Here is a 70,601-nt window from a genome sequence, read left to right as displayed (position 1 = left end):
GGCTCAGTCCTGGTGCCTTGGTGAGCCAATGGGCACAGGGTGTGTCATAAAGATCAAGGGAAGGGTAACCACCTTTGTGTATACAGTGCTATAAAATCCCTCCTGGCCAGAGGCAAAACCCTTTCACCTCTAAAGGGTTAAGAAGCTAAGATAACCTCGCTGGCACCTAACCCAAAATGACCAATGAGGGAACAAAATACTTTCAAATCTGGAGGGGGGCGGAGGGCTAAATAAATAAAGGGGTCTGTCTGTCTGTGTAATGCTTTTGCTGGGGACAAATCAGAAATGCAAGCCTTCCAACTCCTGCTAAGTTAGTAAGTAATCTAACTAGCAAATGTGTTAGATTTTCTTTTGTTTAATGGCTGGTAAAATAAGCTGTGTTGGAGGGAATGTATATTCCTGTTTTTGTGTCTTTTTGTAACTTAAGGTTTTGCCTAGAAGGATTCTCTATGTTTTAAATCTGATTACCCTGTAAGGTATTTACCATCCTGATTTTACAGAGGTAATTCTTTTACCTTTACTTTAATTAAAATTCTTTTAAAAACCTAATTAATTTTTCTGTAGGAGTGTTCTGTAGGCTGAGAACAGCTATCAAAGAAGAAAGGTATCAGGTTACAGCACAGCAAAATTTTACAAGTCAGGGTTTTTGGGTTTTTTTGCTTTATTTCTAACTCCTGGGTGTAAAGTGAGTTAAAAACAGAGAGGTTAGGAGGACAGAATGCCATGTTCAACAGAAGCTGCAATTAGCCAGATTTGAGGCTGAGGAAAAACAAAAGGAACATAAAAGATGGGTCGAACTCAGACAGAGAAAATGAAGGCAAAGGAAAAAGAAATGGAGGCAAAGGAAAAAGAAAGGAAGCATGCAGAGGAGGAGAAGGAAAAAGAGAGGAAGCATACACTGGAGATGGAGAAGGCAAAGGCTCGGCAGAATATACCAAATAACCCTAACAATCCTTCCCCAACAATCCATTACACTATGTCCACAGTATAATGAATCCAGTGATATTGCTGATTATTTTCTCACCTTTGAGAGACTGTGCACACTCCATCAAATCCCTGAAGCTCACAAGATGACCAGGTCGGCCGCAAAATTGCCTGGAAGAGCTCTGGACATATTCAATAAGATGGTGATTGAGGAGGCTTCGAACTATAATAAATCCAAGGGTTTGGATTTAAAACAATTTCAAGTTACACCTGCAACTTACAGAGTAAAAGTGAAAGCCCTTAAGAGAGGACCTGGACTAAGTAATGTGGCTTATGTAAACCAGAGAACAGATCTGTTTGAGAAATGGCTCAATGGACAGGATGTAACTAGCTTTGGAGGAATACGGGATTTGATAATACAGGAGCAATTCCTGAATATGTCCAAGGATGATAGAAAGCAGTGTTTATGGGATAAAAAAATGGACTCAGCAGGAAGTCTTGCTTTTTATGCTGATCAATACAAGCAGTCCAAGACTGCCAGAGAGGCGGGGCAAACCGGAACAAAACGGGTGGAGGGAGGAGAGAGGAACAACCCTGATCACAGTTGGAGCGGATACCAGAAGGGACACCCTCAGACCACACCCTACTACCCGGGGCAGCCCAAGGCCCCAACTATTCTCCAAGGAACACTCCAGACACCTTGTTGTCCCACTACACCGTTCTCCAGCAACCCACCTCGCCCCGGTAACCAGTTAGCTGGGCAAAGTTTTAAATGTAACAAGCCGGGACATGTAAAGGCCAACTGCCCCAAGAACCCCTGGAAATTACAGTTCATTGCACCGAAATCACACCAGAGGTCCTCAGGCCCAGATGCCTCCCAGACACCCTCAGAGCAGAGGGAAACTGTGAGTGTGGGCAGGAAGAAGGTCACAAAATGGAGGGACACCGGAGTGTTGGCTATCCAGGCTTCCTTAGTGGACCCCAATTTAATCGACCCAGAGGTCCAAGCAATGATTCAAGCCTTCAAGTCCAACTCTTTTGACTTGCCTACAGACAAGTTGTCTGTTCGCTACAAGGGCTTGTCAGGAACGTGGACTTTTGCAGTCTATGATAATTATCCCATCCCCATGCTGTTGAGGGAAGACTTGGCCAATCATGTGAAGCTAGCCAAGAAGGTGGGAATGGTCACCCACAGACAGGCTAAGCAAGCTATCACACCTAGCTCTGTTCTGGAGACTTCTACCAGGACGCAGTCAAAGATGTTGGAACCAGACCCCATACCAACGTCTGCAACAGCAGTAGTGAATCCAGTCACAGAGACCCAGACAGAGCCAGTCCCAGAACTGGAACCGGCAAAAAAACCAGCATCAGAACCATTGCCAGCACTGAATCCAGTACTTGCAACCCCAGCACCAGAGGGCCCCACCCAACCTGCACTGGCAGCAGCAGATAACCCTACACAAGAGGCTCAGCCAGAGCCTAAACCCCAACATAGTGCACCAGCCAAGAGCGGTTCACAGTCAACTAAAACAGCCCCATCACCTGCATCGCTTCCAGAGGGACCAAGCCCAGGTCCACAATCCAATCAGGAACTGATGTCTCCAGCATCAAGGGAACAGTTCCAGACCGAACAGAAAGCAGATCAAAGCCTCCAGAGAGCTTGGACGGCGGCACGGAACAACCCACCGCCTCTCAGCCTTCGAATCAATCCAGGTTTGTTGTAAAAAAGGGACTTTTATACAAGCAAACTCTTTCTGGTGGATACGAAGAAAACTGGCATCCTCAGAGACAGTTGGTAGTTCCAACTGAGTACCGGGTAATGCTATTAAGCTTAGGCCATGATCATCCTAGTGGCCATGCTGGGGTGAACAGAACCAAAAACCATTTGGGAAAGTCGTTCCACTGGGAGGGAATGGGCAAGAATGTTTCTACCTATGTCCGGTCTTGTGAGGTGTGCCACAGAGTGGGAAAACCCCAAGACCAGGTCAAAGCCCCTCTCCAGCCACTCCCCATCATTGAGGTTCCATTTCAGCAAGTAGCTGTAAATATTCTGGCTCCTTTTCCAAAAATGACAGCCAGAGGAAAGCAGTACATACTGACTTTCATGGATTTTGCCACCCGATGGCCAGAAACAGTAGCTCTAAGCAACACCAGGGCTAAAAGTGTGTGCCAGGCACCAGCAGACATTTTTGCCAGGGTAAGTTGGCCCTCCAACATCTTTACAGATGCAGGAACTAATTTCCTGGCAGGAGCTATGGAATGCCTTTGGGAAGCTCATGGGGTGAAACACTTGGTTGCCACTCCTTACCACCATCAAACAAATGCCATGGTGGAGAAGTTTAATGAAACTTTGGAAGCCATAATACGTACATTTGTAAATAAGCACTCCAATAATTGGGACCTAGTGTTGCAGCAGTTGCTTTTTGACTACAAAGCTGTACCACATCCCAGTTTAGGGTTTTCACCATTTGAACTTGTATATGGCCACGAGGTTAAGGGGCCATTACAGTTGGTAAAGCAGCAATGGGAGGGGTTTACACCTTCTCCAGGAACTAACATTCTGAACTTTGTAACCAACCTACAAAACACCTGCGGAACCTCTTTAGCCCTTGCTAAAGAAAACCTACAGGATGCTCAAAAAGAGCAAAAAGTCTGGTATGATAAACATGCCAGAAAGCGTTCCTTCAATGTAGGGGACCAGGTCATGGTCTTGAAGGCACTCTAGGCCCACAGAATAAAAGCGTTGTGGGAAGGGCCATTAATGGTCCAGGAGCTCCTGGGAGCTGTTAATTATCTCATAGCATTCCCCACCTCCAACCGAAAGCCTAAGGTGTACCATATTAATTCTCTAAAGCCCTTTTATTCCAAAGAATTAAAGATTTGTCAGTTTACAGCCCAGGGGGGAGATAACGCTGAGTTGCTTAAAGGTGTCTACTACAAAGGAAAAAGTGATGGTGGTGTGGAAAAGGTAAACCTCTCCATGACCCTTGGGCATATGCAGCGACAGCAAATCAAGCAGCTGAGCACTAGCTACACGCCGACGTTCTCAGCCACCCAGGACTGACTGAACGGGCATACCACTCCATTGACACAGGTAATGCTCACCCAATTAGAGCCCGACCTTACCGGGTGTCTCCTCAAGCTAAAACTGCTATAGAATGGAAGATCCAGGATATGCTACAAATGGGTGTAATCTGCCCCTCTGGCAGTGCATGGGCATCTCCAGTGGTTCTAGTTCCCAACCCAAATGGGGAAATACGTTTTTGCATGGACTACCATAAGCTGAATGCTGTAACGCTCCCAAACAACTATCCAATGCCACGAACAAATAAACTAGTGAAGAAACTGGGACGGGCCCAGTTCATCCCTATCTTGGACTTAACCCAGGGGTACTGGCAGGTACCGCTAAATAAATCCGCCAAGAAAAGGTCAGCCTTCATCACACATGTCGGGCTGTATGAATTTAATGTGCTCTCTTTCAGGCTGCAGAATGCACCCGCCACCTTCCAAAAACTTGTAGATGGTCTCCTAGCGGAATTGGAAAAATGTGCAGTCACAGACCTTGATGATGTGGCCATATTTTTGGAATCCTGGGCAAAACACCTGGAACATCTACAAAAAGTCTTCAAGCGCATAAGGGAGGCAAAACTAACTGTTAAGACTAAAAAGTGTCAAATAGGCCTAAACAGAGTAGCTTACCTTGAACATCAGGAGGGTCAAGAAACTATCAACCCCCTACAGGCCAAAGTGAATGCTATCCAAAAGTGGCCTGTCCCAAAGTAAAAAAAAAAAAAAAAAAACTGGTCCAATCCTTCTTAGGCTTGGCCAGATATTACAGGCCATTTTTGCGCAATACAGCCAAATCGCCAATTTCAAGTTACACCTAAAACTTACAAAGTAAAATTTCAAACCCTTAAAAAAGGCCTGAACTAATGTGGCTTATGTAAACCAAATAACAAATCTGTTTCATAAATGGCTCAACAAACGGGCTGTTACTAACTTTGAAGGAAATGTATATTCCTGTTTTTGTGTCTTTTTGTAACTTAAGGTTTTGCCTCAAGAAATTCTCTGTTTTAAATCTAATTACCCTGTAAGGTATTTACCATCCTAACTTTATATAGGTAATTCTTTTCTCTTTTCTTTAATTAAAATTCGTCTTTTAAACACCTAATTAATTTTTCATTGTTCTTAAAATCCAAGACTTTGGGTCTGTGTTCACCTTTACCAATTGGTAAAAATTATTATGAAGCCTTCCCCAGGAAAGGGGGTGTAGGGCTGGGGGAAATATTTTGGGGGAAAACGTCTCCAAGTGGTCTCTTTCCCTGTTCTTTGTTTAAAATGCTTCATGGTGGCAGCAGACTGTTCAAGGACAAGGCAAAGTTTATACCTTGGGAAAGTTTTTTTAACCTAAGCTGGTAAAAATAAGCTTAGGGGTCTTTCATGCAGGTCCCTACCTCTGTACCGTAAAGTTCAGAGTAGGGAAGAAACCTTGACAGGGTGTTACTAGTACCCCGCTGCCCCTGTCCTCCCCCCTATCCCGTGGGTGTCCCCTCACCTGCACAGAGGGAGCCTTCAGCCTCAGGGCTCTCAGACCCCACGGAGGGGCTGTTGGCCCCTCGGGAGAAGGAGGAGCTGCTGGTCCCCGTGCCAGAGTCGCCCAGCTCCTGCTCTGGGCTGGCTGGGGGCTCCTCGGTGGCCAGGCTGGTGGATGGCTCCGGTTGGGCACTGGGGTGCGGCTCCTGGCTCCTCCGCTTCCTGTGAAGGAAGCTGCAGAGCCACCTTCCCAGGCTCCCACCCTCTCTTGGGTCCCTCCTACATAGCATCACCCTGGGCCACCTCCATTTGGGACCAGAAGGGGCCTCAGGGCATGCTAAGGGAGCTGGTGTCTTCCTCCTCCTCCAGAAAGCCAGGGAGCTCCTCCTCCTCTCCTGGCCACTGGCCTCTTCCCCGCCCGCGGGGACAGAGGGGCCGCTCTCCTCCTGGGAAAGCCGGCCGCTGCTCCCTACCGGCTCCGGAGCCACCAGCCCAGCCTTCCTCCTCAGCATCCGCCTCAGCCGCTGCATCCTGGGAATGAGTGGGGAGCAGCCATGAGTCTGGGTTCAAGGCAGCCTCTCATTAATGTGCCTGCCTGTTCCTCCATCCACCTCCCCTCCGCTGAGGCAATTTCTCCTCACCACAAACCCCACCCCAGAGCATGGGGGCTGCCGTCCACACCCACTGGCAGCAGCTCACAGCACAGGCTGCTCCCAACGTTCCCCCTCACCCCTGGGGCCCTGTGACACCAGGGGAGTCTCGTCCTTTCAGAGCAGTGGGGCTCTCTGTTAGTTTGGACAAGCAGCTCCCTCCACCCCAGAAGGTCCCGCTCCCTCCCAGGCCAGGGAAAGAGCAGCACCCGGACAGTCCCCAGCGAAAGTTCACAAGGTGCCAATGCTGGGAGGGAGGAGTCGCCCTCAGTTCCCACTGATTTCACTGATTGCGGTTGTGGGTGTTCAGCACCTGGCAGGTTCTGCCCTCCCCAAAGACTCTCGACGTGGGGAACAATCTCCTGCAAGGGAAGGGCTGGGAGCCCTCTTGCTGGCCCATTCCCACCACACTGGGGATGGCTCTGGAGAACTCCACTCACTTGCTCTAGATGGGAAAGCACTGGATGGCAGATACTCACCGAGGCCTAGTCTCTTGCCCTCCTCCTTGATCTCCTGCACCCAGGTGGGCTGGAAAGGGTGCTGCCCAATGCCCTGCCAGCAGAGCAGGGAGTAGAAGCCTGCAGGTCGAAAGTGGCTGTGAAAACAAGATGACGTTTTATTGTCAGGGGATGGATAAACTCAGCCTAGCAACCAGGGGTTTACAACACTGACCTATGGCCAGCAGCACACCTCCCATCTCCAGGTCTCCTCGTATCTCAAGCACATTCCTGAAGCGTGATGACCCAAGGGCTGTAGGGGAGTGTCCCCAGCCCCAGTGAGGGAAACAGAGGCCTGGGCAGGAGAAGCCACTGCCTCAGGGTCGTTGAGGGAGTCAGGAATAGAGCCGGGGATAGAGCCTTTGTCCAGGCTCCCGCACTAAACACTAGAGGAACAGTCCCTTCCAGAGCGGGGAAGTGCCAGCGGGACTCGATTCCCAGTCTCCCTGGCTCTGAGTGTGACTTGTTGTTGTGACTGAGGCAGGGGGGTGGGAATCTGGACTCCTGGCTTTCACTGGTGATTTTCTTCTATTCCCAGCCTCCCTGGCCCTGAGTGTGACCTATGGAGGTGGTGGAATCTTCATCCTTAGAGATTTGTAAGGCCCAGCTTGACAAAAAAATCATCTATTTTAAATTAAGGGCAAAATTTATGAAAATCTCTTCAATAATTTAAATAGAAGAGGAAAAAATAACATGAAATCGAACATGTTCACTGCCAAGTTTTTGAGAGAGTCACACCACTGACGTGATAGCTAAAGCCCTAGAAGCAAAGTTAGCTGAAATGCTAAGCCAGCTTTGGACAGCAATAGCTTCCTTGGAAGGTGCAGAAACTATTGTCTTCTTTTAAGTTTATTCAAAGAGTTCAGTTCAATGACTCGTTCATTGAAATTCAAGAAAGCCATTGAGAGTTCACAAAACAGGCAAACTTCTCCTCCTCCCTCAATCTATGGATAAAAACTAGGTGTGAGGGGATGGATATACTAGTTCATAAATCTAGAAACACGTGAAAACCAGAACGTATCATTTTAGTTCACTAACCACACTTCAAATTTCCTTTGTTGAAGAAATCAGTTTTAAATGCAAAACATTTTCATACAACGTTTTTCTTATGCTTCTTTTTCTAGCTCCAGCATGACCGTGGTTTGTGACCAAAGAGAGGTCACTTCTTTTCTCTTTCCCTCTCTATCATGGAGATGGAGAAAATTCTCTAAGTCCTAGCAGGCAAGAGATTTGAGCACGTCAGGCGTGTGAGAGCCCTTGTGCTCTAAAGGACAATGGGTGATTGTTGTTTGGGGCAAGAACCCCAACGGATTTCATACTTGTCCCCCATCCAAAGCCAATAACACATCTCTGTATTTTCAATCATGAGTTAGACATTCTCAGCACTCCTTTATCTCCCGCAGCCCTCAGGTGTTCCTTGGATTATGGAGGCTTGGTTGCAAAGAGGACTAGAATTTTTTTACTGGCTTCCTGGGTGTCCCTAGCCAATGAGGGTCTCAGTCTGGCCTCCGAGGCCCACACCCCCCAGACACTGAAGATCAGGATGGATTGATTTCACTTCACGTGTTTTGTCTTTGTATTTTTGAATTATTTTCCTAATGAAAGATTGATTCTCATGACATTCATAGAGCTGGCAGACGACAGAACAAGGAGCAATGATCTCAAGTTGCAGTGTGGAAGGCTTGGATATTAGGAAAAACTTTTTCACTGGGAGGGTGGGGATGCCTTTGAATCTGCTAGGATAGGGTCCCCCATCTTCTACTTAGAGCCTATATTTTTTCTTACCTTCTACACAGATGACGATTTCTTTCCACACAATCAATACAGTCATAAAAATAATCCCGAGAATCTCCTCCACACCAACCGTCTCTTGGTCCCCACTGAGAGACCGCGAGATGGAGGCTTGCTGCAGCAAGGCTACAGGGGTCTCCGAGGTTCCCCCTGCCCCGCACCCCTGTCCTGCCGGGCTGTTGTCAAGGGAGCTCTGTGGGGTCACACCCGCCTCATCATCTTTGCCCAATAGGCTGAGTTCCTGCCAAAGGCCTTTGTGAAGTCACTGCCACACTCACCTTTCCCTTGCAGGCCTGATGTCTGCCCCTGGCCAGCCCAGCTGGATGTTTGAGCTGCACCCTGGATCTCCCCACTTGCTCATTATTGATTCTGGGGAGCGAGCAGGCCACCCAGTAAAACAGCAGAGTCTATTCCTCACCCCACACTGGGTTTTCCACACAGACATAGATTGTGAAACTATTTGATCTCCTAATCCGGCCTCTATTTCACTGGCTGTGACATTTCACACGCTTACCACCATATTAAGCCCAATTGCTTGTAATTCACAAAAAGGTGCCATGGCACCTTCCAGAATGATAACCAGTTGTGATGGGAGGATACCAGGAAACAGAGAATCCACCTCTTCCCCAGGCCCTACGCTACCAGCACTCCCAGCTATCTTCGAGACACCACCGACATCCTGGGGAAACTACAATCCATCGGTGATCTTCCAGAAAAGGCCATCCTGGCCACTATGGATGTAGAAGCCCTCTACACCAACATTCCACACAAAGATGGACTACAAGCCATCAGGAACAGTATCACCGATAATGTCATGGCAAACCTGGTGGCTGAACTTTGTGACTTTGTCCTCACCTATAACTGTTTCACATTTGGGACAATGTATACCTTCAAATCAGCGGCACTGCCATGGGTATCCGCATGGCCCGACAGTATGCCAACATTTTTATGGCTGACTTAGAACAATGCTTCCTCAGCTCTCGTCCCCTAATGCCCCTACTCTACTTGCGCTACACTAATGACATCTTCATCATCTGGACCCATGGAAAAGAAGCCCTTTAGGAATTCCACCATGATTTCAACAATTTCCATCCCACCATCAACCTCAGCCTGGACCAGTCTGCACAATAGATCTACTTCCTGGACACTACGGTGCTAAGAAGGGATGGTCACATAAACACCACCCTATACCGGAAACCTACTGACTGCCATGCTTACCTACATGCCTCCAGCTTTCATCCAGACCACACCACACAATCCATTGTCTACAGCCAAGCTCTACGATACAACTGCATTTGCTCCAACCCCTCACACAGAGGCAAACACCTACAAGATCTCTATCAAGCATTCTTACAACTACAGTACCCACCTGCTGAAGTGAAGAAACAGATTGACAGAGCCAGAAGAGTACCCAGAAGTTACCTACTACAGGACAGGCCCAACAAAGAAAATAACAGAACGCCACTAGCCATCACCTTCAGCCCCCAACTAAAACCTCTCCAACGCATCATCAAGGATCTACAACCTATCTTTAAGAATGACCCATCACTCTCACAGATCTTGGGAGACAGGCCAGTCCTTGCTTACAGACAGGCCCCCAACCTGAAGCAAATATTCACCAGCAACTACACACCACACCACAGAACCACTAACCCAGGAACCTATCCTTGCAACAAAGCCCGTTGCCAACTGTGTCCACATATCTATCTAGGGGACACGATCATAGGGCCTAATCACATCAGCCACACTATCAGAGGCTCGTTCACCTGCACATCTACCAACGTGATATATGCCATCATGTGCCAGCAATGCCCCTCTGACATGTACATTGGCCAAACTGGACAGTCTCTATGTAAAAGAATAAATGGACACAAATCAGATGTCAAGAATTATAACATTCAAAAACTGGTTGAAGAACACTTCAGTCTCTTTGGTCACTCGATTACAGACCTAAAAGTGGCAAGTCTTCAACAAAAAAACTTCAAAAACAGACTCCAGTGAGAGACTGCTGAATTGGAATTAATTTGCAAACTGGATACAATTAATTTAGGCTTGAATATAGCCTGGGAGTGGATGGGTCATTACACAAAGTAAAACTATTTCCCCATGTTTATCCCCCCGCCACCACCCGCTGTTCCTCAGATGGTCTTGTCAACCGCTGGAAATGGCCCACCTTGATTATCACTTCAAAAGGTTTTTTATTTTTTGTTTTTTTCCCTCTCTCCTGCTGGTAATAGCTCACCTTACCTGATCACTCTCATTACAGTGTGTATGCTAACACCCATTGTTTCATGTTCTCTGTGTATATGAAATCTCCCCACTGTATTTTCCACTGCATGCATCTGATGAAGTGAGCTGTAGTTCACGAATGCTTATGCTCAAATAAATGTGTTAGTCTCTAAGGTGCCACAAGTCCTCCTTTTCTGTTTGTTCCAGTGGTTAGTCTTCCTCACTGTCAAAAATGTGTGCCTTACTTCTCATCTGAATTTCTCTGGCTTCAACTGACAGCTGTTGGTTCTTGTTTTGCCTTTCTTGGCAAGATCAAATTAGCCCTGCCCCATGAAATCCGATCTCCCTGTCCTGCTGGGATCCCTCCAGCCAGGAGAACCCAGTAGGGGCCTCCTAGCTGTTTTTTGCTGGGCTGGGGATGTCAGGTGCACCAGAGGCATGCAGAAGTGAGTGCACTGCATCAGCCCGGCGTTGGGCTCAGGGGTTTGGCCTTGGCAACTTCTGCTCCAGCCACGTCTCTGGGTGTCTGGGCTAGGGGCTTCTGACCCCCGTGGCTGCAGCCAAGGCTGGGGTGCTGAGCTCAGGACTTTCATGCCCCTCCCCACTGCTCTCAGCACTCTGGGTGTCTGCCCGGCATCTGCAGCTGGGGCTCAGGGCATCCCTTGCAGTTCCTTCTGGGGCTCAGGGGTCTATTTTTAAGGATGCCCCCAAATTGGTCCTTGCATTAATTTGCCAGGGAACTAGTAGGTAGGAGCCCCCAGCTGAGGTGCTCTCAGCACCAGGGACCCATCCGCACATCTTAGAACCTCCTCTCACTTCAGAAAGATTCTTGGCTGCTGCCCTCAGAGCCCAGGTCTGAAGGCAGCACAGAAGTGAGCGTGGCAATGCTGTAACCCCCCTACAACAACCTCTGAACTCCCCCACGATCCCATTTTCATTAGGACTCCCAGCAAACGAAATATCATTGAGATGGACATGTTCCAACGAGACAATTCAGTTAAGAGTAGGATACCAGAGGAGGAAAATTCACTTTTGTCGTGGCAATGGGGGTGGCCCATTTCAAACAGTTGACCAGAAGGTGTCAGTAAGAGTAGGGGGAAATTAGTATGGGGGAAGTTAGGACTTTTGGCTGCAGAATTTTAGTTCATTTTTTTATGAGATTGTGTCTTTTAGGTTTTCTGGCACACAAGCAGAGAAGTTAGAGAAAAACATAAATGATTCTTGCTGGAAGTTTGCAATGTCTCGCTAATTTGTTTCTTAAGACCAGAACAAAAACACATAAGAACCCCAAAATCAGAAGGAGAGAATGTAAGCTTCTGCCTATAACAGAGAGGCACAATTTACTGGGTACCTGCTGACTGACTGCTGCTACACCCCCACTGAGCTGCTTAGCATGCAAGTAGGTCCAGGAACCGTGCCCAAAATTTAAAGTCGCAGTATTCAATTTTAACACAACCACAAATACACCAGAGCCTCCAAATTTTCTGTTTTACAAGGTCTCTCCTTGTTTTGGAACACTGGTTTCTAAACACGCCATGGGGAATTTGAATCAAATTTCAGCTACTAATTAGCATGTGTGTGGAACAATCACTAATGTGCATTCGGTGTTATGTTGTAGGTTTCTTTAGGAAATCTGGGGAAACGGGAGCACTGGGAAAGCCTATTTCCCCCCCCCCACACACACACACACTGCACATTTGCGGCCCACTGGTGCTGCCTGAGCAGTAGCATTGTGACATCAGAGATAATCCACCACTCAGCGCTCCCTGCCTCCAGCTCCTTGTCACACCTGGGGAGAATGACTAGCCCCTGGCTACCATGGCAACAGCTACCTTTGACAACTGATTGCCCCCTTATGACCAGAACATCATCACAGAAAGGAAGTTTGTAATGAAACAGGACCAGATTTGGATAAGCAGGGCAGTCTCCTGCTGGGCTCATTTGGGTTTGTACTGTGGTACAGTACAGTGTTTCTTCTCAAAGAGCAATTGTTTGCTACTTTCCTTAGTAAAGGCTCAGTGAAAATAAGAGGCAAAATTCCTGCTCTTTTACTTGGATATTGTTTATCTGCTTCTTATAAATTGAGGATTAGAGCTTAGAACTTTCACTGAAACTGAAGTTGCATAAAATGAGTTTTATTTTAATACAGTTTAATTTAATTACTTTCTATACTCTGATCAACACAGCACTGAGTAGTGAAAAGGGACCTTCACAAAGATAAGAATGGCAATAAAATATATACTGAAAACAACAGATGAGTAAGAGCTTCATTGTTTAAACAGCACATATATAATAGATGTTCTTTCTATTCAAAAACGAAGGAAATTAAGAAACCAAAACCCCTTCATTTAACGCTTCTTAGGTTAGCTTTCATCAATAAATTAAACCATCAAATAATTAGGAAATACAAAGTCAAGGTTTTAAAAAGGATTAAAAGGTTAAGAAGTTTAGCATTCTCAGGTTAGCAAATGTCCAAATAAGTGTTGCCGTGGCACCCTTAATTCAGTCCTCTTGTGCCTTTGCCCGATGATGCAGACATTAATTACATGATCCCATGTTATTTTTTTCCCTCGCGACCCCTGCCTTATTCAGTGCACAGAATTCTTTGCTCTGGGGCTGTGTATTGAAGGAGTCTGTTGTCTGCAGGTTCCCTGCCTCATTTATTGCAGAGTTAATGTTTCATGGGCAATACTCATTCTGGTATTTCCTAACTTGAGAGTACTTGACTTCGTAGCCTTGGTCCTAATTTTTATGGCTTACTTTACTGAGGAGACCAACCTTTATGACAAAGGTGGGTTTTGTTTTGTTTTTTGTTTGTTTGTTTTTTCGTGATGTATCCATTATTTATCTGTTCAGTACCAATCGTGTGTGCTTTACAAAACAGAAAGAGTAAGGACACTCCTTAAAACTGTTACGAATTATACCTGATAGGACACGCACACAACTGCTGCGAATTACACCTGGTAGGACACGCACACAAATGCTGTTATGAATTATACCTGATAGGTCACGCACAGTTCGAATCTAGGCTGAGGCACATAAACAAAGTCCACAACTGCAGAGTTCCCACAAAACACCAAGTTTATTACGCTCGAGCGTGGTGACCCCCTGCTAGCCAGGAGGGGACCCCGAATACAGATTATACAAAGGTTATATACTTTTTAGCAAAGCATATTGCCCTCGTGCATCAGAAACCTTAGCCAATAAACAAACCCTTTTCTTATCTACCACCTATCCCTGCTTGGTGCATTCCTCGTGCTAAACCAGTATGTTAATTACACAGCATGGTCCGAAAGCCATGCATCAGGAACTTTTTTTATCAGGATGGGAGGCCTCACATCACAGGCCAGGAGATAGGGAGTTAGAGACTGACAAAAAACAGATACTGGGAGTCAAGGCAGGCTGGAGACAAGGAGGAGGATTTTCACAGGGATGCAGTGTCTAAGGAACACTCCTCCTGGTGCATGATGGGCTTGCTTTTAGACAATGGTGGGCCCCAAACCAAAATGGAGTCACATGTGCTAACTTTTCCTTAACAATACAAAGACCTTATGATCTAAGGAAGACGGACACATACAAAGAAAGCAGGATATGTAAGGACTACTAATTTCTTTCTTTCTTTCAATGAATAGTTGTCATAAATATAAAGGGAAGGGTAAACCCCTTTAAAATCCCTCCTGGCCAGAGGAATAATCCTCTCACCTGTAAAGGGTTAAGAAGCTAACGGTAACCTCGCTGGCACCTGACCAAAATAACCAATGAGGAGACAAGATACTTTCAAAAGCTGGAAGGAGGGAGAAAAACAAAGGGTCTGTGTCTGTCTGTGTGCTGCTTTTGCCGGGGACAGAACAGGAATGGAGTCTTAGAACTTTTAGTAAGTAATCTAGCTAGGTATGCGTTAGATTATGATTTCTTGAAATGGCTGAGAAAAGAGCTGTGCTGAATAGAATGACTATTCCTGTCTGTGTGTCTTTTTTGTAACTCAAGGTTTTGCCTAAAGGGATTCTCTATGTTTTGAATCTAATTACCCTTCAAGGTTTCTACCATCCTGATTTTACAGAGGTGATTCCTTTACTTCTATTAAAAGTCGTCTTGTAAGAAAACTGAATGCTTTTTCATTGTTCTAAGATCCAAGGGTTTGGGTCTGTGGTCACCTATGCAAATTGGTGAGGGTTTTTACCAAACCTTCCCCAGGAGGTGGGGTACAAGGGTTGGGAGGATTTTGGGGGGAAAGACGTGTCCAAACTACATTTTCTCAGTAAACCCAGATGAAGTTTGGAAGTGGCAGTGGAAATCCAAGGGTAAAATAATTTTGTACCTTGGGGAAGTTTCAACCTAAGCTGGTAAAAGTAAGCTTAGGAAGTTTTCATGCAGGTCCCCACATCTTTACCCTAGAGTTCAGAGTGGGGAAGGAACCTTGACAAGTGGAAATCCAAGGGTAAAATAATTTTGTACCTTGGGGAAGTTTTAACCTAAGCTGGTAAAAGTAAGCTTAGGAGGTTTTTGTGCAGGTCCCCACATCTGTACCCTAGAGTTCAGAGTGGGGAAGGAACCTTGACATGGTGGCAGAGCGGTGGGATTAATTTGAAATCATTTTGAGATCAATTTGAGATTTTTTTGAACCAGAAACACAGATTTTAAAAGGGATTTTTTTTCCTTTGGGCTGCTGAAAAGCAGCGTTTTGGCTGAAAGCAGTTAGGTTTTTTTTCTGCTTTGGGGCCAGAGCAGAGACAAAAGGGAATTGTCTTTGGTGAGCTGGAGTTTTCTCTACCTAAAGGCAGGGTAGTTAACCTCCTGCAGGGAAATTCACCAGTCTTCACAGACCTGAAGAAGATTTTTTTTTTTAACCGAAGAGCAACTAGAGGGGTTTTCTGTCTATTTGCCTGGAGACAAATGTGTTAGGGTTTTGGGTTTTTTTGGATTTTGTTGTTGTTGTTGGTTTTCTTTTTTGGATTTTTCTGTAGGCTGACTATCACTATCAGAGAATATAGGCATCATATTACAGCACAGCAAAATTTTACAAGCCAAGTTTTTGTTTGTTTGTTTTATTTCTAATTCTAGGGTGTAAAGTTAGTTAAAAAGAGAGGAAAAGATGACAGAAACCAAGACACAACACAAATTGGAGTTAGCCAGACTAGAGGCAGTGAAAGAGGCAGAAAAAGCCCTAGTAGCTGCCCACAGGAGAGAAATAGAGGCAAAGGACAAAGAAAGGGAGGCAGCGAAAGAGGCAGAACAATACCAAGAAGCTGCTCACAGGAGAGCTATGGAGGTAGAAAAAAACCAAGAGGCTGCCAACAGGAGAGCAATGGAGGCAAAGGAAAAAGAAATGGAGGAGAAGGAAAAAGAGGAAGCACGCACTGGAGATGGAGAAGGGAAAGGGTCAGCAGATTATACCAACAAACCCTAGCAATCCTTCTCCAGGTACCACTTTCTATCCCAGAAAGTTCCCCATCTACAAGGCAGGCGATAATATCGAGGCCTTCTTAGAAAACTTCGAAAGGGCCTGCCTTGGGTACAGCATCTCTACAGACCAATACATGGTAGAGCTGAGGCCGCAGCTCAGTGGACCCTTAGCTGAGGTGGTGGCTGAAATGCCGAAGGAACACATGAACCAGTATGAACTGTTTAAAACCAAGGCGAGAGTCAGAATGGGGCTAACACCCGAGCATTCCCATTGGCAATTTCAGAGCCCTAAGGTGGAAACCAGACGTGTCATTTACCCGACATGCCTACCATATTGTGAAACTTTGGGATGCCTGGATATCAGGAGCAAGTGTTAAATCTCCAGCAGATTTGCCCTTCTTAATGCAAATGGAACAGTTCTTAGAGGGTGTTCCTGCAGAAATAGAAAGATACATCCTAGATGGGAAGGCCAAAACTGTAATCGAGGCGGGGGGAGATTGGAGCCAAATGGGTGGAGGTGGCGGAGAAGAAAAAAACTGGTTGCAGTTGGAGCAGATACCAGAAGGGGCAACCTCAGACCACACACTACTACCGGGGGCAGCCCAAGGCCCCACCTACCCCCCAGGGAACCCTCCAGACACCTTATCATCCAGCCACACCCTTCTCTAGCAACCCACCTCGCCCCAGTGACCCGACAGCTAGACGATGTTTTAAATGTAATGAGCTGGGGCATGTAAAGGCCAACTGCCCCAAGAACCCCAACAGATTACAGTTCATTGCATCAGAATCACCCCAGAGGTCCTCAGGCCCAGATACCTCCCAGATACCCTCGGAGCAGAGGGAAACTGTTAGTGTGGGCAGGAAGAAGGTCACCGTGTGGAGAGACACTGGAGCACAAGTGTCAGCTATCTATGCTTCATAGATTCATAGATATTTAGGTAAGAAGGGACCATTATGATCATCTAGTCTGACCTCCTGCACAACACAGGCCACAGAATTTTACCCACCACTCCTGCAAAAAACCTCTCACCTATGTCTGTGCTATTGAAGTCCTCAAATTGTGGTTTAAAGACTTCAAGGAGCAGAGAATCCTCCAGCAAGTGACCCGTGCCCCATGCTACAGAGGAAGGCGAAAAACCTCCAGGGCCTCTTCCAATCTGCCCTGGAGGAAAATTCCTTCCCGACCCCAAATATGGTGATCAGCTAAACCCTGAGCATATGGGCAAGATTCATCAGCCAGATACTACAGAAAATTCTTTCCTGGGTAACTCAGATCCCACCCCATCTAATATCCCATCACAGGCCATTGGGCCTATTTACCATGAATATTTAATTACCAAAACCATGTTATCCCATCATACCATCTCCTCCATAAACTTATTGAGTTTAATCTTAAAGCCAGATAGATCTTTTGCCCCCACTGCTTCCCTTGGAAGGCTGTTCCAAAACTTGACTCCTCTGATGGTTAGAAATCTTTGTCTAATTTCTAGTCTAAATTTCCTGGTGGCCAGTTTATAACCATTTGTTCTTGTGTCCACTTTGGTACTGAGCTTAAATAATTCCTCTCCCTCTCCGGTATTTATCCCTCTGATATATTTATAGAGAGCAATCATATCTCCCCTCAACCTTCTTTTACTTAGGCTAAACAAGCCAAACTCCTTGAGTCTCCTTTCATAAGACAGGTTTTCTATTCCTCGGATCATCCTAGTAGCCCCTCTCTGTACTTGTTCCAGTTTGAATTCATCCTTCTTAAACATGGGAGACCAGAACTGCACACAGTATTCCAGGTGAGGTCTCACCAGTGCCTTGTATAATGGTACTAAAACCTCTTTATCCCTACTGGAAATACCTCTCCTGATGCATCCCAAGACCGCATTAACTTTTTTCACGGCCACATCACATTGGCGGCTCATAGTCATTCTATGATCAACCAATACTCCAAGATCCTTCTCCTCCTCCGTTACTTCTAATTGATGTGTCCCCAGCTTATAACTAAAATTCTTGTTATTAATCCCTAAATGCATGACCTTACACTTCTCACTATTAAATTTCATCCTATTATTATTACTCCAGTTTACAAGGTCATCCAGATCCTTCTGTAGGATATCCCTGTCCTTCTCTAAATTGGCAATACCTCCCAGCTTTGTATCATTCGCAAACTTTATTAGCACATTCCCATTTTTTGTGCTGAGTTCAGTAATAAAAAGACTAAATAAGATGGGTCCCAAAACCGATCCTTGAGGAAGTCCACTGGTAACCTCCCTCCAGCCTGACAGTTCTCCTTTCAGTAGGACCCGCTGTAGTCTCCCCTTTAACCAATTCCTTATCCACCTTTCAATTTTCCTATTGATCCCCATCTTATCCAATTTAACTAATAATTCCCCATGTGGCATGGTATCAAACGCCTTACTGAAATCTAGGTAAATTAGATCCACTGTGTTTCCTTTGTCTAAAAAATCTGTTATTTTCTCAAAGAAGGAGACCAGGTTGGTTTGGCACGATCTACCTTGCGAAGCTTCCTTAGTGGACCCCAATTTAATCAACCCAGAGATCCAAGTGATGATTCAACCCTTCAGGTCAAACTCTTTCAATTTGCCTACAACCAAGTTGCCTGTCCAGTACAAGGGCTGGTAAGGAATGTGGACTTTTGCAGTCTATGATGATTATGCCATCCCCATGCTGTTGGGGGAAGACTTGGCCAATCATGTGAAGTGAGCCAAGAGGGTGGGAATGGTCATCCGCAGCCAGGCTAAACAAGCTGTAGCTCTAAGCAACACCAGGGCTAAAAGTGTGTGCCAGGCACTAGCAGACATTTTTTCCAGGGTAGGTTGGCCCTCCGACATCCTCACAGATACAGGGACTAATTTCCTGGCAGGAACTATGGAAAGCCTTTGGAAAGCTTATGGGGTAAATCACTTGGTTGCCACTCCTTACCACCATCAAACAAATGGCCTGGTGGAGAAGTTTAATGGAACTTTGGGGGCCATGATACGTAAATTCATAAATGAGCACTCCAATGATTGGGACCTAGTGTTGCAGCAGTTGCTCTTTGCCTACAGAGCTGTACCACATCCCCGTTTAGGGTTTTCACCATTTGAACTTGTATATGGCCACGAGGTTATGGGGCCGTTACAGTTGGTGAAGCAGCAATGGGAGGGATTTACACCTTTTCCAGGAACTAACATTCTGGACTTTGTAACCAACCTACAAAACACCCTCCGAACCTCTGTAGCCATTGCTAAGGAAAACCTACAGGATGCTCAAAAAGAGCAAAAAGCCTGGTATGATAAACATGCCAGAAAGCGTTCCTTCAAAGTAGGGGACCACATCATGGTCTTAAAGGCGCTCCAGGCCCATAAAATGAAAGCATCGTGGGAAGGGCCATTCACGGTCCAGGAGTGCCTGGGAGCTGTTAATTATCTCATTGCATTCCCCACCTCCAACCGAAAGCCTAAGGTGTACCATATTAATTCTCTAAAGCCCTTTTATTCCAGAGAATTAAAGGTTTGTCAGTTTACAGCCCAGGGAGGAGATGACGCTGAGTGGCCTGAAGGTGTCTACTGCGAAGGGAAAAATGCTGGTGGTGTGGAAGAGGTGAACCTCTCCATGACCGTTGGGCGTATGCAGCGACAGCAGATCAAGGAGCTGTGCACTAGCTACGTGCCGACGTTCTCAGCCACCCCAGGACTGACTGAACGGGCATATCACTCCATTGACACAGGTAATGCTCACCCAATTAAAGTCCAACCTTACCGGGTGTCTCCTCAAGCTAAAACTGCTATAGAATGGAAGATCCAGGATATGCTACAAATGGGAGTAATCCACCCCTCTGGCAGTGCATGGGCATCTCCAGTGGTTCTAGTTCCCAACCCAAATGGGGAAATACATTTTTGCGTGGACTACCATAAGCTAAATGCTGTAATGCTCCCAAACAACTATCCAATGCCACAAACAAATAAACTAGTGAAGAAACTGGGACGGGCCCAGTTCATCCCTATCTTGGACTTAACCCAGGGGTACTGGCAGGTACCGCTAAATAAATCCGCCAAGAAAAGGTCAGCCTTCATCACACATGTCGGGCTGTATGAATTTAATGTGCTCTCTTTCAGGCTGCAGAATGCACCCTCCACCTTCCAAAGACTTCTCGATGGTCTCCTAGCGGGATTAGGAGAATATGCAGTCGCCTTCCTTGACAATGTGGCCATATTTTCGGATTCCTGGGCAGAACATCTGGAACATCTACAAAAAGTCTTTGAGTGCATAAGGGAGGCAGGACTAACTGTTAAGGCTAAGAAGTGTCAAATAGGCCTAAACAGAGTGACTTCCCTTGGACACCAGGTGGGTCAAGGAACTATCAACTCCCTACAGGCCAAAGTGGATGCTATCCAAAAGTGGCCTGTCCCAAAGTCAAAGAAACAGGTTCAATCCTTCTTAGGCTTGGCCAGTTATTACAGACGATCTGTACCGCGATACAGCCAAATCACCACCCCACTGACAGACCTAACCAAAAAGAAGCAGCCTAACCAAAAAGAAGCAGCCAAATGCCATTCAGTGGACCGAAGAGTGTCAGAAGGCCTTTAACCAGCTTAAAGTGACACTCATGTCTGACCCTGTACTAAAGGCCCCAGACTTTGACGAACCGTTCCTAGTAACCACAAATGCGTCCTAGCGTGGTGTGGGAGCAGTTTTAATGGAGGAAGGACCGGATCAAGAATTCCACCCTGTAGTGTTTCTCAGCAAAAAACAGTCTGAGAGGGAAAGCAACTGGTCGGTCAGTGAAAAAGAATGTTACGCCATTGTCTACGCTCTAGAAAAGCAACGCCCATATGTGTGGGGACGGCGTTTCCACCTGCAAACCGACCATGCTATGCTACGGTGGCTTCATACCACCACGGGAAATAGCAAAAAACTTATTAGGTGGAGTTTAGCTCTCCAAGATTTTGATTTCGACATCCAACACATCTCAGGAGCTTCTAACAAAATGGCTGATGCACTCTCCCATGAAAGTTTCCCAGAATCAACTGGTTAAAATCGTCCTTGAGATGTGGAAAATATTGTTAGTCTTTATGTACTTGGTAGTATATTTAGAGGTGCATGTGTCTTATTAACTCTGTTTTTTCCTAGAGCTCCAGGAAGAAATCCCAGCCAGCGTTTCACCCTAACTGTGATTTGGGGGGTGTGTCATAAATGTAAAGGGAAGGGTAAACACCTTTAAAATCCCTCCTGGCCAGAGGAAAAACCCTTTCACCTGTAAAGGGTTAAGAAGCTAGGATAAACTCCCTGGCACCTGACCAAAATGACCAATGAGGAGACAAGATACTTTCAAAGCTAGAGGGAGGGAGAAACCAAGGGTCTGTGTCTGTCTATGTGATGCTTTTCCAGGGGCAGAACAGGAATGGAGTCTTAGATCTCCTATGCAAATTGGTGAGGATTTTTATCAAACCTTCCCCAGGAAGGGGGGTGCAAGGTTTTGGGTGAGGATTTTGGCAGGAAAGACATTTCTAAATGGCTCTTTCCCAATAATGAACCCAGTTAGACGTTTGGTGGTGGCAGCGAAAGTCCAAGGGCAAAGGGTAAAATAGTTTGTACCTTGGGGAAGTTTTAACCTAAGCTGGTAAAAGTCAGCCTAGGAGGTTTTCATGCAGGTCCCCACATCTGTACCCTAGAGTTCAGAGTGGGGAAGGAACCTTGACACATACACACAGTGATTGCCCCCAGGGAGCTGCTTGCCAGCAGAGATGACACCTGCGCGGGAATAGAGAGAGAATAAAGAGGCAAGGGGCAACTAAACTGGGGCTTTGCAATGTGTTTTTCCACCAGTTGAAACCGATCTGGGTGCTGCAGTGGCATTTGTTCTTAAGGCTGTGTAATTGTAGTAATATGCTTGAGTTCTATGAAAATCTGGCCCTAGCAGTCTGACTAAATGTGGAATTGAAAAATAAATGAAAGCAAAAGGGTAAGGAGATGTGTCTGTGTAGGGACATACGTATATGCAACAGGGTCTGTGAAAAAGCTACAAAAAGGAAAACTCCAGCATCGGAACAACTTTCAAGCCAATGAATTTTTCTCCCTGGGGAAAGGCAGGAACAGGCTGAGGCTATGTCTACACTACAGAGTTTTGTTGACAGAAGTTACGCCGCTTTAATTAAACCACCTTTGCATGTCCACACTGTGCTCCTTGTGTCAGCAGAGCGCATCCACACTAGCAGCCCTTCATTGACAAAGTCAAGGACCGTCAACACCCGCATCACTTGCCTGGAGAAGATCGAAGAGTGATCCTGAGTGACAACATCTGCTCTGGTTCCGTGTTCCTTCTGCTCAAGCTACTTTGGGACAGTAGAAGTGGGGCCCATAGATTGCCTGGTGACTGGTTCCAGTTGTCATCAGCTGCTGTCTGTCTTCTGCTTGCCTCTGCCATCAGGACCTGCAAGTATAAAACCCATAGTGTTGCCAAGGATAGTTGGGAGCCAGGCTTCATGCCTGTATGGTTAAACCACTGAGGTGTTTGTTGTCTGTTTATCTTTTCCCCTGGGTTTCCTTACTTTCTGTACACTTCCCTTCATAAATCATGGTTTGTTTTGCACCTTAATCTGGGTTAAGTCTTTACTTACCCAAGGCAGTGGGGGAGTGTCTAACGTTCCAGGTGATTAGATACTGGAAGCTGGGCCCAAAGTGACAATCTTCTAGTCACCTGTTACTATAATATTCTCAGTGCAATAGCCTGAGACTTGGGTGTCTTTCCATCCTCTGCTGTCCCAGCTGCCCATCAGTCTTTAGAAACCGGTGCCCTAAGCCCCTACAAATAAAAGTAAGACAATCAGTTTTGAATGTGACTGTTGTCCCTGCCAAGTCTTTCCCACTCAGGGACAAATCCGACACTCCGTATTTAGGCAAAAACCCTATTGGTTTCCGAGGAGCTTTGCCATGATCTTGCTAAAGTGGCCTAGAGAATAAAAGGTCATTGAAAAAAACCTAATTGCAACAGGGCTACAGGCAACTGTGATTGACTAGAGCCAGATGCTTTTTTCTTGATGCAGCTCTGGTTGGCTCCCCCGTGGAGAAGGAGATCTAATCTACGAATAAAAAAAGAGAAAAATGGAAGGAAGTGTTAAGTTTCATTTTACTTCCTGGTTGGGGCAGGGTTTCCAGGAATTAAGAGCTGTTCATCAGAACAGTGCCACCAAAAACAAACACAGATTTTTGGACTTGCTTGTAAAGAGTTAGGACAAAATCTGGAATCCCCCTGGATGTATTAGACACAGCCCCAAGGGCAGAGGTCCACAAATGCAATTATCCAGCCCAAGGTTATGCTTCCTGGGATGCTTAGGGTGTTTTCTGTGGGCTCTGAGTCATCAGGGCTATGCAGGGTTCATTTGTACAAATTAACCACACAGTAACAAACCTTTCCTTCAGAATACCCACGGGCTTGTATTGAGATTTAAAATCCAAGTGTCCCCTATAGTACACATACCTCACACTTGCCTTTGTACCTTTTCAATATCAAACACCCCTCCACTGATCACACCAAATAAACTGCATTTCTCTCAATCAAAACTGAGATATTTGCCCAAGTGTGGTTTCCCTGCTGTAATCAACCACCTCCCATTAGCCCTCCTGTATCCATGCTCCTTCACTCCTTCATATGCTTATCTCAGCACAATCCCGCACAGTCCATGGCTAGATGGCCTTGTTGAGATGTGATCAGGAAACGCTGCCCCGAGCCGAGAGCAAGGAATTGGTGTCGAAGGGGAACAGGTGTGATTAGGAAGGAAATGGCTGTCTCCTCTGTCTCCCCATAACTTGCAGAAATGCAAATGTTCCTGGCTCATCTGTTGGATCAGTGAATGGGGGGTTTGCAGGAGTGGACTCCAGAACAACAAAAAGCTTCCCAAATAGCAGACCTAGATATCAGCATAGGGTATGACTGGAAAATCATTGGCAAACACAGCCATCTTGGAAGACAGCTTTTACTGTAGTATGGGGAGGGGATGCTGTCTGCTCATGGCCGGAAAACTCCATCTCCTATGCAATGTTTTGTAAGATCAAATTGGAGTTGGTGTGAAAACCATCCTGACAGAAAGGTGCTATGTCAATATGTAGATATCGAAGACTGTATCAATGGTAATTTGTTAAATTATTTCCTTTCTGTGAGGGGAGGGTTTTGTTACAGGTTGGATAAACCCTAATTCAACCTGCCCTTTGTTCAGGATACATGTCAGAAACAAACCATCAAGCTCCTTTATGCAATGGCTAGCGGAAACCATAGAAGCTAGAGTGACCATATAGGAAGTGTGAAAAATCGGGACAGAGGGTCGGGGGTAATAGAAGTCTATATAAGAAAAAGCCCCAAATATTGGGACTGTACCTATAAAATTGGGACGTCTGGTCACCCTAATAGAAGCTGCTGCTCAAATGTTACCAGATTTGCCCGTTACTTTTCGGTATGCTCATTTATTAGGGTTACTCTTCTGAGGGGGCGGGGGTGTTTGGAAATTCTATCAATGTCCTGGTTGTGTCACTTGTGTTCTCATAGGGAGCTCTACTTCTCCCTTTTCTGTCAGTCCCCTCCCAATGGAGCTGTCCTGCAGGACCTAGGTTCCCCAGGGCTGGGTTCTTCCAGCCCCAGAATCAGATGAGCACACACACACGCATTAACAGAACGCATCTGAGAGGACCGCGTTGATCAGCGCTCCCAAGCTGACCCCTTCTATGTCCCTGGACTCAGCAGGCTAGGTCGAGCAGCACTTCCAAGCTGCCACCCTCAGATGCTCTGATTCAGCACGTCCCTACCCCCACTTTCATGTTACAATTGTTCTGGCAGTAACCCTCTTGAGGGGCAAACCCCACGGGATTTTTTTGGGGGCACTGCAGGTATCTTTAGCTCAGGTATGAGGAGTGTTGCTGCAGAGTGAATGGGGAAGCCAAAAACACCCACAAGGGAGGGGGGGGGGGTGTGTGGCGGGGTGGTCGCCCCGCTCTGGCCCTGAAGGGGTTAAAGCAGCCCTGGAGAGGGCTGCAGCTGGGGAAAATGAGTTAAACCAGCCAAGCTAGGCTGACTGGAGCAGCAGCCACATCTGTGGCCAGCTCAATCAGCGCCCAGCTGGCCCTTATAAGAGGGCTGGGGGCCAGGAGCTGGGGAGTCTCACTCTAGCCCTGGAGTGGGAAGGGCTAGCTGCCTGGGAGCAAGGTACCTGGATGGGAGCAGTGCTGGGGAATAGGGCAAGGCAGCTGGAGAGCTCTAGCCTGGTAAACCCCAGGCTGCAGGCCTTGGTGAAGGCCTACACAGGTACTGGGTTTGCAGAGGTACAGCCTGGGGTTAGGCAGAGGCAGCTGGTCCAACCTCCTTGCCAATGATGAGTGGCCATTAGACTGCAGTCTGCCCCAGTGAGTGGGGGCTAGATGATGACTGGCAGTAGCCACTGAGGCAAGGTGGGTTTAGGGTTGAGGGTTCCCCTGGGAAGGGAGACCCAGACTGTGGGTTACTGCTGGGGGCAGAACCCCAGGGTAAAGGGCACCAGGGTCTGGGAGGAACACGGGGGCCTGAGGCAAGCAAGACATCGGCCTGCAGAGGGCACTCCAATGCTGGAAAAGAGCTAATTCCCAGACAACCAGCAGGAGATGCCGCACCGGTGACTCATCGTTTCACTACGGGGGGAAGCAACCAACTTAACCATGAAAATTAGTTATTTCTGGGTAGTTGTTATACTTCTAAGAAGCACATGGGATCTTTTTCAGGGGAAAAGGCAATATGCTGCGTTTATTAAAAATACAACCATTAGCATATGCATTCAATCACACAGACACATGCACACAGTCCTGCCAGTCGATGTTATAGTTACCAGTCCAGGGTCTGAAGCAATCTAGTGGCCAGCTAGATTGATCTCTGGCAGGGAGGAGCCGGGTTCTGTTGGTTGCGACACAATGCTCTGGGGGAAGTCTTGGCAGGATGAATCCAAATTTCAATGGCAAAGCACCCGATTTATATAGTGATTTTCCTTAATTGGGACCAATGAGTTTTGCATCGTCATGCTTTAATCAGTGTTTGTTTTCTCAAGTTGTTGTTTTCATCCTTTATCTTGTTCTTTCATCAGTCTCTTGGGGAGTTACCCCATGCTGGTTTTGATCACAGCTATCTTGTCCCGATTGATAGGTGCCTGCCTCATCTTTAGAGTCCTCAATCTGCCCTCCTCTGACATTTCAATAGGGGCGTGTTGCAATCTCCTAGTGCCTTTAGTCTGTCCTCGGTTCCTCCCTAGAACATCTAGTTTGGTGATGGCTTTCACACTTATTTTCCTACACACACATTCCTCATTCAGCCACAAAACAAGACAGCATATTTGAATAATTGTACAGGAACATCTAATTGAAATGCAGGAGAAAAGAATTCTTGCATTCTTTAACAAGTGGAGACCCTAAAAGTCTATTACTGCCTTGAAATCTGCTTCAGACACAAGATTCTGGCTGATGCATCTTTACCAATGGCTCAGAGGCCATTCCTTTCTGCTTTCAGAAAGGGTGGCTGGCAGAATACAATCAAATCATACTATACTTTAATACATACTACATTTATTATCCTTCATTATACAAAATATAAACATAAAATCCTACTACTGCATTGTAACCATACAAGGGGAGCCAAGCAAAACAGTTATAATATTGAATCTAACTTAAATTTGATCCGGAAAGTTAGGTTTAGCAAACTATAACTGATCCCACAAGTCATGGTCAGAAGGCTGTACCGAGAGAAAGAGAGGGGTGGGTTCTCACCATTCCGTGAAGCGTGACTCAATCAGGGTTCCCAGGTGGTGTCCGGAGTGCTGGAGACAGGCAGAGCCCCCAGCACAACCAGTCAGGAGAAGATGAAGTCCGAATGGAACTGATACAAAATTTGGATCCAGGCATCAGAGCCCATACTTGAGAGTGAGTCTGGGTTTTTGCAGGGAAATAACACTAGATTTGTCTGGGTAAACTGATGATTCAAGGGAGTATACCAAAGTTGTTTTGTTCAGGCTAGACAATAGGAACTGATTGTTCCAGGCTGTTGGTGGTGCTCCTTCCAGGGAGCTCATAATGCAATTAGGCAGTTTCAGTATTTTGGATACCAATAGAGGATTTATTGCTAGAATTGGTCTGATAAGCGGGTGTGTGCAGGCATGGATTCATTCACATCTGGAGCAGAGATCCCCAGGTTGCAGTGCTTCCCTGCTTTCCTGGTCCCAGAGTTCAGTGCGGTTCTTGCCTTGGAATCTCTGTTCTCCATGCTGTATGCTAACGGAGATGCCTCCCTGTCCCATCTTTGATGCAAATGAGGTTAGGGGACTTTCCTTAATCCTGTCAACCTTGTCTGGAGGGGCTTAGGTTTGCCTCCTACTGCCATTTTATTGCTTTTTGTAAGTCTTTCTTCTGATGGGCTTTGGTTCAAGCAGAGGCTGACGGGGGAGGTCTTTTATGAGTCAGGCTGGATACTGCAATCTGGTTCTGCAGGTGGGATGAGTGGAGTCTGGGCTTGGGTGAGTGCCGGGTGGGGGAGTCCTTCTCTCTGGCCAGAACCCCAGGGCAGCCTGCCTGCTGCACAAGTCAAACTGTACAAAGTTTGAGCTCCTGTGGCTATGACAAGTCTGAAGCTGACGATTTAATGGATGGACTTTGCTGAATCTTCCTGCTTTCTGTGCTAACAAGATCTGTTCTACGCTGTGTTCCAGACGACTATAAACCCTTCTGTTTTACCTAGCTGGCCAAGAGTCACTGCTGACTGTGAAGTTGGGGTACATGGCCCTTTTGGGGGCATGTAAGACTTCCCCAGTGTGGGAAGCTCATGGCACAAACAGGGGTGCTGAATGCTCCAAGGTTGGAAGAGATCCAAGGAGGTGCTGAAGCCAAGTGAGAGTGTGCCCTGAGGAGTTGTCATGCTGCAAGAGGGTCCTGTCTGAACTTCATTCAGAGCCATTCCAGAGCACCAAGCCTGTGCACCCATGACAAACAAAACATTTAATGAAATCCTGTCAGATTAAAAATAAAAAATAAAAAAAATAAATAAAATAAAATAAATAAAAAAGAAAAGAAAAAAAATCATTCCAATGGATCTACCTGCAGAGGAAGAGAACTACAGAATGTGGGGGTAGAGAGGTGGTAGAATCGGCCCACAGTGAGCATTTTGGACTAGCTCTCTAGAGGGAATGATCACTTCTGCATCTAACAGACAGAACTGTTAATAGCTATAGCTTAAAATCTGGTCAACTGATTGCTTTTAAAAAAAATCTTTCCAGCATGCTCTGCAAGCATTGTGTAACGCAAATCAGCGCAGGTAATGAATTCACTGACCCCTGCCCATTTGCTGGAACACCTCATGATGACGCACCAAGATGTTGGTGTCGAAATTTTCAGTAAAAGTGGCTGAGTAAGTAAAGAGCTAAACTTGTCATCAGAATTAGTAGGGAGTGATCTGAGAGCTCCTGTCTGCAGCACCTACCCTGGCAATTGGTGGGGAACTTCCCATGATTGAACTGCCACCAATATTGGGTTTCAATTGGCACCGTAGCACCAGGCCCACACTCAAAAGTGGTCCCAGTGCCTGGACTGAGAATTGATCTAGCCCTGGTGTGGCTGCCACAACAGCAGCTCTGGTGGAAGAGGTAGCTGAGCTTGATCCTGCTGTGAGATGATTCAGATAATGTGGTGGTAACAACGCCTGGAGTCCCTGGAGCTTTGTCCACTCTGGAGCTCTCAGAGATACTCCTCTCACTGGCTGTGACCCATGGTATAAAGGGTGGAAATAGTTTAGGGCAAGAGGATACAGTATAGAGAGGGCCTGAGTGACAGGAGATATCTACTGCGGCTTCTCTGATATAATGTTCAGTAAGGAAAAGGGTAAGGAGATCTGTCTATGTAGGGACATATGTATATGCAACAGGGTCTGTGGGAAAGCTACAAAAAGGAAAACTCCAGCATCGGAACAATGTTCAAGCCAATGAATTTTTCTCCCTCGGGAAAGGCAGGAACAGGCTGAGGCTATGTCTACACTACAGAGTTTTGTTGACAGAAGTTATGCCTCTTTAATTAAACCACCTTTGCATGTCCACACTGTGCTCCTTGTGTCGGTAGAGCGCATCCACACTAGCAGCCCTTCATTCACAAAGTCGAGGACTGTCAACAACCGCATCACTTGCCTGGAGAAGACTGAAGAGTGGTCCTGAGCAACAACATCTGCTCTGGTTCCGTGTTCCTTCTGCTCAAGCTACTTTGGGACAGTAGAAGTGGGGCCCATGGATTGCCTGGTGACTGGTTCCAGGGGTCAGCAGCTGCTGTCCGTCTTCTGCTTGCCTCTGCCATCAGGACCTGCAAGTATAAAACCCACAGTGTCGCCAAGGATAGTTGGGAGCCAGGCTTCATGCCTGTATGGTTAAACCACTGAGGTGTTTGTTGTCTGTTTATCTTTTCCCCTGGGTTTCCCTACTTTCTGTACACTTCCCTTCATAAATCATGGTTTGTTTTGCACCTTAATCTGGGTTAAGTCTTTACTTACCCAAGGCAGTGGGGGAGTGTCTAACGTTCCAGGTGATTAGATACTGGAAGCTGGGCCCAAAGTGACAATCTTCTAGGCACCTGTTGCTATAATATTCTCAGTGCAATAGCCTGAGACTCGGATGTCTTTCCATCCTCTGCTGTCCCAGCTACCCATCAGTCTTTAGAAACCGGTGCCCTAAGCCCCTACAAATAAAAGTAAGACAATCAGTTTTGAATGTGACTGTTGTCCCTGCCAAGTCTTTCTCACTTAGAGACAAATTCTACACTCCATATTCAGGCAAAAACCCTATTGGTTTCCGAGGAGCTTTGCCATGATCTTGCTAAAGTGGCCTAGAGAATAAAAGGTCATTGAAAAAAATCTAATTGCAACAGGGCTACAGGCAACTGTGATTGACTAGAGCCAGCTGCTTTTTTCTTGATGCAGCTCTGGTTTGCTCCCCCGTGGAGAGGGAGATCTAATCTACGAATAGAAAAAGAGAAAAATGGAAGGAAGTGTTAAGTTTCATTTTACTTCCTGGTTGGGGCAGGGTTTCCAGGAATTAAGAGCTGTTCATCAGAACAGTGCCACCAAAAACAAACACAGACTTTTGGACTTGCTTGTAAAGAGTATTAGATGTATTAGACACAGCCCCAAGGGCAGAGGTCCACAAATGCAATTATCCAGCCCAAGGTTATGCTTCCTGTGATGCTCAGGGTGTTTTCTGTGGGCTCTGAGTCATCAGGGCTATGCAGGGTTCATTTGTACAAAGTAACCACACAGTAACAAACCTTTCCTTCAGAATACCCATGGGCTTGTATTGAGATTTAAAATCCACATGTCCCCTATAGTAAGCATACCTCACGCTTGCCTTTGTACCTTTTCAATATCAAACACCCCTCCACTGATCACACCAAATAAACTGCATTTCTCTCAATCAAAACTGAGATATTTGCCCAAGTGTGGTTTCCCTGCTGTAATCAACCACCTCCCATTAGCCCTCCTGTATCCATGCCCCTTCACATGCTTATCTCAGCACAATCCCGCGCAGTCTATGGCTAGATGGCCTTGTTGAGATGTGATCAGGAAACACTGCCCCAAGCCGAGAGCAAGGAATTGGTGTCGAAGGGGAACAGGTGTGATTAGGAAGGAAATGGCTGTCTCCTCTGTCTCCCCATAACTTGCAGAAATGCAAATGTTCCTGGCTCATCTGTTGGATCAGTGAATGGGGGGTTTGCAGGAGTGGACTCCAGAACAACAAAAAGCTTCCCAAATAGCAGACCTAGATATCAGCATAGGGTATGACTGGAAAATCATTGGCAAACACAGCCATCTTGGAAGACAGCTTTTACTGTAGTATGGGGAGGGGATGCTTTCTGCTCATGGCCGGAAAACTCCCATCTCCTATGCAATGTTTTGTAAGATCAAATTGGAGTTGGTGTGAAAACCATCCTGACAGAAAGGTGCTATGTCAATATGTAGATACTGAAGACTGTATCAATGGTAATTTGTTAAATTATTTCCTTTCTGAGAGGGGAGGGTTTTGTTACAGGTTGGATAAACCCTAATTCAACCTGCCCTTTGTTCAGGATACATGTCAGAAACAAACCATCAAGCTCCTTTATGCAATGGCTAGCGGAAACCATAGGAGCTGCTGCTCCAATGTTACCGGATTTGCCCGTTACTTTGGGGTATGCTCATTTATTAGGGTTTGGTAATTCTATCAATATACTGGTTGTGTCACTTGTGTTCTCATTCGGAGCTCTACTTCTCCCTGCTGCAAGTCCCCTCCCAATGGAGCTGTCCTGCAGGACTTAGGTTCCCCAGGGCTGGGTTCTTCCCACCCCAGAATCAGATGAGCACACACACACGCATTAACAGAACGCATCTGAGAGGACCGTGTTGATCAACACTCCCAAGCTGACCCCTTATATGTCCCTGGACTCATTACGCTGGTTTGAGCAGCACTTCCAAGCTGCCATCCTCAGATACTCTGATTCAGCATGTCCCTATCCCCACTTTTACGGGATAATTGTTGTCGCCAGCTGCTGCAGCCTGGCTGTAAGGGAGCAGGGCCGGCTGACCGCTGTGTCTGGGAGGGGAGGAGCATGGCAGCCCCCCACACCCGGCCGGCGACTCAGAGTGGACTCTTGGCTTGGCTGAGTGCTAGCAGGGAGAGCGGGAGTCCTCCTCTCTGGCCCCAGCCCCAGGGCAGCCTGCCTGCTGCTCAAGTCAAACTGTACAAAGTTTGAGCTCCTGTCGCTGTGACAAGATTGGAGTTGACCATTTAATGCCTCGTTTATAAATCGCTGGCGCAGTTGACAGCGTCTGTCAGTCTATTTTTAAAACCTCAGGTTGTTCTAAACTTAGATCTGCGCCCATTGGTATTAACGCACAGCGCTTCCCCAGCAGCTCCTCAGATCTCCCCTGCCCGCTGCTTGCTCTGCGGTGCATTCCCTCGGCCGAGGGGACCCCATTGTCCTCATCAGCCCTCTCACATACACACAGCAATCGCCCCCGGGGAGCTGCTTGCAAGCAGAGATGAGACCTGTGCGGGAATAGAGAGAGAATAGAGAGGCAAGGGGCAACCAAACCAGGGCTTTGCAATGTGTTTTCCTGCCAGTTGAAACCGATCTGGGTGCTGCAGTGGCATTTGCCGCTTGCTCCCCTGGGGCCAAGTCATTTCACCTCCCACCTGGGGACATTCACAGGTTCTTAATTACTCTACCAGGAAGGATCTCCATACACATGCACAACCGACCAACGTATCCCCTGCTCTGCCCCACTGCAGAGCCCGCATCCCCAGCAGAGCCCGCACCCCAACCCTCTGTCCCAGCCCTGAGCCCCTCCACATCCCAAACCCCTCATCCCCAGCCCCACACCAGAGCCAGAGTCCTCATCCCCAACCCTTACAAAGCAGGTGTGTGTGTGTCTTGGGGGCAGGACTTGGACCCATTCTGGGCACCACCAAAAACTGTAGAAACCTGCCGCCTCTGGCTATTTGATTCTTGCTGTGTTCAGGGAAACAGGACTTTCCATGTTTGTTGTAAACAAACAGGACAGTGTCAAAGAAATACCTGACTCCATCATCAATTTAGCCTTCTAACAGAAAAAAACCCCATGACCTTGAATACTGACTAACCACTCAATACAAAAGGGATAACACCATGGATGGTGGGTGGAGCCCCCCTCTGGGGAGGTTAGCCCCTGTCTCTGCCCCATCCACCTCCCCCCACCACGACCAGAACCCAGAGACCCCTCCCCCCGCCCATGGCCAGAGCCAGAATCCCCCCACCCAGACATACCCTGAATGACCTCCCATCAGCCGGAGGAGCCCTGGGCTGGCTGAAGCCCTGAGTATGCCGCACCTGCCTAGAGGAGCTGCAGGCCAGGCACAGCCATGACGCACCTTCCCTCCCATCCCCAGATCCAACCACAAGGCTGGCCCCGCAGACAAGAATTGGAGATAGTAGCAGCATCTCTAATTCCCCCTTTTTTCTGAACTGACCAACTCTCCTGTCTGCTTTCCTCTGGACCAGAGTGAATGGGCATCAGCTGGCTCTGTAGCAGGGGGTGGTGGCTGTTTATATATGGACTGAGCCATCTTCTATGACACTGCTGGTGAGCGACTAGGCCAATCCTCGATCGGCAAATCCGATCGCAGATGTCACATAAAAATCCGCCTCCTGTGGGTGCCATGCACCCTTTTGGAACCCTATGCTTTTCTTGTAATGTCTGGATACACTGACTATAGAAGTGTTTGAAAGCCTGTGTAATAGTTTGCTGCCAGAACCATCTGTCCCGAGCTATCATTTCCAGATCATTGGGAAATATGCTGCATGACTTCACGGTGACCTTTAAGACATCTTTACAGCGCTTATACTGACCACCAATGGAGCGTTTTCCACAAACAACACGGCAGGAGAAGACCATCTTCGGTATCCACGTGTCATCCATTTTCATAACATGACCAATCCAACAAAACTGTTTGTTCATAAGCATTGCTTCCGTGCCCTTGATACCACACAGCATAAGGGCCTCCGTGTTTGGAATTCTGTCCCACCAGTTCATATGGGCGATCTTCCTGAGGCAGCACACATGGAGCTGATCAAATTTCGAAACGTGGCGGCGATATATGGTCCATGACTCCGATCCATACAACAGGACAGTCAAGGCAACTGCTGACTGTCCAACTGCCTGACAAATGACCTTCCTATGAAGTTTAACACCAGGATCATTCCATAGGCGTTTAGTCAATCTTCCAGAGGCATTGCTGGCTTTGGCTAGTCGAGCCGTTACAACGTCATCAGTGTTTATACTGGAGGAGAGTACACTTCCAAGATAGCAGAACTTGTTAACAGCCTTAAGAACAGTATCAGCAGCAGTGATCGCTGGAGTGCTGGGCTCTTTCCAAACAGACTGAGATATTTTTCTGCAGAAAAGGACCTGGGGATTATAGTGGATGAGAAGCTGGATATGAGTCAGCAGTGTGCTCTTGTTGCCAAGAAGGCCAACAGCATATTGGGCTGTATTAGCAGGAGCATTGCCAGCAGATGGAGGGAATTGATTATTCCCCTCTCTTTGGCAAAATTTCCCCTCTCTGAGGCCACACCGAGAGTATTGCATCCAGTTTTGGTCCCCCCACTAAAGAAAAGATTTGCGTATGTCCTGGTATTGTATTCAGCCTTCCTGTCTGGAGTGCCCTGCAATGGGTGCTGCTCTTCAGGCTGGCTAAACTGCATGGGGATGGGGGTTGAGTGCAGTGGGTAGGGGTTGGAGTTTGCAGGGGTGGACGGTGAAGGTAAAGGTGATGGAGGCAGCTGGTGGCAATAAGAAACTGGAAGTTGGGTAAAGCAAGTTGGCGGTGACATGGGGGCGCAAGGGAAAGAGTTCTGGGACAAGGACTGCAGGGTGAGTGGGCACAGATCTGCTCTGTCTGCAGTGCTATGAACGCCTGCATCGAGTCTGCTTGGCACTCCATAATGCTTAGGAGCCGCTCCGTGGTTTCTTGCCGGCGGTCCGCATTCTCCTGGCGGAGCCTCCTTTCGCTCTCCCGCCACTCCTGGAATTTTTGATTTTCAGCAAGGGACTGCGGCATGACTTCATGCAGAAGGTCCTCCTTGCTTCTTCATGGCCATTTCCTGAGGCTGTGTAGCCATTTGGCCATTGATAACAAGGATGGCCTGGGATCTCAAGGTTGCATCTGTGAGGCCAAAATGCGACATTTTACAGAGGCAGCATTGTTCACACTAGACAGGGCAATAATTTGGCTGATCTTAAAGACAAGCACAGTTCACACAATAGCACAAACTGCCTGTCCCAAGATGAGCGCACATAACCCACAAGAGCCCCAAAATGGTGAGTAACCACAAGGTCAGGGGAAACTGATTGTTCCAGGCAATACTGTCCTCTGGGGTCCTTTGTCTTGGGGAGAGCCAACAGGTGCAGGGGGCCCCTATACCCAACACTGTCCCCAAATTTTCCACAGGCTTGGTTCATCCCGGAAGATATCTTGCTGTTGAGGGTGACCTGGGAAGCAAGGGAGGGTCTTCTGCTACAATGCGGCTTCCACCCTGGCCCTTATGTGGCTTGCCTGTGTGCGGAAATGGTCCCCCCACCCTTCATGGCACAGTGGCATGGGTATGTTACCCTTACTGGGACAAGGAGCACAAGTAACTCTGCCAAGGAACCTGTGTAAATGGATTGCCCAGCTTCTGCATGAGACCTTCGATGAAGTCACTGAGGCCGATTACCGCGATGTGAGAGAGTACATCCATGCCCTATTCCACATCTAGGCATGCACACAGCCAAGCCTCTGCGCCAACAACCCACACCCAACAACTCCCTTCACAAAATCAAAGCCGCTTACCGGGCACCTCCTCTGCTGTTTCCTCTTCCCCAAGCACTGGATGCTGCCACTGGCTACCTTCCTCCTGGCTTGAAAACAGCTCCTGGCTGCATGCATCTAGGGATGGTGAGTCGTCCTCTGGCTCTGGGCACCTCTCTTCCTCAGCACCCTCGCTCCCACTTTCCTCCTCATCCTGGCTCATTGCACTCTGGACTGGAACAGCCTCTGAAGTGTCCATGGTGCTTTTCGGAATGGAGGTGGGGTCGCCCCCAAGTATCGCGACCAGCTCTTTGTAGAACCGGCAGGTCGTGGGGGAGCACCGGAGCGGCGGTTTGCCTCCTGCACCTTGTGGTAGGCGTTCCGCAGCTCCTTCACTTTAACCCTGCCCTGCACTGCGTCCCAGTCATGGCCCCTTTCGGTCATGGCCCTTGATATCTGCCCATAGGTAACGTAATTCCTGTGGCTGGAGCACAGCTGGGACTGGACAGCCTCCTCTCCCCAAACGCTGATGAGGTCCAGCACCTTGGCATCGCTCCATGCCAGGAATCGCCTGGCGGGTGGAGACATGGTCACCTGGAAAGATTCGCTGAGAGCACTCCACGGAAGGGGACTTTCAAATTTCCCAGAGCTGGTTGGTCACCTGAGGCCAGGGCAGTAGAGTTCAAAGTGATGACCAGAGTGGCTAGAACAGGCATTGTGGGACGTCTCCCGGAGGTCAGTCAGAGCGCAGTAATAGACCAGGGCGTCCACACTGGCATCGCAGTGCTCCAGCCCGGGTGCAGCAAGCTCTATGCCTCTTGGGCAGGTGGATTCCCAGGGCGCTCCAGCCGCGGGGTGCGAGCGCGCTACGTGCCTTGCCAGTGTGGACACCTCAGGCGTTATGGCGCCCGGGGACGATTTAATGAGCTCCAACTTGCTAGTGTAGACAAGACCTAGATCCTCTCCAGAGGAAAACTCACCAGGCTGCAGCATCCATAAAACAGGCATAGGAGGAGGCGGATGGGTGGATATTAAGACCCGGGGTGCTCCAAATTTTCAGGTGCCCCGCCCTATACAGCTGAATATTCTGTGTGTGCCCAAGGACGGCCCTGAGTTTGTGAGTGTGTCTGTTTAGCTGTGTGAATGTCTCACTGCAGTTGGTTTTCTAATTGTGTATCTGTTTTCTGTCTCAGTGTAGCTGTGTGTCTGACCAGTTGTCTGTCTGATGGTTGCGTGTGTGTTTGTTTCAGGATAGGTGTGTGTGTGCAGTGTTTTCCCCAAGTTTTGAAACTAGGGGGGTTTGAATTTACAAAGGGCAGAGAGGGAGGGGAGGGTGGAAAATGACTAGCTGACCACTAGCATGGAGGGGAAGCAGGAGGGGAGAGTTCAGGGGGGCGGAGTTTGGCCATTTTATTTGTTTTACATCTGCCTCCATACAGCTGTCTGTGTGTCTGACGAGTTGAGTGTTCAAGTGTCACTGACTTTTCCCCCGTCTTCTCCATTCTGCTCCCTCCCTATAACACCCTGAGTCCCCCCTCCACCCTGACAGTTTTTCTCTCTTTTCAGCTAGGACTTCTCTTTCCTCTGCATTCTGCTGCCTCCTCTCCAGGCACTGCCCTTGAACCTCACACCTCCTACAGGAGCATCCCCGTTCCATAGACAGCCCTCACCCAGCACAGGATGGACCCCTTGGCTCTGCTCCTCTACCTGTGCACAGGTAAGTGCCAGCCAGAGGGCCTGGGAAACGCTGTGCACAGGTAAGTGCCCAGCGAGTACCCCTCTGGCAGGGGGATGGGAGCAGCTGGACGGTCGGGACTCCTGGGTCCTATCCCTGGCTGGCTCTGGGAGAGGAGTGGGGTCGGTGGGTTACAGCAGGAGGCCTGTGCATCAGGACTCCTGGGTTCTCTCCTCAGCTCTGGGAGGGGAATGGGGCTCTCGTGACTTGTGTGGGGGAGGGCTGGTAATCAGGACTCCTGGGTTCACTTTCCTCTCTGTTCTGTTCCCCCCAGACTCTCTGGGATGGGAGTGGGTCACAGGTGCCACTCCCTTTCTCTGTGGGACGTGTGTGCTCGGTAGGATGTGGGGGGTGTGGGGGAGGCAGGTTTGGGGAGAGTTCAGCAGGTCTGTAGTGGATTCAGTGTTTGCAATGGCTCAGTCCTTGTGTAAAACCACAGTCGCTTCCCCCTGCTTCAAGGTCACATCTCTGCTGTCTGTGAGGCCTGGACCCATCAGGGGAATGGAGGGGGGCAGACTTTGGGGTGGCTGAGGATGAGGGGGATGGGTTGGGAAGTGGGGAAAGACTGGGAGATGGGGCTTGAAAAGGGAGGAAGGGAAGAATGGGGGAGGCCACCTCAGCTCCTCCCCCACCCTCAGCTCCTTTGCCCCCAGACCCCACCCACCCAGCCCCACTTTGCCCCATATCTGCTCCTCCTATAGCGCTGGAGGGCCTTTACCACCTCCCAGGCCTGGAGGGGGCAACTCCAAGGGGATTCTCCTTCCCAGGCCTGGCCTTGCAGGGAGGGTGAGGGCAGAAGGGAGGAGAGCTCTGCATTAGGGGAGCTGGCTACGCTGTGCGTTAGGGATTCACTTTTGCCACTGATTGGCTGTTTGGTGTTTCTTGTGTGACATGAGTTTGGTGGGTCTCAGGTGTGGCTCCCATGGCACAAGCTTGCCAGGCCACCCTGCACTAATTGACAGACTCGGCAGAGACCAAGATCTGCCTGGGCCAAGTTGCTACCGGTGCAATGCTGTGGCCAATCCTTGGATACATAAGCAGGGGAATCTCGGGAAGGACTAGAGAGGTTATTTTCCCTCTGTATTTGGTCCTGGTGTGACCACTGCTGGACTCCTGTGGCCAGTTCTGGAGCCCACACTTCAAGAAGGATGTTGATAAATTCGAGAGGGTTCAGAGAACAGCCATGAGAATGACTGAAACATTAGAAAACCTGCCCAATAGACTCAAGGAGCTCAATCTATCACTATTTAGATTAACGAAGTGAAGACTAAGGAGTGCTTATCTCCGTCTATAAATACCTACCTGGGGAAAAATGTTTGATGATGGACTCTTCAGTGTAGCCCAGCGGTTCTCAACTAGGGGTCCACGGCCCACAGGGTGTCCGCGAGCCCTTTCAAGGAGGCTGCTGGGCCCTGCGGCAGAAGCCCCAATCACCGGTGCCCCACTGTGGGGCTGAAGCTGGGGGAGGCGCAATCCCTCCCCAGTCCCCACCGCCTGGCCAAGTCAGAGGCGGGAAGCCAGAGCCCGGCAATGTGGGATAACTGCTGCTCTGGCTGGTGCATGGAGCAGGCAGCAGCAGCTGTCCTGCCTCTCCTGCTGGTGCCCTAGATTGAAGCTCCCAGCCTCCTCTGCTCCCGCAGTGGCAGCCGGTAAGAGCCCCCCAGCTCCGTGGCTGGCGGACCCCTCCGGGAACAGGGACCACAGGGGAGTCCTCCCAGCACAGTCCCTAATACCCCTCTCCTTACACCCTGAGCTATGTCCTCCCTGAATCCTGAGCTACCCCCGCTGCCCACACACAGCCCCAGCTACCCCCTCCCTTCACCCTGAGCTACCCACCCCCTTGCCCACATACGGACCCTACTTACCCTCTCCCTGCACCCTAAGCTGTTTTCAAACTTTTTGAGCTAAGCCCCCCAGCTTTGAGTTATAATTTTTGGTTGCCCCCCCAACCCAGACAGACTGGGTGGCCTGCTGAGGTGAGTCAGAAGGTGGAGGTATCACTCCTTTCCTGGAAACTGCTATGTGGGGCTTGAACCCCACTGTCTGTCCCCCCCAAATAGAAGTCAAACTACACCTATGCCCAAGGCCCCTTTGTCCCCCTGGGCCCTGCAATTTTTATAGCGTGTCGAGGGGGGCCTCAGAGAGAAAAAGGTTGAGAACCCCTGGTCTAGCAGACAAAGGACTAACACAATCCAATGCCTTGGAAGTTGAAGCTTGACAAATTCAGACTGGAAATAAGACGTAACATTTTTAACAGCGAGAGTAATTAACCACTGCAACAATTTACCAAGGTTTGTGGTGGATTCCCTTGTTGGGATATAATATGTAAGATGATATATGCTATGGGGCCGAGTGTGACTGTTGTGTGTTTGAAACTGGAGTGCATGTCCTGCACTTTGGGAACCAAAGCAAGAACTTAAAGGTCAAGCAGTCAAAACCTATTTGAGGGGGAGGGATAGGTCAGTGGTTTGAGCATTGGCCTGCTAAACTCAGGGTTGTGAGTTCAATCCTCAAGGGGGCTATTTAGGGATCTGGGGCAAAAATTGGGGATTAGTCCTGCTTTGAGCAGGGGGTTGGACTAGATGACCTCCTGAGGTCCCTTCCAATCCTGAGATTCTATGATACCAAACAACTTTGTTATGTCCTTGAAAAAAATGAAGAATCAGCAGATAAGGAAATAACACCAGTGGAACTGCTATAAAAATGTATAAATGCCTTGGATTGTGTCAGCCTGCCCAAAATTGTCCCTTTAAAACAAAGGGTAAAGGCCCAAAACAACAAAAACAAAAATCTAATAATGTCACAAAGTAAATTATAAATAAAAGCTTCACACATCTGCAATTTATAGTCTTTCAATAATCCAAAGCCCAGTTTATATATGGTGTGGTACTTGTAAACTCCTCGCACCTTGTAACTAAACTAAACCCTAACTAACCATCAAAATGTCTAACTACTGGGCTATGGTATAGTATGTTTGGGGTATAAATGTAAAGTAAATAAGATCCATTTTGACAGGTTTCAGAGTAACAGCCGTGTGAGTCTGTATTCGCAAAAAGAAAAGGAGTACTTGTGGCACCTTAGAGACTAACCGATGAAGTGAGCTGTAGCTCATGAAAGGTTATGCTCAAATAAATTGGTTAGTCTCTAAGGTGCCACAAGATCCATTTTGTAAGGCATAAAAAGTATTCATATATAGCAACACTGTCTGCCTGCTCCCCCATCCTGTAAAAAGGCCCCTGCTGAGGGTCTAACACCCTGAACTGGAAATTTTAAATCAAGACTGGATCTTTCCCTAAATGTTCCAGTCTGGTTCAAACAGGCATTCATTCAGAGACACTCTCTGGCTTGTGTTACATAGGAAGTCAGACTAGATGCTCAAAGCAGTTCCTTCTGGAGTTATGGTCTGTAATTCTATGAAGGCTGCTCTGCCCCTGCTACCCTACAGAAAGTGTTCCCCGCCTCCTCTTATGAATCTGGGTCAGCAAGAGATAAATCAAGGGCTTCATTCACCAGTGCTAAATCCGTTCATGATAGTTAGTCTTCACTTGGGAGTTTCTGCTGCTATGCAAATGAATGCATGGTATGATGCACGTAAAATGGCCCTCAAGGACTAGAGAAAAGGGAAGCTTGAAGGATCTGGGAGTCAAGACTCCTGGGCTCTATCCCCAGCTCTGAGAGGGATGTGGAGTCTGGTGCTCAGTCTCAGAAAGGTTTTGGAGTAAATTTGCTGAGGCTACAGCTAATTACGGGAGTTTACAGAGGGTATTCGAGGCTATTAATGTTGGATGGCCAAGACATTACATATCAAGATGTTCCAAGCTGACATGCTCACAAGAGGACATGAAGGACACTTGGACATGGGGAAATGTAAGTGCAGAGCCGGAGAGATACGGTACTAGCCAGAAATGAACAATGAGAGAGAGAAATTGTTAAAATGTGTGAAACAGGCCCCCAGTGCCAACCTAAACGGAGTAAAAGAGGCTATATTGATAAGCAATGACCAGTTCAGGACATGGTCTAAAGTTGGTGTGGATCTATTTGCATACACAGGTGAAGACTATGTTTTGACACTGGATTATAATTCTCATTCACTGGAGGTTGTTTATTAGAAAATACAGTCACTTCTGGGGTGGGGCATAGGAGCTGTTTGTACAGTGATTCGCTCACCTGGCACTGAGATGTGGCCATTTGTTGGGTCTCTTTGGGAGGGCACTGGGGTATGTATGACTCTCCCTCTCCGTGCAGCATGTGTGCTTGGTAGGATGTGGGCCAGGGATGGGGTTGGTGGACAGGAAGTGGACGTGGTTGGCACGGACCTGCTATAAGGTCACCAGAGGTTCCTCCTGCTTCAAAGTCACGTCAGCTCTGTCTGTGAGGCTGGGACCTCGCAGGGCATGGGGGAGGGCAGACTTTGTGGTGATTGAGAATAAGGATGACAGACTTGGGGTTTTGAGGCACACTGGGAGACAAGGCCTAAGAAGGGGAAATTGGGGGAGCCTGCCCCCGCTCTCCCAGCACCCCCTTTTGTCCAGCCAGCCCCACAATTTTCCAACCCCACACACCAGCCCCACAATTCTGCACCCGACCTTGCCCCACATTTGCTCCTCCTGCAAATCTGGAGGGTCTGGTGGCTACAGTTTTAAGCTTAGCAGAGTGACAGTCACCTCTGTTACTTGCTTCAAACTGAGAGCCTCTAGGAACACATAGAGACCGAAGGTAATGACCATGTATAATTCACCAGTACAAGGTCTAGTCTATTTTTAAGTTTTATTAAAGTTAGTTATGATTACCCACGCATATAGAAATTCTATACAGACCTACACACAATTTACAAATATAGTTATACTCACATCCTTGACAATAGTGTTAGGGTCTGATGGGTCTCTCATGGCTTGATCATCAGTAGAGGGATGGTTCCTGCTGGAGTCTCCCAGAGGGAGCTCAGTTTTCTCATTCTGGGCATCCCCTTTTTATACTGTGATTCTGTCTACACCTACATTCTGCATGTGTCCATAAAAGTGTCCACCCTCTTTTCCCTTATTGGTCTGTCTCCCCTGGAAACTTAATGAACCCCAATTTTCTATAGGCTGGGTAAGTTCCCTTTATTCTCATTAGCATTAGCGCACAAGCTGTATCCCATGGTTAAGACACATGTCTGAGACAGATGCGCCTTTATGGTATTTTTATGATCTAATATTAATCTTCTGGGTAATTTTGCAAAATACTGTCACTTGGTGCCTCTTTTCCCATAATCTTATGGCACTGGATTATTTTTCAGTCACTTATGTCATCATTTCTTGTCTCCAGGGCCTAAACTAGCTAAACTAAAGTCTTTCAGGCTTTAACCTACAGGTTCTTACATTTCAGCTTGTCTTAGTCATAGCTAGTACTTGGTTCGGTATTAAGAGGAATTATACTTTTATAATCCTACAAATTAACTCTAGTTAATGAATATATCTATGATATAACATAATCACAATGTCATACAATAAATGAATAATAACTAAAACCACTGGCTACATGGCCATATAGTCTATCAATCTATGAAGACTGATCTGTCCCTTCTGTCCCTACAGGAAGTGCATCCGCTATGGATCAGCATCAGGAAAGCGGATGGAGATAAATCTAGGACTTCCTTCGCCAGCGCTGAATCCGCTCATGATTAGGGCCCTGCCAAATTCACCGTCATGAAAAACATATCACAGACTGTGAAATCTGGTCTTTTATGTGCTTTTACCTAATCCTATACAGATTTCACAGGGGAGACCAGTATTTCTCAAACTGGGGGTCCTGACCCAAAAGGATGTTGCAGGGGAGTCACAGGGTTATTTTAGGGGAGTCACAGTAGTGCCACCCTTACTTCTGTGCTGCCTTCAGAGCTGGGCAGCCAGAGAGGAATGGCTGTTGGCCAAGCACCCAGCTCTGAAGGCAGTGCCCCGCCGGCAGCAGAGCAGGAGTAAGGGTACAGTGCCATAGCCCTCCCCCAATAACCTTTTGATCCCCCACTCCCACGGCTCCTTTTGCGTGAGGACCCCTCCAATTACAACACTGTGAAATTTCAGATTTAAAGAACTGAAATCATGAGATTTATGATTTTTAAAATCCTGTGACCATAAAATTGACCAAAATGGACTCTGAATTTGGTAGCGCTCTACTAATGAAATTTATATTTAAATGGGAGTGTCTGGCACTATGCAATGAATGTGGGGAATGATTTGCATAAAATAGCCCTTGAGGGCTAGACAGCCGGGAGCAGGTGGTGAGGAGCTGGGAGTCAGGAGGCCTGCGTTCTATCCCTGGCTTTGGGAGAGGAGTGGGATTTGGTGGGTTAGAGTAGCGGGCTAGAATTCAGTCCCATAGCCAGAAAGCCCCAGGCACTGGCCTGGTCTCCATCGGGGAAGCTGTAACTGGAGACTGTTTAACCCCTGCAGTGCTGGCCCCGAGCCATGGATTCAGCGTGGACGTGGAGGGACCCATCACCTTCCAGGAGGCAGCTGAGGGGTTTGGGCAGAGCGTGGTGCAGTTCGGGAATGCCAGTGCCGGGGGGTAAGGGCTGGACATGGGACCCCACGTGACTTGTGCCCAACACTGAGGGGCATGTCCGGCTGGGCTGCCTCCCCTGGGCCTCAGTCCCCTGGGTGTGTGGGGCATCCCCTGACCCCCCATACCTTTTCCCTGCAGGCTGATTGTTGGGGGCCTGCTGCAGACAGGAAACGTGAACGAAACCGGCAAAGTCTACAAGTGCAACCCTGGATCCGGACGCTGCCAGGAGATCCCCATCCAGAGTAGGGGCACCCTGTGTTGTGGGGTGCAGCAATAGGATTGGGGTGGGAGCCAGGACTCCTGGGTTCTGTCCCCAGCCCTGAGAGGGAAGGGGGGTCTAGTGGGTTAAAGCGGGATAAGGGGGGCTGGGAGCTAGGACTCCTGGGTTCTATCCCCAAATGTGGGGCGGGGTCTAGTGGTTAGAGCTGAGAGTCAGGAATTCTCAGTTCTTTCCTCCGTTCTGGGACAGGAATGGAGTTTATTTGCTCAGCCTGGTGTGCATCTCTCCCCTGTCAGGGTCCCCGGATGCCATGAACATGTCCCTCAGTTTGTCTCTGGCTGTCCAAGGCTCCCAGTTCCTGGTAGGTACCACACCTAGGGGAAATGGGTGGTGGGAGTGGGGTCCGACATTTTCTCCCTCATCATTCCAGGGGACAGGTTCCCCCCCCCCGAAACCCCACTACTCATGGATGGTAGTAACTGGGCGGTGTCAGCATGACTGCAGCAACGGTGCAGAGGTGACAACTGGGTGACGTCCCCATGACTACATGATAACTGTGTGAGGGCTGTTGGTAATTGCTGTAACTGGAGGGGTGGTACAACGATGCAGTGGGGAATGGTGGTAGCCAGGTATCCTCACTTTGGCTACAGTGATCGTGAGGTGATGTTATGAGGGATGGAGGCAACTGGCTGATGTTGCCATGGTGACAGTGACTGTGTGCTGAGGTAGCAGAAAGCGTTGTAACTGGGTTTCTGTCATGGCGACAGTGACTGTACGTGGACATAGCAGGGAGCATGGCAAGTGGTTGACATTGCCATGGCAACAGTGACTGGACACTGCTATAGCAGGGAGTGTGGTAAGCAGATGATGCCCCCGTGCGTCTCCCCTGTCTCCTCTCAGAGTTAGGTCCCGACGTCCTGTCTGCCCCAAGGGGGTCCCTGCCCTGGCAGGGCCTTTCCCTGCATATCCCGGGGGCGGGGGGGAAGGGATCAGGCCCCAGGCTCTCTTCCCCACCCTCACTGCTCTGTTGAGAGGGGAACCTACTGACCCGCTGCCTTTTCGTGCCCCGTGGTGCACCGGGCCTGCGGGGAGAACATGTACGTCAGTCACTGCTGCTTCCCTCTGCAGCAGAGCTTCTGGCAACTCCAGCGCATCCTGGACACCCAGCCAGGTAAGCGGTGACCCGGGGGTGTGTATGGGGAGGACTTACACCCTCGGTTCCCGGGTGGGTACAAGGGCCGTGGGGAGGTGGAGGGGAGATGGGTCTAGAAAGGCCCAGGGTCTGATATGGGTTGGGATACCAGGCTAGGTGGGCCCATTGGTTTGATTCAGGATGTCAGTAGGAGCTGGGAGTCAGGACTCCTGGGTTCTGTCCCAGCTCTGGGAGGGGGAAGGGTGTATTTTTTTCATCCCAGTGCATGTCATGGTCTACTCTCAGGACCCCTCCATGGCAGGGGCAGGATGGTATTGTGACAGAGGGGCTGAGGGGTCTGATCGGGGTAGCCAGCAGGGGGCGGGATATCCGGTTAGATGCGCCCATTGGTCTGGTCTAGCTCTTTCTGTTGGGTTTCCCATGTTTGTGGAGTTGAGTCAGGACGTACTTCATTCCTGCCCTCTCAGAGTGCCCCAGACATGTCACAGACATAGCGCTCCTTGTCGACAGTTCGGGAAGCATCGTACCTGAGGACTTTGGAAAAATGAAGACTTTTCTTGCTGAAATCATGAAGCGTTTCCGCAGCATCGACACGCAGGTAATGGGCAGAAGCTGAACCCTGACTACGTACCCAGCACAGTCAGTGCTGACCTCAATGCCCCAGTGCAGCGCTAGGGGGCGCTGTGCTGCAGGGGGAGCAGTAAAGGATTTTGCATCCAAAATCAGGAAAAAATTCCAACAGAACCACTACGTCCCGACTGCCTCAGCCCTTATCTGAGTCCGACTCCTGCTTTTCTTACCCTCCACCCCGGGGTTGTTTTTCTCTCTTCTCCCCTGCCTCCCCTTGCAGTTCGCCCTCATGCAGTACTCCAATAAATTTCAATTGCACTTCGACTTCATGGAGTACAGGAGAAGTCATGACCCCGATCACCTAGTCTGGAGGATTGAGCGGCTTCATGGAACGACGTACACGGCCACAGCCATCCGGAAAGTCGTGTAGGTATTGCCTTCCTCCCCGTGCTGACTCCACAGGGAATGGGCTACAAGGACATGCAAGCTAAGGGATATCCCCTGGGTTCTATCCCCAGCTGTGGGAGGGGACTGGGGACTAGTAGGTTAAAGTGGGGTGGGGATGCTGGGAGCCAGGACTTTGAGGTTCGATTGCCAACTCTGAGCCTCTGTTGTGTTGTGACTTTAAGCAAGGCACGTCCCTGCCCTATGCCTCAGTTTCCCCATCAGTAAAATGGGGACATGATGGTGACCTCCTTGTAAAGGACTTTGAGATCTGTAATGCCAAAGCAGTGGACAAGCGCTACATTTTATTACATATCAATAACCCTCCCATGCATTCCCCACTCCCCTTTTCCAGGCAGGAGCTGTTCACCTCTGGGAAAGGCGCTCGGGATAAGGCCACCAAGGTTCTCATTGTGATCACAGATGGGCAGAAATACAACGACCCGCTTTCTTATTCAGATGCCATCCCCGAGGCTGAGAGAGCTGGAATCATCCGCTACGCCATCGGGGTGAGCCGTGGCTGCGCGGAGAACTAGTAGGGATCTGAGCCCATGTCTAGGTTCCCACCAGATAAGGGAGAAGAACTGACCCTGGGTTGTAATTGGGTCAACGTGTGACGTTATAGGAGAGCTGGAGCTCCACTGTTGTTCAGGTTGAGCAGAGCTTTCTAGTTAAAGGTTGGGTTTTCTGACTGCCCTGCGGTTCACGTGCTGACTCAGATTGTCATAAAGTTTGGTTTGCCTCATGGTGATGCAGGTTAAGATTAGTGGTCTAAATTTGAACAAGGGGTTTCTGAGATATAGCCCCCCCGTTAAACTCACCCCTCACTACGCCCTGGAGATTGAGCCATGCTGGGCCCCAGAGAGCTGACAATCCCCATGGCAAGGAGACCCCTGTGCCCTGCTGCTAGTACAACTGACACAACTCGGTGCTGAAATGAGGCAGGCTCCATAACTCCAGGCTCCAGCGGCCCCCCACTCACCGGAGGAGCACATGGCGCTGGCTGAGCCATGCCTCTAGAGGGCCCAGCAGAGCTCGGGGTGGGTGGGTGTTGGTCCAGGGCTCTCGGCTGTGACTGATGCCAATGCCCTGGTCTCCCCTGTACCTCCCTCTACTCCATGAAGGTCGGTGAGGCCTTCTCCAGTGATACTGCCCAACAGGAGCTCCAGGAGATCGCCTCTCAGCCCACCAATGAGCATGTCTTCCTGGTAGACAATTTCGATGTCCTCCAGGGCATCCAGAACCAGCTGCAGGAGAAGATCTTCACCTGCAAAGGTAACAGAGCTGGGGCAGGGGCCACAGGGGCCCTGGGGCTTTAGAATGGGTTTTCAAGGTCGAGATGGCCATCATATTGGGTTGCATTAGTAGGAGCATTGGCAGCAGATCAAAGGAACTAATGATTCCCCTCTATTTGGCACTTGTGAGGCCACATCTGGAGTATTGTGTCCAGTTTTGGGCCCCCCACTGCAGAAAGGACGTGGGGAAATTGGAAAGAGTCCAGCGGAGGTCAACAAAAATGGTTAGGAGGCTGGGGCACATGACTTACGAGCAGAGGCTGAGGGGATGGGGTTATTTAGTCTGCAGAAGAGATGAGTGAGGAGGGATTTGACAGCAGCCTTCAACTACCTGAAGGGGGGTTCCAAAGAGGATGGAGCTCGGCTGTTCTCAGTGCTGGCAGATGACAGAACAAGGAGCAATGGTCTCAAGTTGCCGTGCGGGAGGTCTAGGTTGGATATTAGGAAACATTCTTTCACTAGGAGGGAGGTGAAGCACTGGAATGGGTTACCTAGGGAGGTGGTGGAATCTCCATGTTTAGAGGTTTGTAAGGCCCGGCTTGACAAATCCCTGGCTGGGATGGTTTAGTTGGTATTGGTCCTGCTTTGAGCAGGGGGTTGGACTAGATGGCCTCCTGAGGTCTCTTCCAACTCTAATCTTCTATGATTCTGTGGGACAGGGAGCTGCTGGGAATCCAGAGCTGGGAGTGGTGAGAGCCTCTGAGTAGTACAGTGGGATATACCTATATGGGAGCAGTGGGAAGCTGAGTTTTATCAACATACCCAGAACCTCTGGGGACATGAATGATGCGTCCCTCAGTAAGAACAAACCCAAAGATTTCCCCTTACCTATTTAAACAGCCCCTGTTCCTCACCCCAGAGGTGGCTGCCTCTTCGTTCTGGGAAAGGGATCTCTGTGTAGCACTGTTTATGACACCCTGACACCCCAATATTCACCACTGTCATGTAATTAGGATATTTTTTGTACAAAGTATGTCTTGTGAGGGATTATTCTAAAAGTCTTGGTCTGCTAAAGATTAATCTCATTGGATTGTATGTGTTATCTTTCTATGTGAAGTTATGAAGTTTGGCTACATATGTGCTACTGAAACATGTGGCGAGGTTCACAACACCCACAAGCAGCCTTTCAGGTACAACAGTAAGAAGGCCAAAGAGTGTTAATGGCTTATTGAGGAAATGCACATAAGCACATGGATTACCCCAGGAACTGGGTACAATACAAACCTCTCAGAGATAGCACTACACAATGGGAACTGTTTGTCCCAAGTCACAGAAAAAGAGCTTTCCAGTGAGTGGGAAGAAGATATAAAAAGTGGACAATGATATCATGGGGGACATCACTCTCCCTACAACATTACACCTGGAAATATCTGAGGGGCAAGGATTGAACTGTGGGAAGTGATGGTCCCAGGGTAGAGGAATTTTTAGCCTGAGTATGAAAACCTGGGAAAGCCAAGGCAACTTGTGCCTTAAGAATGTGCTGCCTGTTTATCTCTTTGGGTGAGAATCTACTTATTTGTATCCTACCTATCTAGTGTGTTATGATCAGTTTGCAGGTTTTATTTATTTATTCAAGTAATCTGCTTTGTTCTGTTTGCTTTCCCTTATAATCACTTACAATTAACCTTTTGTAGTGAATAAAGTTATTTCTTGTTTATAGTATAACCCAGTTTGTGCAATTCATACCGGGGGGTGAGGGGTGGGGGTAAAAGTAGCTGTGCACATCTCTCTCCACATTGAGGGAGAGGGTGAATTTTTAGGAGCTTGCACTGTGCAGATCTCTCTGTACAGTGTAAGACAGTATTGTTTCGAGTTTATTGCCCAAAAGGGTGTGTACGTGAGTTCCAGGTGAGTCCTCTCACATAGAGCTGACTTCAGTCTGTGTCTGCAGCTGGGTGTGGCCCTATTTGTGTGTGTGTGCTGCACAAGACTGGAGAGCCTAATTCAGCAAAACAGGGAGACGGAATCCAGGCTGGTGAAGCAGGAGAGGCTCAGTGAAAACCCAGTACATCAAGTGGCATCCCAGACGGGGTGGTCCAACCCGTCAAACTGTTGTATGGCTGTTTCCCATGTCACCTCCCCATGTCTCTCTTTTCCTTTGAGGTTATTCATCTCAGGTCATCACAGCCAGTGGGCAGAGCACCTACATGGTCGGGATCCCTCACTGCCAACGCACTGGCAAAGTCATCCTGTTCAGCCAAGATACCAGGGGTGGGGAATGGACACCCAGATCAGAGCTGTTGGGAGAGCAGGTATGGGGAGTGTTACAGGTAATGTGGATTGTGGGTGTGAAAGAAGGAGAGCACTGGAGGAAGCCTGTAAGCTTTTGACATGGTGCAATATTTGTGTTTGGCTTCACCTTCAGGAACGATTCGGTCAGAGAGCCTCAGGAAGGGGTAAACTTGACTGGTTTAGAGAACTGCACCACAGCTTACATTCAGCATCTCTCCCATAATCCACTTCTGTTACCTTCACTTACAGTCTAGACGGAACTCATAAGGTGGATACAGACAGAGGCCCAGACCCACCAAGGGACTTAGGCATTGTGATGCTGCATGGAGGCACCTGCCTCTGCCCGTGATCGATGAATGGGGGGAGGGGAGAGAGAGACACGGGCACTCTTCACCTACCCCACATGTTGAGTCTCATCCAATAGGCATGCTCAGAGCTGCCAAGATATTCACAAACCAGCTGGAGGAGACAAAGAGAGGATTCCCTTACAGCCTAGGGGTTAGAGTCCTCACCTAGGACACAGGTGACCCATGGTTCAAATCCCTGCTTTGCCTTCTTAAGAAGAAGGATTTAACCATGTAGCTTCCTCTCTCAGGCTGTACGGTGGTTGTGATTTGCATATGTTCTGTGGCCCAACTGACACTTAATTACTCAATTAACAGGGGAGACTGAGGGAGTCCATATCAGAATATCCCACAGCTTAGGGGTTAGAGCACTGAACTGAGAAACAGCAGGGTCCTGTTCAATTCCTTCTCCTCTGATGACACCTACCAGAGGAGGAGTTAGATGGAGGAGTGCCTGTCTTCCCCGAGTTTGTGGACCATGCTGGGATGGCGGGGGGAGGGGGAAATGGGCACTGGGCAACTGCATGTTTAGAGTAAGACAGTAAGGCACAAGCCCTGCCATTGGGACAGCAACAAAGGAGCTTCTGCTGCAAAAACGTAGGCACCGAGTCAGTTTAGGCACCGACAGGGGTCAGCAGCAGCCAGGCAGAGGTTTTGCTGCTCACAGAGGCAGTTAAGTCCGGGGGGTTAAGCACATACGTACCTTTGTGGATCTAGGCTAGAGAGACTCAGGCAAGGAAATAACATTACTAGTGATATTAACAGTGTCTGAAAAAGATCACACTACATTAACAAAGTGAATTTCTCTAAGCTCCAATTGCCTATTCGTGCCACCTAAACAAAACTTACAACAGTGGCTCAGTCAGTGAGGGACTTGACTTGTGATAGCCCAGCCTCTAAAAAGAATTGCACCACAGTTAGCATTCAGCATCCCCATCCCTTCAAGATCTAGCTGCCTGTCTGTTCAAGAACACTTACAGAGATAGCCCCACCGGCTGCACTTTGGGAGGGTGAGGCTAAAGATGGAATGGACATTGGGACTGAATCCTTATCCCCAGAGGGTGGGAAGGGTTTCAGTGGGAGAAGAAGCAGGAGTTGACTAAATTGAGGGGGTGGCTTATCTGCCTCTCCAGATTGGCTCATATTTCGGGTGTACACTGTGCACTGTGGACCTCAACAGAGATGGGAACACGGACCTGGTTCTAATTGGAGCCCCCATGTACCATACACCCCTGAATGGAGGACGGGTCTATATCTGCCCGATCGACTTGCTGGTAAGAAAGAGGAGCGCAGCACTGGGGAAGATGGGTGGCCTGGGGTTCTTGTTTGCCTGGACTGCCGTGATGCTGTGACAATTAGTATTGCAGTAGGGGGCATGGTGCTTCAGGAAGCGGGGTAGAGGCTCAGTAGGGGGCACTCTTCCCTCCCAGTCAGTTCTGGCCCCAGTGCCCCAGAGTTGGGGGTAGGGCACACTGTGCTGCAGAGAGGAAAAGGAGCTTGCTAGGGATCACTCTCTGATGACAGCAAGTGCTGATCCTTTCTCCATGTGTCTTTTTGGATTGGGCCTGCAGGGGACGACGATGTTCTGCAACAAGACACTACATGGGCAGATGGGGGAAGTGTCTGGGCGCTTTGGGGCCAGCATGTCTGAAATCGGGGACATCAGCGGGGACGGACACACAGATGTGGCCATTGGGGCTCCCATGGAGAATGACAATCATGGGGCCTTGTACATCTTCCATGGGGAAAAGGGAGGTCTCAGTCCCCAGTACAGACAGGTGAGCCCAGCTCCTGCGGGGACGGGTCAGTACACAGCCCTGAAGGGACACCATGGGGCCCACAGCCCCTTAGTGCCCATTATACAGTGTACTCACCCCTTCTGCATCCCTTATTGCTCTCTCTGCCCCACAGCGCATCGAGGGGTCACGGTTTCCCAGCAGGCTGCACTACTTTGGCCAGGCCGTCAGTGGTGGGACAGATCTGACGGGGGATGGACTGCCGGACATCGCAGTGGGGGCACAAGGGCAGGTCCTGCTGCTGAGGTAAATAACGTTGCACTGCTCCAAACGACAATCTCAGGCCTTGTCTACGCTAAAGCATATTTTTGATATAAATTATTCCAACGATCTGAAAGTGTAACAATTTCATCCCTATTCCATGTCCACACTGCGGTCCTCGTGTCAGCAGAGCGCATCCACACTTGGTACAGTCGCACTGAGAGTGAGAGCAGTGCACTGCGGGTACCTATCTCAGTGTGCGACTCGCCACATTCCACAGCTGGGTGTTATGTGATGGTGGAGTGGATCACAGTGCATCATGGGTATGGAATCAATGTCCCATGATGCAGTTCTTTCCGTCACAGCAGTCTATGGGCTTTTGACTGCATTCTGTGGCATTTTTCAATGGTTCTTGTTTACTGTGAGCCTGCCATCTCCGTCTGAAAAGATGGATCCTGCACTGATCTGTACTGTTGTGATAACTACTGCGAACAAATCGTGGATGGTCATGCAGTATATCATGAGCTCCCAATCTGAACAGGAACTAGAGATGCCTGACATGCTGTGTGCCATGGAAAGAAACAACACAGATTACTTTTGGCATTCATGGAGCAGCTGAACACAGTGGACTGTCGCTTTTGAGCTTGGGAAACAAGCACTGATTGGTGGGATCACACTGTTATGCAGCTCTGAGATGACGAGCAGTGGGTGCAGAACTTTCGGAGGCAGAAAACCACCTTCCTGGGACTGTGTACGGAGCTCACCCCAGCCCTGCAGTGCAAGGACACCAAAGTGAGAGCTGCCCTCTTGGTGGAGAAGTGCATGGCAATTGCAGTGTGGAAGCTGGTGACCCTGGACTGCTACCAGTTGGTTGTGAATCAGTTTGAAGTCGTGAAGTCGATTGCAGGGGCTGCGTTAATGCAAGTACGCAGGGCCATAATTGAATCTTGCTATGAAGGACCACGACTCTTGGCAATGTACGTGAAATAGTGAATGGCTTTGTAGAAATGGGATTCCATAACTGCGGAAGGGTAATAGATGGAATGCATATTCCAATTTTGGCCCTGGACCATCTTGTGATGGAGTACATCAACAGAAAGGGGTACTTCTCCATGTTATTTCAGGCACTTGTAGATAACTGTGAGTGTTTTGCTGACATCAGTATGGGGTGGTCTGCGAAGGTGCATGACGTGCGCATCTTCAGGAGCACCAGCCTGCACAGAAAGCTGCAAGCAGGGACTTTCTTTCCAGACCAAAAGATTCCAGTGGGGGATGTTGAAATGCCCATCGTGATCCTGCTAGACCCAGCGTATCCCTTACTCCCATGGCTCATGGAGCTTTAAATGGGAAACCTGGACCGCAGCAAGGAGCTCTTCAACAGCAGGCTGAGTAGATGCAGAGTGACTGTGGAATGTGCCTTTGGCACATTAAAAGCAGGCTGGCGATGCCTATAGGGAAGGTTAGATCTTAGTGAGGAAAACCATTCCAATGGTCAGAGCTGCCTGTGGGGCTAAGGGTGAAAAGCTTGCCTGGGGTGGAGTGCTGAGCCAGATCACCCGGCGGCTGATTTTGAGCAGCCAGAAACCATGGCTACTGGAGGGGCACAATGAGGGCTATTCGAAACAGGGAGGCTTTGAGGCAACATTTTGAGAATGAGAACCAGTAATCTGCCATGCTTCATTAAGCTCAGTTATCTGTAGTGTAGACCAGGATGCACACAGTAGCAATACATTGTGTGTGTGTCTGTCTGTCTGTCTGTCTGTCTGTACTGGAGAAAGGCACAATGATCGCTTTGCTGCAGGGCCAGCGAGTTGCATGAGCCTGTGGTGCTCGAGCTCCAGGAATATTCCGGGCCTGGGGGCCCGGCTCCACCAAAGTTTGGGTCCGAGTTCCACCGCTGGCCCCACACACCTCCCCGGTTCCTCCCCCGCCCTTGCTCCTCTTGGCTGAGGTGGCTGAGGTGGGGCTGAGGGCAGGGGAGTGCTGGTGCAGGGGTGGTGGTGTTCAGGGCACTGTGGATTTGTGCGTGAGGGTGCCGGACATCACGTGTCCAGGGAGTGTGGTGGTGGGGGGCTGTGTGGCACCCCAAACCCCCTCCTACTCCCAAACTCCCTCCCAGAACTGGCACCCCCTCCTGAACCCATACGCTCTGCCCCAGCCCAGAGCCCACACCCAGCACCCAAACTCCCTTCCAGAGCCTTAGGCCGGTATGTGTGTGTGGCGGGGTGGGGGTGGGGGAGGACAGGACTTAGACCTGTTCTGGGCACCACCAAAAATTATACAAACCTGCTGCCCCTGCTTGGCTGCTCCCTTCTCTGCCCCCCGGCATCTCCTCTAGTAGAGCTCTATATCCATAACTTGTCTCCATGGGGTGCTGTGAGCACCTCCAGGCTGGGTGGGAGGCTCAGGGGAGGGAGGGGTCCTGGCCCCATTGCAGAGAGCAGCTGGGTGATGGTTCTGTTCCCCCCATGGCAGGTCCCGGCCGGTGCTCAGAGTCGGGGTCTCCATCAGCTTCCAGCCCCCCACGATCCCAACCTCGGCCTTCGACTGCCAGGGGCAGGAGCAGCTCAACACAGAGGCCAGCAAGGCGGAGGTCTGCTTTACCATCACTAAGAGCACCATGGACAGCCTAGGTCAGGCCATACCCCCCACCCCCCATTCCCTTGCACTCTGAGCCAGCCAGTTCCCTGCCCTGGAGCTGGACTGGAGCTAGTGCCCCGTAGAGGGGAAAGGCCCCGTGTCCCATTTCCCCTTGAGGTTCCCACTCTGTCTCTCTCTGTCCCTCATTTCCCCTCCCCCGTAGGTGACAGGATCTCCAGCACCATCCAGTACAGCCTGGCCCTGGACCCCGGGAGGACTAATATCCGAGTCACCTTCGACTTCACCAGCCCTGTCCTGAGCAGGGAGCTGCAGCTCGGCATCGAGACGAGATGTGAGACGTACCGGATAACATTTCCTGTGAGTGTGGGAGAGTCCTAATTTCTTTCCCTCCCACTGTGTCTGCCCCTCCAACTCTGCCCCTCGCTCCCAAATCACCCAGAGAACAAAATCTCTCCGGGTCCCACCCAGTGCCCAGCCCCCCATTACCCTTCAGGGGCCCGACATGTCTCTCTGTCTCCCCAGCTCTGCCCAGAGGACACCCTGACCCCCATCACCCTGCATCTCAACTACACCCTGACGGGGGATCCCATCACTGCTGCCAGCCGCCTCAGACCCATCCTGAGCGAGGACTCTGCACTGGTGTCTGCAGGCTTGGTAAGGTGCCAGAGCCGGGCCTCGCGGTGGGTCTGCTGCAGGGATCGAACCAGTGACGTTGGCATTCCAAAGCGAGAGACTGCAAAGTTCAGAGCCAGCAGCAGCTTCCTAAACCCCTTCCAGAGTGCAGGCACTGGGGGGCGACAGAGACGGAGGCCGAGTTTGCCTTGGCTACGGACCTGTCTCCGCTGGGTGGGAACATTCCAACTTCTCCTCAAAGTTCCCAAAATTTCTGTCCAAAAACCAAAATATTTTTGGCTAAAAACATGATTTTTGCTGAAAATTTTTCAAAACTTATTTTGGCCAGAGCCCCTTAGAGGGGAAAGGCCCCACGCTCTGTTCCCCATCCCCCCGTGAGCCAGGCAGGCCCCCTGCCCTGGCACCCCTAGAACTGTGATACTTTTTCTGGCCAGAGCCGGGAGGGGAAGGGGGAGGAGGGGTTTGGGTGAGTGGGTGGGTAGCAAGGACAGGGCTGATGATGGGTTCAGCTGTCCCCTGTGCAGGGGACTGGGAGGTGCTGGGATAACTGGAGGGCCACTGGGTCCCTGCAGTGTCGCTCTGGCAGATGGTGCTGCAGCCCTCTCCCCATTGACCCCTGCCCTCCTGGCCTCCCCCCAGCTCCTGTTTCAGAAAGACTGCGGCACGGATGGCCGCTGCGATGACCAGTTAGGAGTCTCCTTCAATTTCTCTGGGTAAGTCACAGAATCCTCCCCACAAAAACACCCGCCATGGGAGGACCCGTCCAGCTTGATCACAGTTTGGATTTCCAGTGCTGATGGATCCTGGGTGGGGGGCACTGCTGTGGCGAAGATTGCAGCACTGGGGTCCCTGGCTGGGCACTGTTTCAGGAAGCTCGCAGCACTGCGGTCCCTGGCTGGGCACTGCTAGAGGAAGTTCACAGAGCAGCCAGGGCACTGCCCTGAGGAAGCTCACCCCTTTGTCTCCCCCTTAGCTTGAGCACCCTGGTGGTGGGCATTAGCCCTGAACTCAACATCACCGTCTCCATCGAGAACCGCGGGGAGAATTCCTACAGCACCACGGTGCGGTTCTTCTACCCGGCCGCGCTGTCCTACCGCCGGGTCCTGCTGCTCCAGGTACCCCAACACACCAGGCATGAGGGGCAGGCTCTGCAGTGGGGAGCCGTGCTGCAGAGAGTGGGCAGGGGACTTGGCAGGGGATGCTGCTCTGCAGGGAGCAGGTGGGGGGCTCCGCAGGGGGCACCATGCAGGAGAGAGTGGGCTGGGAACTCAGTCTGGAGTGTCGTGCTGCAGGGAGTGGGTGAGGGCTTGGCAGGTGGTGTCGTGATGCAAGGAGAGGGCAGGGGGCTCAGCAGCGGGCACTGTGCTGCAGGGAGTGGTCAGGGCATCAGCAGGGGGCGCTGTGCCGCAGGGAGCGGGTAGGGGGCTCAGCACGGGGTTCTGTGCTCCAGGGAGGAGATGGGGGACTCAGCAGGGGTCTGTGGCCCTCTGTCTCACTGGCTGGTCCCCTGTGCTCAGTCTAACAGGAGGCCCCTGGCCATTAAGTGCAGCTTGGCGGAGGGCTCAGAGGAACAATCTCAAAGGAACAGCACCTGTCACATCAACCTCCCCATCTTCTGGAGCGGGGCTGAGGTAGGGATGGGCCCTGGCCTGTGGACTCCCCAGGGGTGAGCCCAGCTGGGAGCAGAGAGGGGCAGTTCCCAGGAGTCAGCCCAGCCCATGACAAACAATGTGCTGGGGAAAGTGCCCGGGGGAGCCCAGAGAATCAGTGCAAATAGAGCCCTGAAATCACTCCAGGGCTGGGGTCCGGCCCTGCCGGGGCTGGAAGCCAAGGGCCAGACTTGAGGGGCTGGAAATCAGGCTTCACTGGTGGAGAAAAAAACAAAGGGAGGGGCTGTTGCCTTCCTCATTTGGGGTCCTTAAAATGACGGTGAATGGGGTGTTGCCATGGCATGGAGCCGGCTGAGATCTCTGGACCCCAAACCAGGTTAACGCTGTTTAATGTTGGACAGGGACAGGGTCATGTTAACACCATTTGCCACTCTGGGACCATTTGTTCTAAGTTCATACAAAAGCCCCCCACCGTCCTCTGTGCCTGCCCCGCCCCCGCAGTCTCTGGCAGTTCCCCAGGCCCTGAGTCCACTGGCTCTCTCACCTCCCCACCCCGGTGTGTTTTCCAGGCCATCTTTGTCGCCACTTTCGCTGTCTCCTCTGAGGCCGACCTGGGGGACAGGCTGCAGATCACGGCCACTGCCAGCAGGTGAGGGGGCCGTGCAGGCCAGGGGTGGGGTGGGGGGGCAGTGGGAATGGGCCGTGCATGGAGCAGGACGATGCAGAGGCCTGTGGTGCAGCCTCCCTGCACAGTTAACTGGCTCCATCTCCTCACATCTCTCCCCTTTGCCCTCCCCTCCCCACAGTGACAATGGCGGCCCCATCACCGAGCGCATGATTCACCGGGCGGAGCTGCCGGTCAAGTACGGCATCTTCCTCATCCTCACCAGGTAGGTCCGTGCAGAGACAGAGGGGAGAGCGCCCCCTACTGAGCCCCCATCCCCGCCCCCTGCAGCACAGCGTCCCCACCCACCGCCACTCTCCAGCCCCATCCAGCACACTCCCGTCTCTCTCCTTCCTTCCGTCCTTTTCCTCCCCCAGCCTCGAGGAGTCGACCAAGTACGTCAACTTCTCCGCCGAGGACGCAGGGACAAGTATGCCAGTGACACATGGGTACGAGGTGAGGCCGGCAGCACAGAGTGCGAGGGGGGAGACCGGGCAAGAGGGAGGGAGTGGAACCGCCTGAGTCAGATTTAGTGGCTTAGAGCACAGAGAGATGAAGGTGGGGGTGGGCAGGGAGCCAGGACTCCTGGGTTCTATCCCCAGCTCTGGCAGGGGAGTGGGATCTGAGGGTCAGAGCGGGGGCTGGGGATCAGAGCTCCTGGGTTCTCTTCCTGCAGTGCCCTGTAGCGAGTCTGTTTCTTTCAGGTCAAGAACCTGCAGCAGCGAAGCGTCCCCATCTCGGTCACGTTCCAGTTCCCCGTGGAGCTGAGCGGGGTCCGGGTGTGGGACGCCTCTGAGGTTGTCCCCTCCAAGGTACCTGCCTCTCCCTGCCCTTGTGTGTGTGAGATGGGCCCAGTGACACCTGCTCAGCCCTACAGCGCCCCCTGCTGGGACAGGCTGCCTGGGGGAGAACGACCTTCCCCAGGTCCTTCCCCAGCCCCTGAGCCAGCCAGTCCTGTGCCCTGGTGCCAGATTGGTGCTGGTGCCCCCTAGAGGGGAAAGGCCCCATGTCCCATTCCCACCCCCATTAACACCGTGTCTGTCTCCCTCCCCAGCCCGAGCTGGCTCAGTGCACCAGTGAGGCTGAAATGCCGGGTTCGAAGGACTTTGTGAAGCAGATGAGCGAGCGCCCCCTGCTGGTGAGTATGGACCGGTGCGGATCCCAGCCACTCTTCTCCCTCTGCACTAGCTCAGACAGCAAGTACTATAGATAGACCCAGACCCGCATGGCTATGCTGAGCCCCTGCACACCCCCTGCCCTACCCGGTGATATCCTTCCGCCCCCAGGACTGCTCCGTGGCCACCTGTAAGAAGATCCGGTGCAGAATCGCCTCCCTGGAAATGCGGCAACCGCTGGAGTTTGTGATCAAAGGGAACGTCAGCTTCCAGTGGGTCTCCCAGGTATGAGAGCTGCCTCTGCCTCTCAGCAACAGGCGAGGAATCCCCCCCATGTGAACAGCCCCTGAGCCCCTCCCCAGAGCTGGCTGCATCTCAGTGCCGGGCAAGTGATTGCTCCGATGTGAACAGCCTGTAAATTGCTCTGGGTCCCACTGGGACAATGCTCCGGGCTGGTTTGTGCCATTTCTGGTCAGGGACGGAGAATTTCTCTGTTCCAGACTCAGCAGCAGAAAGTGAGTCTGGTGAGCGAGGCCCGGATTGAATACGAGGAGAAGAAATACACCCAGAAGGAGGGATTCGTCCAGCGCCAGGTACCAGAGTGACCTCGCCCGGGATAGAGAGAGCATCGGCTAGTGGGGGAGCCAGGACTCCTGGGTCCTGTCCCTGCTCTGGGAGGAAGTGAGGTCTGGGGATTTAGAGCAGGGGTGGATGATGGTGCCAGGACTCCTGGGTCCCCATCTCACACCTACTCTCCTCCAGGTGCAGACGTTGGTGGAGCGCTCCGAGGTCTATAACTACCTGCCCATCATCGTGGGCAGCAGCGTGGGGGGCCTGATCCTGCTGGCTCTCATCACCGCAGCCCTCTACAAGGTGAGGGGGGCAGGGTTTGGACCCCTCCCCCACTGCCCATCACCCTGGGGGTGGGGCCTGTGGTTCTCCCAGCTGGTGGAGAAGGGGCAAGGGTCTTTCCTTCAGAGGTTCCCACAGCCTGTCCCTCCTCCTCCTCGACCATGGGCCTGTGTGTGTCTGGCTCTCACCATTTCCCCCGGCTGTCTCCTTCCAGTTCAGCTTCTTCAAGCGCCAGTACAAGCAGATGATGGAGGACGCTGTGGAGGGCGAGGGGCCTCGCCTGACCCAGATTGCAACCGCTGGCAACCCCCCTGCTTCCGATGCCCCAAAACAATAGCCCCTCCCCCATGCGCTCCCCTAGATGGGTCACAGAACCCCCAAATTTTAATTGCTGAAGCTGGGCACCCTCACTCTGCCCCCCTCCTTGTCCCCCTTCCCCCACAGGCACGAGTTGCCAATCTTAGCACCCCCCCCCGGCTTTGCCTCCCTCTGGGTTGCTCCAGACCCAACCCCAACCCCTTATGTTTGCCACCTCCAAGACGCAGAAAGACCAGCCACTGCCAATCCCCAACCAACAAAAGAGGTCCGAGTGCCAACTCGAGCTAATTGTAACTCAAATTAGGCTGGGCAGAATTCTATAAACCTTTTTATCATTTTAGTGGAGCACACTGAGGATACGTTCACAGGCATTTTTTTTAGAATTCTATTGATTTACATTTTGATGTGGAAAATTGTGGGTTTAAGCTTCCCACCCCCATTTTTATCAATTTAAATTATCCTGGTTGTGGGAATTTGTGTGTGTCGGGAGTCAGGCCATATGTGATGGTCAGACTGTTATTTAATGTCAGTAGAGGTTGAGATTCAGAAAGGTAAAGCTTTATATCGATGCTTGAAAGGACTGGATTTTTATTTGTAAATGTTGAATTCATCACACACAGGCAAACTGCTGACAAAATATTTCTATCACGAATAATCAAAAATTTCCACTTGAGAACATATCAGAGTTTGATTTAAGGCTATATATTTTGACACAAGATGTTAATATTTTGTGTTTGAATAGTTATAAAATGTGACCTTTTAAAATCAACATTTGTTGTCTTTACAGAATTTGGGTTTGATTCCCCACCGCCCCCAGTAATTTTCCACAACTGAAAATTTAAATGAATAAAAATAAAAAAAATTTGCTCAGAAATAAACAGGACTGTCCATGGAAATTATTTTAAAAAAAGAATTCTGCCAAGCCTATTTATAACATTTAAAAACACAAATTGTCAACATCACATGTCAAATTGTACAATGTAATTATCCTGAAAGCAGCCCCAGTGACACCCACATGGCCACACATTTTCTACACAATAAGGTGGGACACTAGAAAGTTCTCCAGGAACAGCTTTCTTTCTTTGTCTAGCTGCATGTTTTGATTGTGATCGACGGAAACCTTTTCCCTTGGTTTCGGGGGGTGCGCGGTAAAACTGATATTTGCTGACAATTATCACTAAAAATCTCATTGTCCCAAGCTAAAACGTGGAGTAAGCGGGCAACAAAAATGACCCCCAAACCTCTATATAGGTTTTCCTATGCTCTCTTAGGGAATGACAGATCCTCAGAGTGGCATTCTCCTGCCCTGGTGAGATACTAACAAATACATAAAGGATGAATGGCGCTTCCCTTTGGGGAATAGAAGAGTTGTTCAGTGGTGAACAGGGGTGAGGCTCTGGCCCTTTTCCCCACAGCTGTGACCACAACTGTTCTTTCTGACACGTAACTCAGGGAGCCCTTGCCTTGCTCATCATGAGCCCCCACACCTGGCGCCTCACAGGAGCTACAGCCCGGGAGGGAGCCTTCCCCCCAGCATCCCCTCCCAGAAGATCCTGCCTCTCCCACCCTGCACCTACCCCTCCCTGTTGGTGAGCTGTGAGTGAAGCTCACTACCTGGCGCTGAGAGGAGCTGCCGTGGTTCGGCAGGCTGAGTAGGGCCAGCTGCACTCCCAGCCACATGTCTTGCATGGTAGATACAAATTCACTGCACGGGTGGCTGTCCATACTCACGTCTGGCAGAGGGACATCAAACCCCCATATGATAATTTTTTTCACTGGCAACAGGCAAGACAGGACAAAAACCGGGCAGGCCAATTAAAAATCATGCAGGAGGCAACACTATGTGGGACGCTCCAGATCCATATCCTGATGCCCCTTGCTGAACTTGAAACCTCCCACCCAGAGCATCCCTGGCAGGGCTGGGAGCCAGGACTCCTGGATTCTATCCCAGGAGCTGTGGACGGGAGTGGGGTCTAGTGGGTTAGGGCAGGAGGCCTGCTTTTGGCCAGCATCAGAGCCACGCTTGGCACAACGGTGGCCCATCCTCGGCCAGCATCTGAGCTGCGCTTGGCACAACGGGGACCCTGATCTCAGTTGGGGCCTTGAGGTGCTACTAGGTTACTTCCAATAAAACCAAGCTTTCAAAGTCATTCGCCTGCCTTGTCTGAAGTCTCAGGTCACTTCAAACAATCTCTCAATACTGTGTGTTTGTGGGAGTGAAAGGGGCTGTGCTGTCCAAGCTTCCACACCACACAAGGAAATGAAATCACTTTTAAAACTGATTGAAAAGGAAAAAATAAATGTCTCTGTCCCACAGGTTTAGCCTGAGGAACTCCCTGCCACATGTAGTAATGAGGCTGGGACCAAATACGTTCCTGTATTCACACCCTACGTACTATTGTAATAATCTTTGTACAAAGTATGCCTTGTGAGGTATAATTCGAAAACTCACAAGTTGTTGATTGTCCTGATAAGATATGTGTCTCAACATTGTATGTAAAGTTTTATAAGATTTCCCTGTATGATATTACTGACCCGTGTTCCCAACTCCACAGCCTTGCTCACGCAGAAGATGGCAACCAGGTGTGGTCTCGAGAAAGGAATGTGCCTCCCTGAATTTGCATTTAATCAGTAAATCGTCTTCAAGAAGAAGGGAAACAAAGGAAGCTCAAAGGTGTGAGGAAGAGCCAGCTTCCACATAAACTCTGTGTGTCCTAGTCCGCAGCTGGAAATGTTTTTCAAGAGTGGGACTGAAACTATAAAAAGGAGGGACAACCCCTCCTTTCCTGCCCATGGCATTCACTACACCTGAAGAGAGAAAGGAAGCATTCACTGGATGCTGAGGAAGAGGGTCTGATGTACACAGTTTGATCTGGAAGGCAGCTGAAAGCATGTGGTGAGAAACTTTGCTTGAAGAGGATATAATTTAAGTTAGACACTAGTAAACGTTTCATCTTTATTTTCTTTGTAACCATTTCTGACTTTTATTCCTCATTAGTTGGATTCACTTAAAATCTCTTATTGTAGTTAATAAACTTGTTTTATTGTTTTATCTAGTCTAGTGTGTTTGAATTGAAGTATCTGGGTAACTCTCTTTTGGGGTGGTAAATAGTGTGCACAGGAATAATCTTACAGGTATAATGGACTTAATATAATTTGTAGTGTCCAGGAGAGGGCTGGGCAGTACAGGACATAGATTTCTGGGAGAAAATCTAAAACTGGGTGTGTATTGGGGTCACCCTGCTGTATAACCCAGGCTGGTGAGAGCTAGAGTGTAACCCAGGTGTGGTTGGCAGGCTGCAGTTACACACTGACACTCAGGGCTGGCTTGCATGCTCTTAGGCTGTTTGTGAGTGGCCCAGGTGGGAATTATTTTGGCGAGACTTTGTAAGGCACTCAAGGCTGCAGGGCTGGGGGGTGACAGAGCTGCTCATTAGCCTGGATTGTACCCTGGCATGCCAGAGATGTGTAAACAGGACTCTCACGTGGGAGTAAAGGGGTTCTATTCTCTCGGTGTTTGGCACTGGCGTGACCGCTGTCGGAATGCTGTGTCCACTAAGCAGTGTGACATAATGTCTGTGCCACTCAGGAAAGACAAGAAGTTCAGGCACTTCAGTGCTATAAGGCCTATGTCATCACTGCCGTGACATAATTAATCTAAGCAGCCTATGGTGTATGCTCACCCACAGTCATTCCTCAAGCCTACTATGGGCTTTCAGGTCCTAGAGAAGTGTGTTTCCCAGTTAATCTCATTAAAGTTCCTAAATTCCCATCCATCCTCTTGGTAGAGGGCTGGTGGGTTCATTTTGTGCCTCTTTAATGATAAAATATCAAGACATTTTTTTCAAAGCAGCTCTTGTTTTTTTAAATAGCAAGTCTTCCAGCCGCACTCGACACCCCTGCTTCCCCCTCTGTAAAGCTGAGCTGGTCACTTGGCCTCTGGTCTCCTTGCACCATAACAAAGACCTTGGAGGGCAGTGACAAGCATTCGTAAAGTGCTCCATATAGTAAATGGTCATTAGTATTAGTCCAAGGGGATTGTTCTTGACTTCTCTTTCTAGAACTAGTAGAATGAAAAAGGAAGCCCAAGAAGGGTGTTAGAAACTGCCCCTCTCCCCCATTTCCCAACCTGCTGATGAGTCTTCCCTTGTGCATCTAGTACAGAGCCTTGTGAGTTTCCTAAGTCAAAGTTCTGTCTGGGGCTGGAGGTTTTTGGGATACATTTTAGGGAATACTTAGTGTACAAAAGGACAATGGGACGGGCTTTAGAGCACCCAAACTGCTCTCATGCTTTCAGCCTAGCCAGATGATTGTGTGTTGGGGCAGGGCAGGAGGACAAATTTGATTCCCCTTGGGAAAATGACCATCACTGAAAAATCCTTCAATGTTCTCAGCTCCTGGTCTTTATTCACTTCCTATTCAGCCCAGGGTTTCCTTTTACAGTCTGAATGAAATGTATTTAGGTTGTAATCACAACCACCATTTCCTTATCTAACTGACATGCACTCCTGTAATGCTCACCCCTCCCCACCCTCCGAACACTCTCACAAATCATGGCTACATCTTAATCTTGTCCTTCATAACTGAATCTGGCCTTAGTGTCCTGAATTCTCTATGCTAAGATAGTTCTAAATTGCTGTTCAGTCTCTTCATTCTTTTAACCTTCTCCAGAACTAATCTGTCACGTGGATTTTGTCATAATTCAACAGATTATAATAAAGCCAGGGATATCTTGCTTTGTCTCTACAGCATTCTGGCACCTGCATGAGCGGCATGGAGCTTGCCCTGTGCTCCCCGTTGCAAGGAAGGTATTGATAAAGTGATGTGTGCCTTCTTGGCAGAGGGAAGGCCAGCTCCCTCTTTACAGATAAGTATAGAAAATGTGGCAGGGAAAACATCAGTCTAACGTGTGAGCTGTTTCTATAGGAATATCTAATAAGAAATTAACCAGACTGTCCACTGGGAGGCACTGTTACCATTACACACACAGCCGATCCATTTTCAAATTGCAGTACAAACCAGTCTCGGAAAGGTTGTGTTTCAGGCACACATGAGCTTTAAAAATCTAGGCTTCAGAGGGAGTCGTGCCAGACTATGGAATCATCAGGCCAGCTGTTTACAGAGGTGTCAAGGTTCCTTCCCCACTCTGAACTCTAGGGTACAGATGTGGGGACCTGCATGAAAACCTCCTCAGCTTACTTTTACCAGCTTAGGTTAAAACTTCCCCAAGGTACAAACTATTTTACCTTTTGCCCTTGGACTTCCACTGTCACCACCAAACATTTATCCAGGTTTATTTTATTAGGAAAGCGTTGTTTGGAAATGTCTTTCCCCCCAAAAATCCTCCCAATGCTTGCACCCCACTTCCTGGGGAAGGTTTGGTAAAATTCCTCACCAATTTGCATAGGTGAACACAGACCCAAACCCTTGGATCTTAAGAACAATGAAAAAGCATTCAGGTTCTTAAAAGAAGAATTTTAATAGAAGTAAAACGTAAAAAAGAATCACCTCTGTAAAATCAGGATGGTAAATACCCTACAGGGTAATTAGATTCAAAACATAGAGAATCCCTCTAGGCAAAACCTTAAGTTACAAAAAGACACAAACAGGAATATCCATTCCATTCAGCACAGCTTCTTTTCTCAGCCATTTAAAGGAATCAGAATCTAACGCATACCTAGCTAGATTACTTACTAAGTTCTAAGACTCCATTCCTGTTCTGTCCCTGGCAAAAGCATCACACAGACAGAGATGTACATGTGAGAAACAATCAATGTTTGTGCAAGCCAGGTTCTCTGAGCAGGGGGTTGGACTGGATGACCTGCTGAGGTCTTTTCCAACATAATCTTCTATGAGTCTATCATTCTAAGGGGTCTGGAGGGAAGAAACCTGACTACAGAAGACGTTAGGGTAATATGAGGGAGATGGCGGTGGTTTATTGTTAACAATAATGATCCCTGGGGTGGGAGGCTGGAGGGAGACAACCCCAGGGACTAAAGAAACTGAAGCCAACAGGAGCTGACAAAGAAGCAGCCTCAGAACTCGGCTTCACTGCTTCCCATCAGCCACAAAAATTCAGCACTGAACTAATTAGTGCTGATGTTAATGCTACAGTTTAACTATGACATTTGAACGCTCTGATATGATTCGCAGGAGGGAGGGGAGTTAAAGCCTCCCAGCTGTAATTTCAGGCTGTCTGCTGAAGACAACACCAGACTAGTTTGCACGTAGTTCTGGCTGTAAGATTAGCTTTGCAACCACAAGGGCTAGCAATTACCAAACCTCCACTAGTTTAGATATTATGGAGTGGTGGCCAGTGCACGGCAGTGAAGGTTGCAAGTGAATCGCTGGTATAAGCCTGACGTTAGCCCCACCCTAAAATCCATATAGAGGAATAACTGCATCAGTCAATCCTGCCTCTCTCTGGCCCTGATCTTCCTCTGTCGGCTCCTGGAACCTCTCTCCCTTCCTTTACGCTCCATTTCCCCCGTCACCCCAGAGCCCATCTCTGGCTCCCACTTTCCTAGCCAGCACCCCACAATCGCTCTGGTTCCACCTCTCTCTACCTCGCCTAGGGTTGACATATTTCAGATTCCCAAAAAGGGGGTGGGGTTGGGGGAGGCGGGACAGTTGGGGGTGCTGGTGGGGGTGTCTGTGTACTGAGAGGGGTACCTGGGGGCTGTTGGAGTATTTGGGGGTGCTGGAGGGGAGTGTATATTGCTGAAAGGGGGTGCTGGAGGGGGCATTTGGGGGTACTGGAGGGGTGTGTGTGTACTGAGAAGGGTACCTGGGGGTGCTAGCAGGGTATGTGGGGGAGCTGGAGAGGTGCATGTACTGAGAAGGTACCCGGGGGGTGCTGGAGGGGTATTTAGGGGTGTTGGAGGGGTGTCTGGGGCAGCCGGAGGAGTGTGTGTGTGCAGAGGGTACCTGGGGGGTGCTGGCGGGGGGACCTGTAGTGGGGGCACTGTTTGGACTGGGGGGCAGTGTCTCTCCCTGTCACGGTCAGCTGGCAACTGAGCCCGTGCGTTCCCTTCTCCTCACCACCAAGTCTCTGAAGCTTTCGCTTTCACTGTTTGTGATGCATTTTTAAAGCAACAACGTCTGCATTACTGAGCCATAAAAACAGCCATTAAGAAATGTCTTCCAGAGCAGTCATTGGGGTGGATGCTGGGGCAGCTGTCTCGGGACTGGTCTTGGGGGGAGAGCTGGGTGATGCTGTAGATACAGGTTTAACACTGGTGAAAGGCTTCAATATGATTTTAGCTGTTAGCTGAGATTGGCGTGAGCGTGGGTTTGGTTTGAGCTGGTATTAACAAGACAGCAGGACCTTGTTTTGCAAAAGTAAGGACTCTGCTGAGCCAAATGGTCTTAAGCTCTTCGGACTTTTTGCACAAAAGGACAAAGCAGTGTGACCAAAACCCCTCTCCGTTCTGAACCGTGTTTTGCAGGACAGCGGAAAATAGAAACGAGCTCATGGGCGGCCGGTGACAAGGCCGTTGGGGGAAGCTAGCCCCCAGCCCCTCCCCTTGTGCCCAAGGCCCTGCCCCATATGCCCCCCCTTCTGTCCCCCCTCCCCTGCAGGAGCTCAGAGCACCCCCACCACAGCCCCTGGCCCCAGCGCTGGACGACCGGGGGTGAGGCCCCAGGCTCGGTGCTCTGGGCGGCGCAGCCAGCCTCTGGATGGCATGGCCCAGCACCAGCTGCTCTGACTCCCTGCGGGAGGCAGGCCAGCCAGCCCCAGCCAGCCTGGGCTCGAAAAGGCAGAGAGCTCTGGGAAGTGCAGGAGGGGGCCTGGCCTGGGGGTGGAGTGTGGGCAGGGCCACGCTAGGCTGTTTGGGAAGGCACAGCATACCCCTGATTACGTAAGGATACCCGCTGCCCGTGTTCCCGGAGCTCTGAAAGGGGAGGGGGCGCATGCCTGCTGGGCAGCTGAACTCAAAACACTGAGCAGAGCGGTCACGGTGGGCATTGTGGGATAGTGAGGGAGGCCAGTTCTGGTGATATAACAAATGGCAGTGTCTACGCTGACGCTTTGTTGCTTTAACTTTGCAGCAAAAAGCTCGATGCCTCTCCTCGAGGTAGTTTTATTTTGTCAGAAAACAGCAGAGTTTTGCCACCAAAAGGAGCTTTGCAACGTGTCCACCTCCACCGTTTTGTCGGCAAAAGCTGCCTTTTGCGGACACAGCTGTGCAGTGTGGACAAGGCTTGAGCCTCCGGTGTCTTTCCCTCCTCTGCTGTCCCAGCTGCCCCCTCAATCTTTAGAAACTGGTGCCCTGAACCCCTGCAAATGAAAGTAAGACAATCAGTTTTTAATGTGACTGTTGTCCCTGCCAAGTCTTTCTCACTCAGGGACAAATCCTACACTCCATATTCAGGCAAAAATAACCTACTGGCTTCCGAGGAGCTTTGCCTAAGGACTCCATGAGTTTGCTAAAGTGGCCTAGGGAATAAAAGCTCATTTTTTAAAAAACAAATTGCAACATGGCTACAGGCAGCGGTGCTTGATTACAGCCAGTTGTTTTCTTCCTGATGCAGCTCTGGTTGGTGAACTGTGGAGGGGGAGATCTAATCTACGAATAAAAAAAGAGAAAAATTAAAGTTTTAAGTTTAATTTTTCTTGCTGGCTGGGACAGCGTTTCTAGGAATTAGAGCTGTTTATCAGAACGGTGACACCATGAACAAACATTAATTTTGGACACGGCTGTAGAGAGACAGGCGTGAGCCTGAAGTTCCCCTGCCTGTGACACAGCCCCAAGGGCGGAGGCCCACAAATGCAATTATCCAGGCCAAGGCCAAGCTTCCTGGGGAGCTCAGGGGGGTTTCTGTGGGCTCATCGGGGCTATGCAGGGTTCATGTTTGCAAAGTAACCACAGTAGCTTTTCCTTCAGAATGCCCAGGGGCTTGTATTGAGCATTTAAAACCCAATGTGCCCTATAGTATGCATACCTCACACTTGCCTTTGTACCATTTGAATACCTCCACTAATCACACCAGATAAACTGCATTTCTCTCAGTCAAAAACCAGATATTCACCCACCTGTGGTTTCCCTGCTCCCATTTCCCATTGGCCCCCCTCGCTGTGGCAAAGCAGGTCTGTCTGCTGACTGCCTAGGCAGAGTAGGTGCATCTGTGCAGATGCGCTCTGCCCCTGAGATCCTTTCCTCAGTGCCTCAGTAGCCGTGGGGTATCCTGGCTTACCTATGTTTGTCTGATCATTGTGAAGGGGTGTGTTACTGCATGAATAAATGGGGTTAATCCAGGAAGAGGGTGTCTGCACGTCAAAAAACAATGGCTTCAGATAGTCACCCAGCTACCAGCACTTAAAGGACAATTCAGGGGCCATTTGCTCTGATGTTTCTACCTTGGGTCCCCAGTGAGCCAAGCCAACAAGTTTGGCAAGCAGGGGGCTGTTCTGGGGTGCAAAAAAACAGGGTCTAATTGTGGTGCTGTCTCTCTCAGTGCATAGGTCATTGATCCTCTGGAGTTCCATCTGTTTTTCTCAGGAAGCTCCATGGTGTCTGTTTCTGTCTCAGGCCTTTTCCCCGAAGCGGGGGGGAAGCCTGGTTCTCCATTCCTCTCTGGAGTCTCCCAGGCTAGCAGCATAAATTATAAAATGTTCATGTCCGTTGTCCTAACCTGGTCTTCTTAAGCCCGGGCAATTCTTTTATTATCTAAAAAAAATGTCCTCTTTAAAAGTCTGTATCCAAAAATGGAAGAGATTCTCTGTTCAGGCCAAAGAAAAGGGCCTAATGCCTGATTCCTCATCCGTTGTATCCATATTAGACAATCTGAGGCATTTAAAAGTCTAGATCTGTCTCATGTCCACCTGGCTGGTACAGCAGCTCAGCATAGACCTGAACAGGGAGCTCGCATGTCCTCTCACGGCGGTATCTCAACGTTTCAGAAGTGCCTCCCCATTTCCTGTCTTGCACCGAGAGCACGGATACATTTTGGGTTGTATTATTGAGTGTGTTGTGTGTAAGAGACAGGAGCAGGGTGATGAGCTAGGTGTGGTGTGAAAAGTGGCAGGGGGGAGAGAGATGAATGCTGGGGATTTGGTTGGAGGGGCAGGATGAAATGTTGGAGGTGGAGAAAGTAAAATGGTTTTGTGGGTCAGAGACAAGGGGGTGGGAAGAGAGGCTGGAGGGAGCTGGCAAGAGCAAGAGGTAGAGAGAGGCAGTAGTTGGGGCACAGATGGCTAAGAGAACAAAGACCGACGTAGAGGGAGGTGAGCAGGGAAAGAGGTGCAGAGGGGGTAGAGGACCCATGCCCTTTGTACATAATCAATCTATTTTCAGCTCTCACTACAGTCAGTTCTGGCCTCCCCCCTTCCACACTTAATCACTTTCCCTACCTTGGCCCATTTCCCCCTCAGTCCAGTCAGCTTTTGTACCTCCAAGCCTCCTGCCCATGCAGCTCTTGCTCTCCCTCTGTCGCACCCCGGCACACCTCACACACCTGTACGTGCATTTTAGGCAGACTGGTTTTTGCTCTGTTCAGTTTGGCAGGTTTGCTGTAGTGAGGATGTGAGGTAAACACTGTGCAAACGTGGCAAACTTTGGGTTGTACACATCCCTAAAGCTCAGTGGCACTGAAACACCCAGACCTTCACACCCCTCTTCAGTTTTTACAGCATTTGGGAAATGAAGATTAGCACAGGTGCTGAGTTTTACTTTTGCTGCTGGGTGCTTTCCGCCTTCTGGTTTCACAGTGCACCGTGTACATGCTCCTGCCACATCCTGGTGACTTGTGGGTGCTGAGCACCCCCTATTTATTTTTGGGGGGTGCTTGAGCCCCAGAGCACCCATTGAGTCTGCACCTATGAACACAGGTGTGTCGTAAATATAAAGGGAAGGGTAAACACCTTTAAAATCCCTCCTGGCCAGAGGAAAAACACTTTCACCTATAAAGGGTTAAGAA

The 70,601-nt window shown here is 49.5% G+C and overlaps 1 protein-coding gene across 3 annotated transcripts; it reads left to right on the top strand.

The window, feature by feature from the left end:
* The first annotated feature begins 36,794 nt into the window (after window positions 1-36,794).
* LOC140912365 (integrin alpha-D) lies at window positions 36,795-64,499 on the top strand. Of its 3 annotated transcripts, XR_012159280.1 has the most exons (29): window positions 36,795-37,072; window positions 43,522-43,636; window positions 43,772-43,875; window positions 44,150-44,214; window positions 44,982-45,024; window positions 45,474-45,604; window positions 45,857-46,002; window positions 46,376-46,529; window positions 47,145-47,295; window positions 49,419-49,567; window positions 51,025-51,165; window positions 51,463-51,669; window positions 51,803-51,933; window positions 54,364-54,521; window positions 54,692-54,846; window positions 55,012-55,143; window positions 55,762-55,835; window positions 56,096-56,237; window positions 56,640-56,753; window positions 57,302-57,381; window positions 57,539-57,622; window positions 57,774-57,852; window positions 58,101-58,208; window positions 58,451-58,534; window positions 58,683-58,796; window positions 59,012-59,104; window positions 59,274-59,384; window positions 62,237-62,577; window positions 64,431-64,499. XR_012159280.1 is itself a non-coding variant. In XM_078853116.1 (28 exons), the coding sequence occupies exons 1-28, from the start codon at window positions 37,036-37,038 to the stop codon at window positions 62,381-62,383; spliced, it is 3,249 nt and encodes a 1,082-aa protein (XP_078709242.1). In that variant the 5' UTR covers window positions 36,795-37,035; the 3' UTR covers window positions 62,384-62,657. The 3 variants fall into 3 exon arrangements, 2 of the variants coding, with proteins under 2 accessions (XP_078709242.1, XP_073202735.1); XM_078853116.1 differs by lacking the exon at window positions 64,431-64,499 and having other exon boundaries at window positions 62,237-62,657; XM_073346634.1 differs by lacking the exons at window positions 51,463-51,669; window positions 64,431-64,499 and having other exon boundaries at window positions 62,237-62,657.
* Window positions 64,500-70,601: the final 6,102 nt, after the last annotated feature.

This window comes from Lepidochelys kempii, chromosome 6, assembly GCF_965140285.1.
Source record: "Lepidochelys kempii isolate rLepKem1 chromosome 6, rLepKem1.hap1, whole genome shotgun sequence".
In the NCBI taxonomy this organism is placed as follows: domain Eukaryota; kingdom Metazoa; phylum Chordata; order Testudines; family Cheloniidae; genus Lepidochelys; species Lepidochelys kempii.
The sequence above is the reverse complement of the archived record's forward strand: the minus strand, read 5'-3'. Positions and strand labels throughout refer to the sequence as shown.

What these genes read in the sequence shown, in the direction of transcription:
- LOC140912365 (XM_078853116.1), top strand. Translation starts at nt 37,036, where the DNA reads ATGGACCCCTTGGCTCTGCTCCTCTACCTGTGCACAG. An exon ending in CGTACCGGATAACATTTCCT is followed by an intron (nt 54,847 to 55,011) that starts GTGAGTGTGGGA and finishes CTGTCTCCCCAG; the next exon opens with CTCTGCCCAGAGGACACCCT. An exon ending in ATCACGGCCACTGCCAGCAG is followed by an intron (nt 57,382 to 57,538) that starts GTGAGGGGGCCG and finishes CCCTCCCCACAG; the next exon opens with TGACAATGGCGGCCCCATCA.